The 72,089-nt window shown below is 35.6% G+C and overlaps 2 protein-coding genes and 1 non-coding gene across 3 annotated transcripts; 1 reads left to right on the top strand and 2 right to left on the bottom strand.

Annotated features, from left to right (window-relative positions):
* The first annotated feature begins 24,118 nt into the window (after nt 1–24,118).
* On the top strand, nt 24,119–64,394 carry LOC143381503 (transport and Golgi organization protein 1 homolog). The gene is made up of 28 exons (XM_077105507.1): nt 24,119–24,251; nt 27,074–27,207; nt 30,098–30,205; nt 32,076–34,887; nt 36,466–36,669; nt 39,039–39,187; nt 45,087–45,218; nt 47,428–47,449; nt 48,358–48,446; nt 48,687–48,764; nt 48,851–48,961; nt 50,189–50,260; nt 50,441–50,545; nt 51,188–51,310; nt 51,409–51,517; nt 52,571–52,626; nt 52,715–52,805; nt 52,977–53,115; nt 58,254–58,355; nt 59,214–59,274; nt 59,390–59,425; nt 59,501–59,568; nt 59,680–59,780; nt 59,964–60,105; nt 60,877–60,944; nt 61,048–61,124; nt 62,728–62,890; nt 63,900–64,394. Exons 1-28 carry the CDS (start codon nt 24,119–24,121, stop codon nt 64,211–64,213), a joined length of 5,799 nt encoding a protein of 1,932 aa, XP_076961622.1. The 3' UTR covers nt 64,214–64,394.
* LOC143381694 (U6 spliceosomal RNA) lies at nt 42,184–42,290 on the bottom strand. The gene has a single exon (XR_013088865.1). It is a non-coding gene; the product is annotated as a U6 spliceosomal RNA (small nuclear RNA).
* A 4,155-nt stretch (nt 64,395–68,549) lies between the features above and the next one.
* On the bottom strand, nt 68,550–71,634 carry LOC143381371 (axin interactor, dorsalization-associated protein-like). The gene is made up of 4 exons (XM_076834957.1): nt 71,511–71,634; nt 69,722–69,844; nt 68,791–68,908; nt 68,550–68,646 (listed from the first exon to the last, which is right to left on the bottom strand). The coding sequence occupies exons 1-4, from the start codon at nt 71,596–71,598 to the stop codon at nt 68,550–68,552; spliced, it is 426 nt and encodes a 141-aa protein (XP_076691072.1). The 5' UTR covers nt 71,599–71,634.
* Between the last annotated feature and the right edge of the window lie 455 nt (nt 71,635–72,089).

Raw genomic sequence — 72,089 nt, 5'->3', positions numbered from 1 at the left:
ATTCTGATTTTTATTCATTTTTTAAATCCTCAGAATTATATTTGACAGATAACTAGCTTTCTACAGATTTTATTATGAAATATTACTTGTAAAAATTTTTCGGCTTTCTTATAATTGGTGCTGAGGCATATATCTAAAAGTCACATTCCAGAGATGCTTAAAAATTAAAACATTAGTCATGCTTTATGCTTTCCATCCTTAGCTCATAATTATATAAAACTAAAATTATATTGCCAACCTAAATAAAGTTATTACAAACAGATATCACTTGTTTTAAAATGAGTAATCACGAACAGTTTATAATTATACTGATCATTTTGCTGAATGTCATCATTGAATTTCTGTAACCTCAATATCATGCCAAATTTTGTAAAATAAAAACTTAATTTGTTAGAGGGACTCATTACCTTAAGGCATTCTTTTGGCAAATTGTTTTACATCCTGATCAACCTTCTAGAAAAAGAATATTCACTGTTGTTTTTTTAAATCAAAGACCCCTGAAAACAAAAAGCTCCCCATCCTTGCAAATTAAGAACACACGTTTCACCTAGTGAAAAATGAATGCTTTTTCTCAATGATATCAAAATACAAAAAGGAAGGGGACCCTAAATGTTTTCTGAAAAATTATCTATGTATGTATGTATGTATCTATCTATCTATGTATGTATCTATCTACCTACGTATCTATCTATCTATCTGTCTATAATTTAAGGTATATAGAACACTCTGAAATACAGAGTACCATACAAATGCACTTTTGTCAATTTTTTTTTCTTTTGAGTATTGATGAATAGAACTCTTGGGATGCCAAAAAAATTGTCACTTTAAAATGAGGATTAAAAGATTCTCGACAAAAGTCTGAAGATTTTAAAAATTTAAATCTGTGTATCCTTCAATATTGTCCATAAGATTGCTTAAAGTACTATATGTAAAGTTATTCAATACAATACAAAAATTATTTAATATAGAATTAGTACATAGTGGAGAATAACATACCCCAACATGTGTTGTTTTAAGATATAACAATTTTTTAAGAACTACTGAAGTTAGTGCTCTAAATCTCAGATACTGATAAAATAACTTCCCAATTACCTCAATCTGAGTAGGTCTCATCTTGAAATATATGATATTCTAAAAAATTCCAGTAATTATTGTGACTGTTGATGACCACAGTTAACCAGATTATTGAAAATCTACACATGTATTTTTTTTTACTTTTCACTAAATCAATCTGCATAGTTGAAAAAAATAGGACTTTATGATGATGTATGAAAACATCTTTCACATGCTAAATACTGTTTTATCCTGGTAAGCCTGTGTTTTACAGTAACAGTCCTGTGAAATGTTCCTCACTACAGAGTTTTCACTTATGTTTCTGAATCCTAACTTCAGCTGTTTTGGGTGCCATCTCTGCCTGCACAAATTCCAAGTGAGTGCAGGTTGAAGTGTGGCCTTTGAGGAGCTGAACATGGCCCTGTGTTTGCCTTGCTATAATCCAATGATGACATTTGAGAAAATCCATTCAAACACATTCATTCGGCAAGTATAATGCACCTGGACTGAATCTTCTAAATCTATGAGGCAAAATACATTCTTTTTTTTCCTTTAAAAATTAATTACCAGGGCTGGGGTTGTGGCTCAGAGGTAGAGCATTTGCCTAGCATGCGTGAGGCACTAGGTTTGATCCTCAGCTCCACACAAATATAAAATGTGTCCACCTATAACTAAAAAATAAATATTAAAAAATTAATTCTCAGGTATCCCATTATAATGACAGGAAACTAATACATATCCTGCATCTCCAAGAGTCTCTTCTGCAAAACACACATGATTGTTATCCATCCTCTGGTCACTGACTTCAACTCTGAACTCAACTGCTTACTATATGATATTGACCAAGTTAATTACATATATTTGCCTTGGGTTTCCCATCTATAAAATACAAATAATAATATCTATTGCATGGTGTTGCTCTTAGGAATAAATAAGTTCATTAGGATTCAAACTTAAATAACTGCCTGTCACCTAGCACAATACTCTATTATCATTTATAATTATAACCACTTGAGGTCACAATTTTCTATTCACAAGAAAAAAATCCTTGTTTCTAAGTTGGCAAAGTTCTATACAAGCCAGTCTCTCTACTTCTCATTAAAAGAAAACATATTTGACCTTGAACCATCAAGAACTGAAAAGCAGAAACCAATCCAAGTTAAAGCAAAATGCAGGAATGAACCAGATCCATGAATCATTCATTTATTGAAAATTTAAGATGGCAGCATTTAAAAAGATTTTATGTGACTCCTAAAAGTTCAAAATTCTCTGTAATTTTTTTCCGCCTCTGGTCCAGGACTGGTCAAGCATGAAGTTTCCTGGAAGCTTCTTAGTTTTCTTTTGCCCACACCATTCCACCTCAGTGCCTGGGAATAAGTTAGCATCCAGCCACCATGGTGAGATCCATGTAATACAATAATGCAGCCAGTGGAAAAGTTAAGAACCCATCAAGTCCTGAAGATATTTTCTTGTGTTTCAGCATCTATTCGGTAACATTTTGTTATCGAGTGTTATGGGAACCCAAACAATGTTCTAAGCCATGTGCCAAATGCAGTTCAAGTTCCTAAGATGTTATAAGTAATAGTAAATGCATTTACTAAGTTTTTGAAAGTTTTTTATTCTATATAATGTGAAAAAATATTTTTACATTCATTAGATTAGTCAGAGTTTATTTAAGTGCATATTTGTGCACAATGTACTGTTTAAGCTAGAAGAATTACTGTAGACTCAGAACATAAATCTCTGAAACTAAACATAGAAGATAATATGGATTTTCCTTTTTAGACTGTCAAAAGGCCTGCACATTTTCTGGTTTTATTTTTCTTCTTCTTCTCCTCCTTCCTTCTTAAAGAAAACCTTCCTTGGTTTTGCTTCAAACTATTATACTTGGTTGTTGACATAGTGTCAACTTGAGTTCGAACTTCATTATTTAGATGGGAATATCCAGAAATCATTTGCAGAGAATTATAATACATGAAAATTAAAACATTCCAGTGATCCTTTGCAAATCTCCTCCAAAGGAACTTTTAGTTATATTTTTAGTAGACATATTGAAGGGGAGTGTCTCTAACATGCTTTTGGTCATCTCTTCATTTGCATTAATATAAGCAAAAATTTCCTATTTTCTAGAATAATAAACAACAACAAAAAAAACCTTCAGGGGTCCAGAGATCTAACAGTCAGATGTATCACTGCCATGCTGGGTACTTTGTGTTGGGGGGCATATATGATACTATTTTTTGACCAAAAATAGTATAATATATGTTATTCTATGTTGCAGATGTTGGGGAACAATCCTGAAGCTATAATACACACCATGAAGGAGTTGGAACATCCTTTGCGGTATTTATAGTCAAGTAAGAAATACAGTATGCAGTGTGTGTGTGTGTGTGTGTGTGTGTGTAGACACATATATACAAATATAATAGAAAGTAACCAATGTGATTTTGCAATCTGTACACATGGTAAAAATGGGAGTTCATAACCCACTTTAATCAAATGTATGAAATATGATGTGTCAACAGCATTGTAATGTTTTGAACAACCAATAAAAAAACAAATATACTAGGAAGTTTTACAGATTAAAACTTGAGCTTGTGAATTAGATTAATGGAGACAGGTAGTTAATGTCTGTGCAAGAAGGAAAGAATCAGAGAAAAGGAAAACAAAGTAACATTTACAAGGCAGTGCAGTAACTATGATTTCACATGACTCATCTCATTTATTTTGCATATCGACTCTGCATAGTCAGTATTATTTTTGATATGAGCAGAAAGAGATTTGAACCAAGGTCAGTATATTCCAAAACACCAGATTTTGTGCACTATGATACATTAACTCACCATGCCTCACATTATTAATTTGCTTCCATTTAAATATTTTCCTCTGTATTTTGGAGATTTTCCAGTATGCATGTGCATGCACACATGACGTGTATTGTATACTATATTTCCTACTATACTGTGAAGCATGCCAAAGGCAAGGGTAATCTCACTCATCATAGTATCTATTATAGCTTCAAAAGAGGCAATCTCTTGATGACACAAAATAAAATTGTAATCAGAAAGTTGTAATTGATTTACATTCACAATAAAGTGATTGCAAGTGACTACTACATTTCACTAAATAATTAACAAAAACTATGGAAACCCTCTATCCAACAAAGTCTTATGCATAACTCCATACATGAAATTAATAAAGATGGCATTTCTCTGGGGGAAGCAAAACTGCCTCCACCTTGGCCTTGCCTGACTACTCAACAATCTATGATCCACTGCCTGCAGACCCTCTCAACTTCACAACACAGTTTAAGAAACAAATAGATAAAAATACTTGAGCTTAAAACTTCAATTTCCCAGAGCAATCAACACCCCATTTTTGGCCTCAAATGGAGAGTTTGTAAGGATGATGATGATGATGATGATGATGATGATGATGATGATAACAACAACAAAATATGACTGGGTTTCTTCTTCAATTGCCTAATAAATACAAGGCACAGTCAGGATTCTATGCCCCAGAGTTGTTCCCAAGGCAATTCCCTAAGCATTTTGATAATGGGGGAAATTTAGTATCTGTATGAATATAAAAATGGGTCAGATGTTTTCCTCATTGAAATATTAGTCTAGAACATGCCATTTCAAGTATAATGAAGCACAGTTGAAATCAGGAAATTAGTTTAATTATAACCCACATTATTATTCTAGTTTGGAGTTTTTCCTGTTCAGAAATCAGAACAGAAAAAAAAATAGGGAAACAGGTTGCTATAGTTTGGATTTAAAATGTCCCTCAAGGGCCCATGTGGTAAATACTGGTCACCAGGGTGGTGGTATTGGGATCCTTTAAGAGGGGGACTCGTGGGAGGTCTTCTGATCACTGGGTGTGTACCCTTAAAGGGCAAAGGTGCTTACCAGTCCCTTTCTCTTTCTCCCTTTCATTTTCTGGCCCTAAGATGATCTGCTTTACTCTGCCATGTGCTTACTGCCATAATGTCCTGCCTCACCACAGCCCCAAAGCAAAAGGGCCAACTGACCATGGACTGAAACCTTCAAAAATGTGAGCCAAAGTATTAACTTTTCTCTTTACAAATTGATTTGTCTCCAGTATTTTTCACAGTGATAGAAAGCTGGCTAACATACAGGAGGAATCAAGGAGAGTTAGTGTACCACCACCAGGCAGTTTAAAAGTAGAGCAGATTGCTCCCATTCTAAGAAATGTTCAAAGAACTGAGTTTCAGAGAAATAAATGATAAATTGGGGCCTCCTTTGGTCCATGTCTCTTTCTGTTTTGGGTAATCTGCAACAGTTTACCCACTGAAGATTTACTCTAAGTAAAGACAATTAGTAGATTTCTGGCCCCAAAATAATTAGCATGTATTTTCACATAGTAGATTTCACAACTCTATCCTTTTGATTCAAATAATTCATCCTGAGCTCAAACACTGAGGTTTCTACATAAAAGAGAATGTTAATGAATCAAAAGAGTAAAAATCCAATTTCAAAAAAAAATAATCTAAAGATGATTATGAACACACAGATGAGTCAACCAAAAAATGCTAACAAATGATCTCAAAATCATTAATAATCAGAAAAATAAAATTAAAACAAAATTATATCACTTTCAGTCAAATACAATGCAATAATTTTCAAAATTTAGGCAGGTTTCATAGTAGGACATCAGAAAGAATTAAATTATCTTCACTTGAGATGAGGAAGGATAGAGCAGATTTTTGAGAAAAATCTAGATTTCTGGTGTTGGCACATTGACTTTGAGGTTCTATTAGATATAGGTGGAAAGGTCAAGAAGGTATAACCTTAGTTATACAAGACTGGAGCTTGAGTGACGATTTAGGCAGGGGACATAATTTAACTATTGTCATTGCATAGATGGCATCTAAATCTACGAACCTTGCTTAGATTATCAATGGAATAAGTATGGATAGAAAAGAAAAGAAGATCAAGATTGATCCATGGAGTTCTCCAACAATAATATTAGGAATAAAAAGAGAGCCCAAGCAAAAGAGAAGGAAGATTCAGGGAGTAAAGGATAGATCAGAAAAATGGGGTCTCTGGAAATAAGAAGGGGTGACTGACCATGTCAAATACCACAGATGTCCATGGAATAGAAAGATAAGACTTGGTCCTTGAAAACAGGTTGATGTAAAACAAAATTTTTAAAGTGCAAAGGAAAGGTACTAGAGAATGAGAGTGATCAAATTATGTGTATGAACAAAGATGGCATAATGAATCCATTATGTATAATTATAATGTACCAATAAAAAGGTTTTTAAACACTCAGTGGAAGAGAATTAGGAGGCTAAAGCATAGGGGCATTATTATCTTTTGCATTTTATTTCTATTATATGTTCACAGACAAGTAGAATTTTTATGAATCAAAAATTAAACAACAGATTATTAAGTATGTCTGAGGAAGAGTTAGTAAGCCATTGGATACATTTAAAAATCATTACATTGCAACATAGAAATACCGGAAATTAAGAAGAGGGATAAGAATAAACCTAACCAAGTAGGTAAAAGACCTCTTCAATAAAAATCATAAAACACTGAAGGAAGAAGGAAGAAATTAAAGAAGACACTACAAGATGAAAAGACCTCCCATGTTCAGGACTGGGAGAATTAATATTGTTACAATAGCCATATTACTGAAAGTGATCCACAGATTCAAATTGCAATTATCATCAAAATACCAATATCATTCTTTACAGAACTAGAAAAAACAATCATAAAATTTCATAGAACCACAAAATACTCCAAATAACCAAAACAATTCTGAGAAAAAAAAAAAGCAATGCTAGAACTATCACAGTACCTGATTGGAAATATATCACAGAGCCATAGCAACAAAAACAACACAGAATTGGCATATCAGGAACATAATCAACAGAATAAAATAGAGGACCCAAAATAAACTGAAGCAGCAACAGCCATCTGATTCTAGACAAACATGCTCAAAACATATACTGGAGAAAAAACATTCTTTTCAAAAAATGATACTAGAAAAATTGGGTATTTACATATAGCAGATTGACATGAGGTCTCTCTCTCTCCCATCCTGTACAAAAAATCAGTTCAAAGTGGATCAAATACCTGAAATTCTGAAACTGTTAGAGGAAAATACTTCAAGATATTGGCACAGGCAACAATTTCCTGAATAGGACACCTCAGAAAATAAAAGCTAAAATTGACAAATGCTATTACACCAAATTAAAAAGTCTCTGCACAGCCAAGGAAACTATCAACAGACACAACCTACTGAATGGGAAAAAATCTTTTCCAGCTATTCAACTGACATAGGATTAATATCGCTCGAGTAGTGAAGGTCTGGGAATCGTTTCCCTAATGACCCATGCGCGCCTCCATCCCAGCATGAATCAATTTTGGTTTCAAATGTAGGTATACCATTTTCCCTTTACTGTTTTGTGTGTGGTTCTTTTTGCTAAGGCTTATTTCTGAACTCTTAATTAATTACCTGATATATTAGTGAAGCTGCTGCAACCTGACTCTGCTGGAAACCTAATTTCTTCCAACATTGCCATTTAGCATCATCTTCAGTCTTTATAGCAGTCAAACTCTGCTAAGCCTCAAAGAGTCTCATCTGGTACATTCATATCAAAAATGAATTTCCTCCAGGCTTTTAGTATTCTCTCTCTAACACACACACATAATCACATTGCACCCACCATACATAACTCAGACATTCTTGTCCACAAAATTCCAACCACTATGATAATCTTGCACTTTGATAATTTTCTCCTTAACTCAGTATGACCACCATCTTACGTGAGCTTCATCTCCCTGTATAAGTGTGTTTTGTGCACCAGGCCTACAGTCATGTCTGAAATTAATACCTGAAAATGTTTAGTTTTTCTAGTTTTATACTCTTTTGTGTCAGGAAAACAAATCCAGTACAGTAGATCCATAACAGTTTCAAGCAAAAGTACTAAATTACTTATATCCTTGCCCATCAATAGCTGTAGAGGCACTTAGGTGAACTTACATAGAAACTGCAACATCTTACATACTCAACAACAATTTCATTGCCCATGGAACCCAAAATTAATTGAAAGACTAAACCCCAAAATGGATATCTGAAAAATAAACTGGTCAAAATTAGTAAGGCAGTCAGACTTAAGTAATCATATATTTTACCAATAGCACTAGCTTAAAAGTATGGGTCTACATTAACTAGAAAAATACAAGTTAATGTCTAGAGTCACAAAAGTTTCTATTACAATCCAATAGGCAGTCTCCTATGATGCTTTAATATTATATGATAGTTGTGAAATGATTACAAACTAATAATGAACATAATCTATTTGCAGATTAAAATGTTCTTCCCTGTATTATCTACAAAGTTTAGATACACTTCAAAATGTCCTGGAAAAGAAATTTCTTAACTCTCATCAAAATGAACTGCCAGGTTTTTTCCTACATTTCACATGACACAGTGTCAAGATTTCTAGTCCTGAATACACACTTTCTATAGGGAAGAGACATTTATCTTGGCAATTAACAGATCATTCATCTCATTTCATACAGCCAATTTTTTTTCGTAAGAAAAGAAATGTTTATGTATTTATTCTGCTGACTTTAATCTATAGTCTAATCAGGGATCAACAAACTTTTCCTGAAAAGCGACTGATAATAAATATATTAGACTTTGTAGGCAAGTCTTCATTGCTACTCAAGTGCCAGTGTAGCACAAAAACAGCCTAGACTGTGGGTAAATAATATAAGCTTCTGTGTTCTAATAAAACTTTGTTTACAAAAGCAAGTGTTATTGTTGGACACCGTGGTGTGCTCCAACAGTCGCAACTACTCAGAAAGCTGAGGCAGGAAGATTACTTGAGCCTAGGAGTTCAGGCCAGCCTGGGAAATATGAGAGAGAGAGAGAGAGAGAGAGAGAGAGAGAGAGAGAGAGAGAGAGAGAGAGAAGAATGAAAAAAAAAAGAAAGAGAAAAAAGGAAAAAAGAGAACAATTAAAAAAAACAGTGTCAGGCTGACAGCTATGATTTGCTCATCACTGTTCCAGAGTATTAATTAATGTTTATGCTCACAACAAATGTTTGGCTAAGCTGTGTATATACATACATACATACATGAAAGCAATTTTGTTCTTTTTGTTTGCTTTCTTTCATTTTTTCTATTTTTTTGGTGATACATTATAGTCGTAAATCATGGCAGTATTTGTCATTACATATTTCCACATGCACAATATAACACTACAGTTTGGCCAATATCATTCCCCAGTATTTTTCCTTCACTCCTCCCTCTCCTGGTCCCTTTCCTACACTCTACTGATCTCCTTTTGATTTTCACTTTTCTTTTCCTTTTTCCTCTCTTGCTTTCACATACGAGAGAAAACATATGCTCCCTTGACCTTATGAGTTTAGCTTATTTTGTGTAACAGAATGTTCTCAAGTTTCATCCGTTTTCCAGCAAATGACATAATTCACCTTTATGGCTGAATAAAGCTCCATTGTGTGTATATGCCACATTTTCTTTATTTATTCATCCTTGATAAGCACCTAGTTTGGTTTCATAGTTTGGCAACTGTGAACTGTGCTGCTATAAACATGGGTATGCATGTACTACTCTAGTATTATGACTTTAATACTTTAGGATAAACATTGAGTAGTTGTATAGCTGGGTTATATGGTGGTTTCCTGCCTAGTCTTTTGAGGAACCTCCATACTGATTTCAATAGTGGTTATATTCATTTACAATCCTATCAACAGAGAAAAAAGTGTCCCTTCTTCTCCACATTCTCTCTAGCATTTATTATTGTTCATATTCTTTTTTTAAAGTAGTTGGACACAATACCTTTATTTTTATTTATTTATTTTTAATGTGGTGTTGAGGATCGAACCCAGGGCCTCGCACGTGCTAGACAAGTGATCTGCTGCTCAGCCACAACCCCAGCCCCATATCGTTCGCATTCTTGATGGCTGCTATTCTGATTAGAGTGAGATGAAAGCTCACTGTAGTTTTGATTTGCATTTCCCTAATTGCTAATGATGTTGAACATTTTCATAGATTTGTTGCCCATTTTTTATTTCTTCTTTTGAGAAGTAACTGTTTAATTCATTTGCCCAATTAAGCTAGGTTATGTGACGTTTTGATGTTAAGTTTTTTAAAGTTTCTTATATAGTCTGGATATTAATCCTGTGTCAAAAGAGTAGTTAGCAGGGCTGGGGATGTGGCTCAAGTGGTAGCGCGCTTGCCTGGCATGCATGCAATCCAGGTTCGATCCTCAGCACCACATACGAACAAAGATGTTGTGTCTGCCAAAAACTAAAAAATAAATATTAAAAAATTCTCTCTCTCATTAAAAAAAAAAAAATAGTTAGCAAATATTTTCTCCCATTCCGTAGGTTCTTCCTTCATGTTACTAATTGTTTCCTTTGCTGTGCAGAAGCTTTTTAATTTGATGCCATTCTGTTTATTAACTTTTGTTATTATTTTCTGAGCTTTAGGAGTTCTAATAAGAAAGTCATTGCCTGTACCTATATGCTGGAGTCTCAAACCTATATTCTCTTCCAAGGATTTGCATAGTTTCTGGTCTAATTCCTGGGCTTTTGATCTCTTTCAAGTTTGTACAGGGTCTAGTCTTATTTGTCTACATATGGATAACCAATTTTCCTGGCACCATTTGTTTAAAAGCCTGTCTTTTCTCCCAATATGTTTTGGCACCTTTGTCAAGTATCAGATGACTATGAACTGTGTTGGATCTCTTTCTGTGTCTTCTCTCCTCTCCCATTGGTCTATGTATCTGGTTTTATGTTGGAGCCATGCAATGGTTATTTCAACAGCTTTGTAGTATAATTTGAAGTCAGGTATTGTGATGATGCCTCCAGCTTGCTTTATTGACTTAGAATCGTTTTGGCTATTCTGAATATTTTATTCTTCCAAATAGATTTCAGGACTGTTTTTTCTAGTTCTGTAAAAATGACATTTATTATTATTATTATTATTATTATTATTATTATTATTATTATTATTTTAAATATATGTATGACAACAGAATGCATTACAATTCATATTACATATATAGAGCACAGTTTTTCATATCTCTGGTTGTATACAAAGTATGTTTACACCAATTCGTGGGTATTTTGATGGGAATTGCATCAAATCTGTATGTTGCTCATAAAACCAATTTCAAACATATACAATCATATTAGTAGTGATTTTAGTGTCCAAAAAGAGATCTACTAAACAATAATTACTGGGCTGGTTTGGTGACTTGTAGTCCTAACTACTCAGGAGGATTGCTTGAGTCCAGGAGTTGGAGATCAGGTTAGGCAACATAGCAAAACCCCCATCTTAAAAATAATAATAATTACTGATGTCAAAACACATCTCAATCATTATGATAGTCACTAACTCTTCAGTGTTTTCCTTGAAATTCTAATATACAATTAGTGAATGTCAATTTAGGACTAATTGTGCTGTTTTATAGAGGAGAAAGTTGATTATAATGGTAAATGAAATCACCTATCATGAACTGATTTGTGTTTATTTAATTACAATTATCATGCTGATGACTCTACATATTAAGTCTCCTCCTATAGTCCCCTAGGTGCTAATTTTAAAAACATGAGTTTTCATTAAAATTAAGAAAATAAACCCCTCCATATGCATTTCAATAATTTAAATTATATCACAGTGCAAAAGAGGGAATAGTCTTGGAAAGGGAAGTAGAAAAATGTAAGATCCCTCTTAGATGTCAGAAAAAATAAATTCAAAAATGTGATTTTTTTTAAAGGTAGTGTTATCTTGAAGTGGAAAACAAAAAGCAAAAAGCCTTTGAAGCAAAGTCAGTTGTGTTTACAAGGGCCTTTATGTTTCTTTGATGTTTTAGTGCTTCTGGTTTTTAAAATGTTGATTTGTGGAGGATGGGCACAGGGGAATTGAATCTAGGTGCTTAACCACTGGTCCACATCACCAGCCCTTTTTTACATTTTTTTTTATTTTGAGATAGGGAATCCATAATTAATAAAGGCCTTGCTAAATTGCTGAGGGTGACTTTGAACTTAAGATCCTCCTGCCTCAGCCTCCAGAGCCACTGGGATTACAGTGTGCATCATGAAGCCCGGCCTTAAATGTTGATTTTATAATCCTTTCTTTTTAGCTGATAAGAGAAATTACAAAATACAGAATACTTGCAAACTACAAAATATAGGATACTTACAACTAAAGGTGCTTTGTTAAATGATCAGAGTTTAACTTAAGTTTCAAGCAGTGACTCTCAAACTGGGAGAGTGATACTATTTTATCAAGAGAAGTTTAGAAATGCCTGGGGGCATTTTGTTGTTGTTTCTCCATGACTGAGGAAACTACTAACATCTTTTGGCCAGGCCCATAGATACTATATAACCTTCAGCTAGAAGGAAGTGTCCAAACCAAAGTACCAATAGAGTTCTATCAAGAAACCCTGGTGCAAAGAAGTAATCTACCAAGGTCTCTTCCTTAACTGCAAGGAAAACACAGTTGCAGTTAAGTAAGAGAACAGAGCAGGTGCCGGGTGCAGTGCTGCATGTCTGTAATCCCAGTGGTTCTGGAGGCTGAGGCAGGAGGATCCTGAGTTCAAAGCCAGCCTCAGCAAAAGTAAAGCCTTAAACAATTCAGTGAGACCCTATCTCTAAATAAAATACAAAGTAGGGCTGGAGATGTGGCTCAGTGGTCTAGAGCCCTTGAGTTCAATCCCTGTTACCAAAGAAAAATGGGCCACCCAGGTGACTTGTTTGTACCAGTAAGTCTACCTAAAACGAAAAGGGATTTTATGCAGACAAATTGTTTTATTATCCATTTAAATATAATTCTTTATTTCTTTATGTTTGTCAAGAAGTAAATATATTTAAGATAAAAATGAAAAATAATAAAAGAATGACAAGTGTAGGAACCTAATGATGACTCACACTTTTTGATTACAGACTTGAGATTCATCTGAAATGACAATGCAATCCCTAGCTATTACAACAGAAATCTTAACCTCTGAGTGAAAAAAAAAAAGAGGGATGTTGAGATACCTTTAATCATCGTTTTTCACTTCTGTATAAGTACCAAGAAAGGTTGGCCAAAAATATTTTAAAACCTAAAACATACTTTTAAACTTGGCTTTTCTTTAAAATAAGTGCAAATATATGATATGGCCTATTGTTAATTTACAATCCCTACTTTCTTATGCTGCGACTGTCTTTAAATGTGCCCAGTTTGAACTGAGATGTGCCATAAGTCAGATATCAAAGACTTATTATAAAGAGTGTAAAATAATGGTTATATTTTTATTTTGATTACAAGTTAAAAGGATGATATTATGAATCTATTGAATTATGTAAAATGTATTATTAAATGAAGCTCATCTGTCTTACTTTTTAAAATATGACTTCTAGAAAATTTAATTTACATGTAGAGTTAATATTATATTTCTATTGGTGGTTCTAAGGGATCAGTGAGAAATAAGAGAAAGATCATGTTCAGATTCTCTATTTCATCATTTGGGTTTGATGTCATTCACTGATCCTCTTATGTATTCCAAACCATTTCAAATTTCATGTGGATTTGGGTAAGACTGAGCTTTCATACTAATCGCAGAGAACTTACTTTCCCATATATGTTTGATCAGTGCCCCCCACTGAGTATAGTCTTCATAATAGTGTTTATGATCCTGTTTCTAATTTTATACTGCATGCATCAGTTAAAATGCTGAAGATTCAGGAGGGCTTGCTTTGCTTCAATGTATGCTCTGGTAGACTATATGTTATCCCAAAGAACATATTTTCTCCTCTACTCTCCCTGTCTCCTCCAAGAGGTGCTTGTGATCTTCCAAGCACACTTTGGGAGGATGTTATCAGCCTTACTTTGTTTCAGTGAGAAGAGAACAGTTTCCAGAGTAGGCACTATCTAAAAATGGCTCCTTAGCAATGAAAGCATTTATTGCCAAGACTTTTGTTGCTTCGTCAATTGTCTATATTGGCTATAACAGCCAGGATTTTGCTGTTTAATTATTTAAACCACAAAAATGGGCAATCTTTCATATATTATCCATTTTCTTCTTAAAAAATGAACTATACAATTTTAACTTTGACCCATATTTGTATAGATGAAATATCTGAGACTCAGAAAAGTTAATGATTTGCCTATAGTCACACAATTAGACTTCTGACTCTTACTACAATCCTATTGGCTATATTCCTTACTTCTGCTGTTGTTCTGGTAAGGAAGTAATTTATATTTCTGAAAACTAAATGGATCAAGCCAAACAGTGCAGGGCTGGGGATGTGGCTCAAGTGGTAGCGTGCTCGCCTGGCATGCGTGCGGCCCGGGTTCGATCCTCGGCACCACATACAAACAAAGATGTTGTGTCTGCTGAAAACTAAAAAATAAATATTAAAAAATAGCCAAACAGTGCACTGTGGAAATTGAGATGTATAGGCCACATGTCCCCAATATCTGTTCTGCATTTATTTCAACACACCAAATATTTGACCTCCATGAAAAGAATGCCAAGGTAAATTAGGCAGAACCAGAAACAGGAACTCATATACATGCCATATATTAGTGGCAATTTCAGATGTTTGAGTTTCTTTCTTTGTACAGTTGAAAGTGGAATAATATTTGTCAGGGCTAGACAAACAGTAGATGCTGGCAGAAGACCTTGCCTTGTATATGACTCACTCCCATTAGTACAGTACACTTCGACATGACTTTTTAATTGTGGGGAATGCCTCAGCCCTACTGGTCATGCCCAGCCTAAAACTCCATCTTCCCTGGATTTAAGGACAAGATACTTGTTTAAATTCCACTTAAGTTATATGATCCCTTTACTTAAAGTCTAATATTTTCTGCATTTTTATTCTATTAAGTCTAAATCCTTATGCTTGATTTTCAAGGAATTTCATAATCTGACCTAAGCACACAAATATGTCATCCTTTATAGAATCCTTTCCTCTTAGCAAAATGAGGTGTCTTTACTGTCCTTTAAACATATTTCTTTCTGTTGAGTCTTTCTTATGCTGTTTAATTCACTTGCCTTTTATTCTCTTTTTTGAATCTGAATCCTATGTACTTATCCAGGTCTAACTCAAATCCCAAGACTCATCTCTTACTTTTAACTCTTTAGTGTTTACAATTTGTACCAAAATACATTTTAGAATTTATTTTGTTGCAGGATAGAGCCCTTGCCACCCTCCCACTACACTAACTCTTACCAAAGAGGAAACTGGTGTTACCAAGAAAGACCTGTTTATTTTTTAGGAGTTCCCACTCTTGAGATTATAATGAGGATCTAGAGTCACCTCCACCCTTGGAGATAGATCCAAGATTGGGGTCCTTAGGCACAGGTGTAAAGGTTGATCCATTGCCTAAACCTCTTACACTGGCACAGTAGATGATGTACACACACACACACACACACACACACACACACACACACACATGCCAAAACTCAGAAAGGAAGGAAGGGAGGGAGGGAGAGAGGGAGGGAGGGCAAGGAAAGAAGGAAGGAGACCCTTTGAAATCCATTGAGAAATGATATTGTTCTGGTCAACATGAAAGAAAATGGATATTTGTTGTCATTTTCTGACTTACCATATTGTGACCAAGCATAGTGCTCTTATTTTTATTAATTTTTTACTAAGACCTTTATTAGGATTCACCTGGTTTATAACTTTCTACCTTTAAATATAACTGAATCTGCTGGGAGGTGGTGGCAGAGTCTGTAATCCCAGATATTTAGGAGGCTGAGGCTGGAGGATCGCAAGTTTGAGGTAAACTTGGGGAACTGAGCCAGACTCTGTTTCAAAATAAAAACTAAACTGAGCATGGTGGCACACACCTGTAATCCCAGTGGCTCAGAATGGTGAAACAGGAGAATTGGGAGTTCAAAACCAACCTTAGCAACTTAATGAGGCCCTGAGTAACTCAGTGGGACCTATCTCTAAATAAAATACAAAAGAGGGCTTGGGATGTGGCTCAGTGGTTGAGTTCCCGAGTTCCATCTCTGATAGCAAAAAATAATAATAATAATAGTAATAATAATAATAATAATAATAATAATAATAATAATAATAATAAATGAATAAATAAAATAAAAAGGGCTGGGGATGTAGCTCAGCAGTAGAGCACCCTTGGATATTTGTACTAGGAAGTACAAAAAAATTTTTTTTCAATGCATATTACTTTTTGTCTAGTTTATTTCATTCAGAATCTCCCTGTTTTTGCTTTTATCAATAGTTCTTTATTCTTGCTAAGTATGTTTCCAAAATTTATTATCTATTTTCCTATTGATATACATTGGGGATTTTTTTTTTTTAAGGAAACCAAGTTATATTTATACAGTTGAAAATTATTAAGCAATGAAAATAAGAAGTACATTCACTTTCAACAACTTGGATAAATCTTATAAAAATACATATGGAGCTAAAAAAGCCACACACCAAAGAACACATGTGTATGATTACACTGAATAAAGTAACAAAACAGGCAAAACTAATCCTTGTTATTAGAAGTTAAAATAGTGCCTAACTCTGGGGGATTGGAGGGAATAATTAGGGGAGCAATGAGAGAGGGCTCATGAAGGTGCATTTGATGTCCAATTTCTTGACCTGGGTTAGGGTTTAGTGGATATGTTTACTTTGTGATAATTCATTGTGCTATACGTGATTTTCTTTTGGCTGTTATATTTAATAAAAGAGAAGTTCTATTAACAGTAAAAAAATCAATCTCTACATTCATGGAATAGTTAGTAATCAAATGCCTACTATATGGTTAATATGAGTATAAGGGTTCTGAGGCATGACATGTTCCCACAGTCCAACATTGGGGATTTTTTGACTATTACAAATAAAACCACCATGAATAGTTGTGCACAAGTCTCAGTGTGGATGTATGCTTTTATTTCTCTGGAGTAAATATCTCGACAGATGTGATTTAATTTTTAAAGCAACTGCCAAACAGTTTTCTAACAGTTTGTGCCATTGTTTGTACTACATGTTATTGTCTGCAATTCTAAGAGAGATACCATAGTCTTCATCTTTGTCAACATTTGTTATGATCAGTCTTAAATTTTGTCCATCCTATTGTATGTGTAATAACACTGCAGTTTTGATTTACATTTCAAATTATGTTGGATATCCTTTCATGTACACATTCACCATATTTGTATCTACTTTGGTGAAGAAAAAATCTTCTGCCCATCCTTTCAAATTGGGTCATTTTTCTTATTAATAAGTTGCAAGAATCATTTGTATATCCTAGATATCATTCTCTTGAGAGATATATGTTTTGCCAATACTTTGTCCTAGTCTGTCAGCTTACCTTTCCATTTCCATAACAATGAATATAGAATAGACAAAGTTTGTTGTTGTTGTTGTTTTTAGTACTGGAGATTGAACTCAGGGGCATACCACCACTGAGCCACATCCCCAGTCCTATTTTGTATTTTATTTAGAGACAGGGTCTCACTGAGTTGCTTAGTGCCTCACTTTTGCTGAGGCTGGCTTTGAATTTGCAATCCCCCTGCCTCAGTCTCTTGAGCCACTGGTATTACAGGTATGTACCACCACACACAGCATGAGACAAAGTTTTTAAGTCTGATCTATTTCTGAGAGGACAGAGAAAAAAAAGAGAGCATGAGGCAGAGAGAGTCTCTGCCAAGCAGCTTTTTATATTTTCTTCCAGAAGTTGTAGAGGTTTAGCTGCTACATTTAGGTCTGTAGTCTATCCCTACCAGTAGTGTGTGAGGGCTCCCATTGATCCACATCCTTGCCAACTTATTATTACCTTTTTGATTATAACCATCTTAATAGATGTGAAGTAGTATCTCACTGAGGTTGTACATTTCCCTAATGGTGCTGGGTATCCTTTCATTTGCTTATTGGCTTTTGCTTATTTTCTTTGGAGAAATGTCTATTCTAATTTCTTGCCATTTGTCTTTTCATATTGAACAATAAGAATTGCTTATATATTCTAGGTAGTTATATTCTAACTACATGAATTGTAAATATTTTCTTCTATGATTGTATTTTCACTTTCTTCGATGGTAGCCTTTAAAAGTTTTAAATTTGATGAAGTTTATTACTTTATTATTTTTTCTTTTGGTGCTTGGGCCTTTGGTGTCTTAACTACGAAGTCATTGTCTACTCCAAGATTTACTTATGCTTTCTTACATTTGGTTTTGGTTCTTACATATATATGTGTTGTCCATTTTGAGTTCTTACATTTATGTCTGTGGTCCATTTTGAGGTAATTTTTATGTGGGGTAGGGTTTAACTTAATTCTTTTGCATTAAAGACTACATCATTTTGAAATATATTTTCATTTGGAATGCAATTCTAGGATGTCAGTGTTTTTTTCTTTCAGAACTTGAAAATATTGATGTAGTGTTTTCTGGTTTGCATGGTTCTTGAATGAATTTTGAGATTTTACTCTCACTCCTTTGTACATAATGGTATCTGTTTTCTGTAGATGCTTTTCAATTTTTTTCTTAGCACTGGTTTTAAGCATTTAGTGTATATTTGTGTCATCTTTATCATTTTTATTGTTCATTGAGCTTTGTGAATCTGAGTGTTCATCAGATATGGAACATTTTTATTTATTATTTCTTCAAATGTGTTTTTCTCACCTCTTTTAGGAACTACCATAACACATATATTGGACTGGTTGAAGCTGTGCATACTGATGCTCTGTTCAGTTCAGTCTCTTTCTCCGTGTTTCATTTTGGAGAGTCTTTATCACTGCATATTCAGTTTGCTGATATTGACTTCTTCAATGTAGAATTTGCTGTTAATCTCATTCAGTGTAATTTTCACCTTAGCCATTGTTTTATCTGAGTTTGAATTAGATCACTTTTAGATCTTCTTTTTTCTCCTTTACATGCTTATGCTTTTCCATAGCATCTTGAACATATGGTATATAACTGTATTAATGTCCTTGTATAATAACTCTATCACAGTGTAATTAATGATCATTTCTATTAATTTTCTTTTCAACATGGGTTATATTTTCCTACCTCTTTGCATGCCTCATACATTTTTATTGGATTCCAAACATTGTGAATTTACCTTGTTGAGTATTGGATATTTTGTATTCTTTTAAATATTCTTGAGCTGTGTACAGCTTTTTGCTGAACTATCTTGGAAACATATTTTGTATTCTTTTAAATATTCTTGAGCTGTGTACAGCTTTTTTCTGAACTATCTTGGAAACATTTTTATCTTTTTAAGATTCTGCTAGACAGGAGTTACCTTCAATTTTGGGCTAATTTTTGCCTTTTACTGACTATGTTACTTGATGCCCTTTTATTATAGATTTTGCATTCCAGCTGGTGATTACAAAATTTGATCTCCATGCCAACAATCACCACCACCTTCCATCCTGTTCCTTTCTGAAGATTCTTTCTCTGGCCTTACGTGTGTGCCCATTGTTACTTAACCACAGACTTCAGGGGAACCCTCCATAGATGTCTACAGAGCTAGTACATGTACACACTCTCTCTCCCTCTGCAGTTCTCTACTCTCTCCTTTACTCTGATCTGTGACTTCTAGCTGCATCGGTCTCTTCAGACTTTAAAATCCATCTCTTCAACTCAGGAGATTTTCTATTTGAGTTTCCCGTCTCTGAATGTGGCCTGAAAAATTCTTTCCAGGGAGTAAATTGGGATAATCCTAGCACTCATCTCTCATGCTTAACTTTATCTTAGAGGTCACTCTTATGCTGCTTACTATCTAATATCTGAGAACTGTTGTTGTTTGTATTTTGTCCACTTTTTTCCAATGTTTCATATGTGAGGGTAAATCTGTTGCCCCTCTTGGAGAGATTTAGTCCCCCATAATGTTTAACACTATTCTCTGGCACATAATTTACAATAGATGAGGTTCTTCCTGGTAACGGCAGCATTAGGCCTTCTGAATGCTCCTAGGCAAGTGCCTTCACAAGTTTCCAATGGTATATGTTATTATGCTGCCAATTATTTGTTTCAGATATGTTTTTCTTGTCTCATTTAGATTGTACTCTGACATTAGGAACCCTTCATACTTACAATTTTATGTCCCCTCCACCCAAACTGGATACACTTACCTTTAACAATTACTCAACCCTTACCCCGTAAGAATTCCCTTTGAGGTATTAAAGAATAATGCACTTGAGATTATTTATCTCCATGCCAACAATCACCACCACATTCTATCCTGTTACTTTTCTGAAGGTTTTTAACATAACCTTATATTAAACATCAATGCCACATATTTAAATGCTATGAGTAAAAGTGAATGCTGATTCATCCACTAATTGCATGTATCCTGGTAGAAAGAACTACCACTACCTTATTGTGGCCAGTTGAGAAATTTTCTTCTCATTATCCACCAGACTAGTTAATATGTCTTTAAGGCAATAAGTTTAAAAAATGATACTGATAAATCAAAATATTGAAAACTCTACAAACTAAGCAGCTAGTTCTTCAGTAACTGGAAGCACTAACTATGCATATAAAATTATATCTGATTATGAGTCAAAGTAAATATCAAGAAGATAATATGCAATTAGATCATTTTGCTATTCTGATTTTTCCACCAATGTATTATCATTAATCTCTATTTTATAATAAGAAAAATTCTACAACATACCATATTCTATAATAAGAAAAATAAGAAAAAATTAAAACTAGTTTTTAAAGATCTGCTTAAATATTCCAGTATCATGTAACCAAACAACTACTCTCCACAACAACTATGTTTTTATTCAACACAAACATTCAGGGGTACATTCCTGGAGTTGAGGATGCATGTTGCTGAGAGGTGGACCTTAAATGCCTTGTTCCCATAGCTTATTTCCTCTCAGTATTATTTATATATGGGGGCTTAATAGTTAATATATGTGTTTAGGTTAATAGTGTAGTATATTTATAATATCATTGGAACCATGAGTTTATCCAACAAATCATTTGTTAACTCTCTTATACATTCTAGGCATTTCCCTAGTCACTGATGTAACAGTAGCGAACAAAACAACTAATTTCCTGCTCATGTTGGAAATTGTGTTTGAGGTTGGGTTGGAGCAGTCAAGTAGATAAACAAATGTAAGGCAAGTAGTAAGAGAAGTCTATAAAGTGGTAAGGCAAGTCTGAAGAGAAAGAAAGGCAGGGTGATGGGCTTGATAGTCATGGCAAGAGGCTCTATTTTGTGTAGGGTGGCCAGGGAAGGCCTTTATCACATGAAATGCCACTGTTACAAAGACATGATAAAGTGAGGGGGTAGTTAGCTAGTCAGATGATTTGGGGAGTTAAGGTTGAGGCAAAGTTGCGAGTGTAAATGCTCCGAAGCAGGGGTGGGCTTGGTGTATTTAAATGGAACTAACAGAGCAAGAGAAGAATGTTAGGAAATGGGGAGAAAAGGATGAGGGGAGTCATATTGATTAAGAGCAGTCCATAATAAGGCAGGGCAGTCCATAATAAAGTCATGGCTTTTTTTCCTTTTTTTATTCCTGATACCAGAGATTGAACCCCCAGAGGCACTTAAACACTGAGCAACACCCACAGTCCTTTTTAAAATATTTTATTTAGATATAGGGTTTCACTGAGTTGCTTAGGGACTCACTACATTTCTGAGGCTGGCTTTGAACTCAGGATCCTCCTGACAGCCTCCTGAGCTTCTGGGATTACAGATGAGTATGACCAGGCCTGGCTAAAGTCATTGCCTTTTATTTGGAAATGGGAAGCTATAGGAAGATTTTGAACAGAGAGACACAATCAAATTTATATTTAAAAATATCAGTCTAGTTGCCATCAGGACAATAGATATTGGGGAAAATGAGGGCAGAAGCAAGGACAGAAGAAGGCTATGGAAATCATTCAGGTGACTTATGATGTGGGTTTGGCCTGTATATTGGCTTAGCAGATGCAGAGGAGTGGTCAGATTCTGGGCATGTTTCAAATGCTTACTTGGAAAGAAGGAAGTCAGAAAATAAATAAATAAAATGCTGTATAATTTATATCAAATTCTAGAAAATGCAAAGAGATGTTTGGAGACAGCTAGAAAAGGTGAGGGGAGGGATTACAAAGAAGGATGAAAGACTCTTTTGATTTTGGTGATAGTCTCATGGGTATATTCATGTCAAAACTTATCAAATTGTACACCTTAAACATTTGCAATTTATTGTAGGTCAACTATATCTCAATAAAATTATAAAAATAAAGACATAATATTGTCTAATGGACTGGAGTTGGAATGTGAGAGAAAAGAGATCAAAGATGGTTTGTAAGTTTTGGGCTTTGAGCACCTGGATAATGGGAATTAAATTGTCATTCTTATTTCTGAGATAGGGAAGACTGAAAGGAGCAGATTTTGAGAGAAAAATGAGTTCAGTTTTCAACATGTTGTTAGAGATGCCTACTAGATACATTTTATAACATAATAAATACATGGTAGAAAAGAAATGAAGAATGACTCAGTTTCTCTCTATGATCCACTGGTTCTCCAGAAAGCACAGAAGTACACTGGACCAACGGGGACCTCTCATGGCCCCTGTAGACAAATGTTTGTGCACACATTTTTTCCATTGTTTTCTTTATTTAACATTATGAACATGGTGGACTACATTCTTTTCTCTAAGCTTTAAAGATTCAGTTAATTTGGGGAAACAAATGATGGGTTCATTGTTGGAGGTTGATGAATAACTTTAGCAGAGACTATAGTAACAAGCCCTTGGTCACAGACAAATGAGAATGGCTCCACCAAGGATGGGAGCATTGCAGACACTCTTCCTTGGACTGGCTAGCTTGTGCCTTTCCCCCCCTTAACTGTACATATCAGTAATTCAGCTATATTATGATTTAAATCAGATTTTGCTCCTCTTGTCAGAAAGTACAATATTTGCTTGTTAGTTGATGGGTTGTGATGAAAAGGAGTCTACTCCTTGGGTTTGAAACTTAGCTCCATTACTCACTGGATGTGTGATGCCTCAATTTACTCTAAAATAAGGATTGGAATAGGACCTACTACTACTGTAAGGTACTATTGTTATGAAGATTAAATGAATTGATATGTATAAAACCTTCAGAATAACAACTGGACATAAAGAAAGTGTTCAAGAAATGTTAGCTAATAGCTTTCTTCTCTGACAATCGGTTTTGACAGTTGGTTCCCACTAAGTTGTGGACTTTTTTGGACCAGGACCAGATATCTTATCTTTTGATTTTCATCCACTCCCACACCATGCTAGGGCTTTGTCCAGCGTCTGGCATGAATGGTAGAACAAAATGAAAGTTAAAAATATGCTGTTGAATTAAATGATTTCTTCCGTTATGGATAAAGATAAGAATCTCAAGATCTTAGCCAGAAGACTACTGTCCATCTCTCTGTCCTCACTTGTCCCCGCCTTAAAAAAAGCAGGCCATAGTCTCCAGTTTATACCCTCACTCACAGTTCCATTCACTTTCCCACTTTCCCCTTTCCTAATCAGAGGGATCTTGGGGTAGGGCTTCAAGGAACCTCTAGGAGTTTGAAGGGGAGGGAGCTTGAAACCATAGACTAGCTGTCACAAGTCATGGGTGGGATTTGGTAGTTCAGAAAAGGAGGTACCAGACCAGGAATGGGGGATGGGAGTGATGGTGAAGTGGAGTAGGCTAGTTCAGGATGGACCAGAAATGAGACGTTGAGGAAAGCCAGAAAGGACCAGTTGGTGGAGTGGAGGGGGATCGGTGGGTGACGAATGGAATCTCGCGGAGGGTGGCTTTTGAGGGTACAGAAGCAAAGGCAGGTGATTGGACGAGAAAGAGAGTCCTAGTTGCCACGGCAGCAACTAGAGGAGAAGGTCTTCAGTTGAGGAGAAGGTCTCCACTAGAGAAGGACTGGGAGCTCTGGCTCCCTGCGTTCCCCAGTAGAGCCAGTGCATCGACCCCCATATATCCCTGCTGACGTGTCAACCGGGAAAGGCTGAAGCCTTCCCGGGCGCCGCCCCTCCGCGCCTTGCTACCCACCGCCCCCTGAGCCCCGACGCCCGCTGCAGCCTACTCCACCGCGTCACAGGCTCCCCGAGGTGACCACAACATGGCTGCGGCGCCAGGGCTGCTCTTCTGGCTGTTCGTGCTCTGTCCCACCTGGCGAGTGCTGGGCCAACCTGACCCGAGCACCGGCCGGCGCTTCTGGAAGCACAAACTCTGTGCAGACGACGAATGCAGCAGTGAGTGCGCAGGCGGGCGGGCGGCCCCGGGTCTTTACAGTGGCTCTTCGGGGCTGCATGGGGCTCCGATCCCCCCAGTCCCCAGCCCCGCGGGCTGGGCTAGGGGGTCGCAGGACGACGGGAACGACGGGTGGGGCGCAGGAGTGACAAGAGCCTCGGGACCCTGCGTGTGTCCCCTCCGGCTCTGCCGGCGCTCTGGCCAGCCCGCTCCAGTTGCGGGGGGGGGGGGCTTCGACTCCCACTTGTTGCCAGCGTTTTATTTTTCTCTACTGACTGAGGCGGGGGTTGGGAAACAGGATTCCCCAGGGACAGCTCTCAGTTTATTCCCTTCCAGGATTCGCCTAGGATCTCAGTGGGTGATGGGGTTGTGTGCCGCGCGCGCCCAGGGCTCCACATGCTGTAGCAGAGCGCTTTTCTACCCCCGCCACAGGGACCTGGGCCTGTGCGGTATCAGGGCAGATGCTCTCCAGGGCTCGGTGGCCCTAATCCCAGCGGCAGGTTGATGGTGGGGCTACATGGGAAAGGCTCACTGGCCCCTTTGTCCTTTTGCTGCACTGGGGATTGGGCTGGTTTTGCCTTTTAACAGGGACTAGAGTTTAGGCTTGGAAAGAGCACCAAGTCCAGGCACTCAATGTGTTCCGAGGTCTCGGCCCTGACTCTGCTTCAATCCTTTCATTTCTGTGCATAGAAGCCTCTCTTCATATTTGAGGTAGGGTAGCAGGTGGGCCAGTAATCTTTTGCTTTTGAAAGAGGCCAAGGATCTGCACCAGCCACCTGGGAACTGCAGCCTCTTCTGTGCGCAGGAAGCAGACAGAATTGCTTCCCAGTCCTGGATTGAAGGTGGGGGGTGGGGAGGATGTAGCCATTCAGATTCAGATGAAGAGGTTCCTTGCAATAACAATAATAAATACTCCAAGATTTTTATAAGCCAATTCAGTTTTAGACTCAGTCGCTAGTGTTGTTCAACCTCTTTCCTCTATATATTTACTGGCCCAGAATACTTCTTATGGCCTCCCGCTTGGTTTCTAGTAACCTTGTAACTTGATGACCATGTTGTCCATAAATTGTAAGCAGTACATATTTTAAAATATTCATGCTAAAAAGGCCAAGAAGTTTACCATTGAGCTCTTTATGCCTAAATTGGTGTTACCAAAAACAAATTTTATAATTTGAATTGTTTGTTCCACTCCAATAAAGAAAAAAGATGTCTCCAATATATGTTAAGCAGTTCCTAGAGGTAACCCTAAGGCTGGAGTAAATAAACACTCAGAAAAGCAAAGCAGCTGCCATGATATTTCCTTTCAGTTTTGGGTGAACAAAATCAGGCTTCCAGCATGGTAGAATGTTTGCTATTCTTTGCTATCAAGCGCTATCCTACGAGGGCTACCTGGACTATCTCATCACTGATGCTTCCTCAGTACTAAGACATGGTGTTGGTAAGGTTCAGTGGGGTAACATAACTTGAGAAATGGCCTGTGTCCAAACAGATGTGACCAAACACAACAGGTGGGTCTGTGTTGTGTTGTAGGAAGTAGTGAGGTGTGTATGTCAGGTGTCCTTGTGTGCCTTCCAAATAAGTGCTCCAAAAAAAAAAAAAAAAAAAAAAGAACTAAATAGGTGCTCCATAATATGCATTGTGTTGTCACCTAATATATTACTGATTTGTAAATCCTCTATGACCTAAGGGGGAACAAGAGAAACACTGCCATTTCCACTTGTGATGAGAATTCCCCACCTTAAAGTTGGCCTCTTAATTATATATGAATTAGGATGCTGACAGTTTTGAAAATAGTCCTATTTTAGCTTCAAAGAAACAAGTTACCCTCTCCAAATCTGTGTTTGTTCCTCAGACATATATTTTTATAAAACACACATTCTTGTGTATTTTACTGCTAATTGGCTTTTAGAAAAAGTGTTATTTCCATTTCTTCTTTGTGCTTTTTACATACATCTATTGTCCATTTCATCTTAAATCAGAAACTGTGTATTTGGTCAACCAAAAGAAAAATGTTGCTTCTACCAGTTTCTAGATCAATTGTGATTCTAGTCCTGCATTTTAAGCATGAAGGTATTACCTGACCTTTTCTCATGGTTAAACTTGTTCCTTGTCAGATAGGATACCCACTTTTGATTTTGTTTATTGAAAAAAATACGAATGAGGATGTTTTGAAACAATCTTAATGTTGGATATAGTCAACAATATTTGCTCAGAGAAAATACATTTCCTGGTAATTTACCCAGATCCTGAACACAGAGACAGCAACTCTGCTGCAAATGAAATTGACAGTGTTTACAGCTGCATGGTAGCACTTGCAGCCACTTAAAGGTAATGTCTTTTAGCGGTTAGTTCAAGTTAATTAACCCCTTGGGGGTTCCTGGATATTCTTCCCTCTTCCCTCCCTATTACCTCTGCATGAAGCCATACTTAAGCCTGTCCGTGTCTACACTTGGATTTACATATTTGCAAAATGAAGCTTTTTGTGATTATGAAACAGAAAAAATTGAGGCCTGAAAGAACCAAGAGTTTCACTGAAACCAGCCATGGTTGGTGGTAGCCACATGGCTTTTTATTTCTCAGCACAGAGAAAAATAGAGAAGCTTCCTTTTCCCCTGTCTAATTGCAGGGAATATTGTATTTTATAGCAATAAAATCTCTAAGAATTTTAGATACTTTGAGCAGGTGAATTAAAAGTGATTCCAGAGAGTACTGGAAAAACTTGATTTTTGTTCATAGTGGGATTCATATTTCCTGATGGGTCAATGTGGATTGTGAATAATCAAGTTCTAATGTTTGTTTTTCTTTTTTCAATGTTCATATACAGTGTTAATGTACCGAGGTGAAGTTCTTGAAGATTTCAGAGGCCCAGATTGTCGTTTTGTGAATTTAAAAAAAGGTGACCCTGTATATGTCTACTATATACTGGCAGAGGTATCACCAGAACTTTGGGCTGGAAGTGTAACTAAAAGTTTGACAGGTTTTATATTCTTACTTTTGATAGGTTTTTTCAGCAGTGTAGATTTAAATGACTGATTTCTTGGGGTCTTTGTAGAGTTAACCTGACCTCTCTGCCAGGCCCTGTGCTCCTAACATGCCTTAGGCCTGGCACAGCATAGAAAGTCAGTAGACGTTCTGAAACAGAACTGAACTGGTTGTGGTTGCTACCCCTCACATCAAGTTCCAGAAGGCTCTACACAGCATAAAGGTTGTCATGGTGAAAACCTGACAATTCTTAGCTTTGCTGCTTCAAAAGGGAAGGATTCATGGACATTAGAGTTAATCCTGTAAATTAAGTCTGAGACAGTAACTCAGGCATGCATATTTAAAGTTGATTTTTTGTGTATTTTACCTAATCATTTGTGCTGTTTTTACTCTTAAAAAAGCAGAATATTATGTTCATTATGTGCTTTTTTTTTCTTTTTTCCGAATTCTGGGTCATCCATTTCCTGCTTTTCCTATAATCTATGCCTGAAGGTTCCCCCAGGGGTTCTACTTCTAGCCAGTTGTATGGATCTTCTGATGAAAGACATGACATTGCTTATATCAAGCTTTGATATTTTAAATGGGGAGATTCACTAGGAGTGACCTCATTGAGAGACTTATGAGTATTGTCCCTTTCATTTAAAAAAATGTGATATGTGGATTGTTTACTTAAAATAGTAGCAAGGGTCTTTGATGACTGTAGGAATGTTCCAGTTTAGAGATATTCTGGGTTGCATCCCTGAAAGTCCTCACCCTAAATAAAATACCACACAGCAGAAAATAAGACAGAAAATAAGAGAAATCCCTATGGGAAAACTAGTTTCATTTTGTTGCCATTTCTGATTCTTAGGGAATGATCTTGAAACTTGGTGCCTTTAGGTACAAACTTTATATTTAGACAGAGTCCCAGTTGCAGTACTCCATATAAAGAACCATCTATTGTTTCTTTCATACCAAATAGGATTCATAATCTTTAAACTTGGAACTGTTTTTCCATGTACCTAAGTGGCATTTTTCATACAGTAGTTGTCTTTCTCCCCTTCTTTGAGCTTTTGGATAAATGGGCTTGATTTACATTTTCTCCTGTCACATTGTAGCCTGTTAACTATGTTCATCCCTAGGACTCTTGCCATTCTGGGTGGCAGCACTCATCTTGTCTTCCTGAGGAGCCCTGCTTTCAGCACCTGACCAGAAAGGATCTTTGCCGACTGATGAGTGTTTGGGTGGCACTTTGTTTGCATTGCTCCTGTGGCATTCATTTGTCTTCTTTGCCTTCAGTCAGGTTGTGTTTTATCTTAGCTCCCTGTAAAGTGCAAAACTCAGTTAGGAAAGGACCCCTGTCTAATTCATCTTCCTTTTGAATATTTCCTTTCAGGGCAGTGGCACTTAAGTACATTTGTTCTGATAGTAGCTTATGCACATTTGTTCTCTTGTGGCAGTTCTTTGCTCCCCACCCACAAATCAAATCAGCAGCACCTTGGCAGGGATGATGTATGGAAGCAAAATTAGGTATAAAAATTATTTCCAGTCATGAGCCTCTGTGATTCTGCATCATTTTTTTTTTCATATCACAAGAAATGGGATACCACCCAGTGTGTAATTATGGAGCTTTATATAATCTATGGTCTCAATTGACACAGATTAAGAAGAGATAAATGTGTTTCCTTTCTCCATACATCTCTGTTTTTTTTTTTCCTTTTCCAAATTTAATCTTAATAGAATTTTCATCAGAAGGGAAAAGTGTATTTCCCCTCAGACTCGCCTCTCATGTCATGAATGTTATACTTAGGAAATTAAAAACTCTTTAGTTTTCAAAATGATTCTCCTTTTGAGTTTTTAGTTTTCATTCTGCAATGTTGTTGGTTTTCTAGAGTCTCAGACTTTATCTGCCAGTGATGAAGCTTTTAATTGCTCCGTCTTATCTAATCTTCATGGCAGTATTCTACCACTAATACTGGCTCTCAGATGGTTTCTAGATATAACAAGAACATTCATGAATGGAGATATTTTAGAGTTAGTGATAAGATGCCTTTTTTAAATTTTCTTTTTTGGGCGTTAGATTTGCCTATCAGTTTCCTTTAATTATTGGCAAGAATCTTCTGTTCCTTTTAGTCAGTAGTTAGTAATAAGAGTGTCTTTCTCAAGGGGAACTTTATATACCTTTTGTACACTTTATGTAACTTCATATAATTTAGCTGTTGGTGCTGAAAATAAATGGGGTTCTTTTCTGCAGAGGATTTATTTTGGGTGAAACTGAAGCTTGATATGTGGTTTAGTATGCATTATATTGTAATTTTATTTTCTCCCCAAGTACTTGTAAAAGTAGATTTGGAAAAAGCTAGGAAAGCATATACTATCAATACATTTGCTATAGTGGTAATACATTTTAGAGATTTTGTATTGTTTTTACTTATTAATTTTTATGACTGTTGTGTATTGGTTAAGAAAGACATAAATATTGGTTTATGAGCAATGCTACAAAATGTACAGGTAAATTCTTGCTAGAGGTTATTTGGAATTGCATTTATAACCAGCTTTGATTTATATAGTTTTAACCATATAATATACAATAATCTCCTATGCAGATCTTTTATTTACTTCAGAAGTCTTTACTTTATATGCTCTGTGTTGAGAATTAAGCTAAATGTAAAAAAGAAAACTTCAGTGGTTGGAAATGTTGTTTTAACAGTTCTGTACTTAATTTTTATTTGGAATAATAATCTCAGTGTAATTGTTATAGCAACTTTCTTTCTTGGTTATACCATATACCTATCTATTATGTGTATATTTCCTGCCACTTCTGAGAATCTCTTATTTATATTCCTTGTACAGAATTTATTTTATATTTATCTCTTTTGCACTATAGGTTGGCCATATTTTGGCCATATTTGGCCATATTTTTGGACATTTTCCAAAAGATTTCATCAAGGTAGTTCGTGAATATACTAAAAAAGAGCTACAAATTCTAACAAATGTAAGTTATGGATTTCTTTTTTGTTCTCAATTGTAAACTGGCTTATAAATCCATCCATTATATTCAGTTAACTGCTTCTGAAAGTTTTATAATGTGTTTATAACATTTGTGTATCAGATTTTCATTTGAAATCAGACTACCTATAAAATAAAGTTTGAAAGGCATTCAAGGGTGATTATATTATAATCTGAGAGTTTTCTAATATATTGAAACAGATATTCTTATAGAAGGCTGTTTACTCAACTATAGGGCTTTTCTCTTCTGTTTTATATGTGAAAAATAAATAATTTAATATATTTGTACTTGGCAATTAAATTTAAGAGGTAAATAATTTCATTTTACAGGCAAAAGGAGGTATTCCAACTTGAAAACTACTCATTGGATAGTTATTAAACATTTTAAGTATATTTAGGTTAAATTAATAAACTCTAACTTTTATACTAGGCTAGAAATACGTACTTACAAAGGTTTTCTTATTCTTAGTCATATATGGGATCATAGTCATGTTATAGATTTGGAAAAGGGGACCTGAGCATTTCAGATGATGTTCAGTCTCAGATCTTTTAAGGCCCCAACTGCTTCCTTTATACAGCATTCCTGTATTGTGCTCTGACTTAAATTGATTTTGTGACTGAAAGGATTTCGTGTTCTAGAATTCTCACTTCAGCTGATCATTTTCTAGAGTTTTAAATTGTGTAGTAATTATGCCCACCAACATTGAAACATCTTTGGGCAGCTCTTTGTAGTGGCTGTAGAATATGCAAGCTGCTAGGCTAGGATAGTTCTTAGATTAGATGGGGTGAATGGATAAAGTTATCCTGTTTGTTGTTGCTGTTCCTAAAATTTCTTCATAATCTCAGGGGCCATAAAATCACTTCTGTTGCTTGTTGGACTTCATTGTTGGTAAAGAGAGTTAGTTCTTGGGATTTAAGCTGTGACAGCAGTTCACTGATTACAGAGAACTCATTTGTTTTGAACTCTGCCTTCTCATTATGTTTCCCATTACATGCATCCCTCATGGCTTAGAAATGCATGTGATGGGGAGAGGAAATCACTCATCCCTACTACATTGAACTGCCTCCCCCACCCCCAGAACCCCCACAGAATATTATGAAGATTTAATTATGAGATGGAAATTTTTAAAAAAATTTTCATTCATACTATGGCTCCTTTTATATGTCAATTTGCTTACTAGTGGCAAGAAGGAAGACTAGATAAATATATAGATAGTCCTGAGAGAGGTCTTAGTGACTGTAAAATCCTGATGAAGAGGAAGGTGTATAACTTGTTGAATCTTGTTTTCAGTTTGTTCTTGTGGTAATAATAATGTGAGGATCCTCCTTAATATCATTCTTTATTCCATCAAATGTACTTGTATCTCAGTAAGATACTTTAAAACTGATTCATCTTTCTCAGTGCTGCAGGATCTTCCAGCTTCTCCTGAGCAAATGATTAAGAATTAAATTCCTGAAACATAGGTGTAGATATTAAGAGCTGGAGGATCCTACAAGTGATACCTTGCCTTTCCCTACTTATGCTCAGAGCAAATTGAGAGAGACCCAAGAGTCAGGGTGTTGGAGACCAAATTGTCACCATTTTAACTCATTATGCTTTTTAAAGAATATGACCCATGTTAAAAAAAGAAAGAAAGAAAGAAAGAAAGAAAGAAAGAATACACTTTCTAACACTGTAGTCTAGAAAAAGACAGATTTACTCAGCCATAGAAGGAGTTAGCCAATGGGGGTTGGAGGAGGGTAATCTGGTTGACCCCAAAGATTGTTTAGAACCAATCCTGAATTTGGGAGCGTGGATGAGTTTGCTTTTGTGACACTTTGTTATTGACATACTAATGTTTTTCTTTTCCTTACAGGAGACAGATTTTGTCTGTTTTGATGGTGGAAGAGATGATTTTGATAATTATAATGTAGAAGAACTTCCAGGATTTTTGGAATTGTATGATTCTGCAAATGAAGATTCTGAGAAAGCTATAGAAAAAGTGGAACAATTTCCTGAAGTCTCCCAGGACATTGAACCTGAACCTAAACCAGTAGTAGCAAACTCAGAGCAAATTGAAAGTGCATTCTCAGAAAATACTATGGATCTTGAGGAACAATTTTTGGCTCAGAAGAACCATCCTCATGCAGATAGTCAAACAGATAATGCTCAGGGTGAACAAACTTCATTTGAACCCTTTGAAGAAATACTACAAGATGAATTGATAGTGCCAGAAAGTGAAAACAACAAAACCAGCAACAGTTCTCAGGTCTCAAATGAACAGAAGACTGATGCTTATACACTTTTGAAAAAAGAAATGACATTAGACTTGAAAACCAAATTTGGCTCTACTGCTGATGCACTTGTGTCTGATGATGAGACGACCAGACTGGTGACTTCATTAGAAGATGATTTTGATGATGAGGAATTGGATGCTGATTATTATGCATTTTATAAGGAAGAAGAGGAGAATGAGGAAAGGTTTGGGGAGCTCCCGTTACTAACCTTTATAAGTGAAGAAGGCATGAAATTCCCAGTGGAGTTTGGAGTGGAGAAATATTCAATAGGTGAAGAGCAGAATTCAAATGAAGAAGATAAGGTTGAGGTAACTCTGCCCCCAGGCATCAAGGATGATGATAAAAATATACTGACAACCTTGGAGGATACTTTATTTATTGGCACAGGTGGTGACGAGAAAACAGATATGATGGATTTGGGGAATTCTTATTCAGAAGAAGAAAAAGAAGATGAGGAAGCTTTAGTTCCAGATAGAAAACAGAAGAAACCAAAAGCAGCAACAGATTATATTTATCCTGAAAGTGCAAAATATGGTCTTTTTGTGGAAACCTCTAAGACAGATAATGATGAAGAGATAAAAGTGGACATCAAACTTCATATTAAAGGAAAAGAGACAGATGTTCAGGAGCCTAAGAAGCACCTGATGCAAGATGTTTCAGAATTAGAGGATGAGAAGATAGAAGGGATGATTGCATATACTTCTCCCCAAAGCAATAAGCTCAGCTCATTGCTAGCTGTTGAAAAGGGCAAGGACACATTAAAATCAGCCTTTGAAAACAAAGAGAATGACCTAAAAGAAGCAGTTATCCATAGCTCAAAAGACTCAAAAGAAGTGAATGAAGAACTCTCTTCACCTGGAGAGAAGATTTTGGAAGATAGCTTAGAGAATAAATCTCTACATAAAGCTGTAGGGAGTCTGATGACCCAAGAACAGAGTAAACCACCAGAATCCTTGGGTATTGCAACATTCCTGGGAGATAATCAAAATGATGCATCCAAAGATGGAATGGAGGAGCCAGGTTCAGTAAATACACCAACCCTGCACATAGACTCAGTGGAGCATCAACCTCAGGAAATTAAAGAGGGACTAGTTCTGAAAACTGAAAATCAATCTGGATTCTCCTCTCCAGATGGAATTGGTTTGTTAAGAGAACCGGAAGAAGAGGTCCCCAGTCCTGGAAAAAATCTTTCTTGGCAACAAGAAAGAGATGTGATTGTTACAGTTAGTCATGTAAATGAGAAGATAGGGCTTTCCAAGGATGAGGGTAAAGAGCAGTCCTCGGCTGAAGAATTGATTCAGCATAAGGCAACACAGGGGACACAGGAAATTAAAAAAACAGAGCAAACTGACGAGGTAGAAGTACCGGGTCTCCATACCAAAAGGCCAGCAGCAGTAGAGGAGGATTATTATCCCCCTGAAGAGCTACTGAAAGATGAAAATGCTGTAAGTGCAAAACAGTCAAAAGAAAGACATTCTGGGATTCAGAATGTTAACCAGCACATTCTTGAGAAAGCAATTTTAGAGACTATCAATCCTGATCCAGAAACCAAAGAAAACAAACAAGAAATGAGTATAATTTGGGAGATTTTTAAGAAAAGTGAAACCACAGCCAAAAGGGTAGACATGATGGACAAGGAACGAGGTGATATGGAAATGGGAAAGGAGGAAAGTCCTCTGGCAGATGAGGAAGCCCAGGGACTCTTTGATGGAAGTGATGAGGAAAACACTCAGACTTCAGGGATAAGTGAAGTATTTCAGGATAAAGATTCTGACGATCTTGAAAAAGACAACCCTAAGGAACATCTGAACACTTCAGGGTCTACAGAAAAGGCTACTGGAAAAGAAATCTCAAAAGAGGACCTTGAGGACATAGGGCATATCACGGATGCAGAAAGCCAGGGTCCTGCTTCTGCAGACCTTGAAGATGATATACTCCCACAGAGTCCACATATAGCCCTAAAGCCAGAGCTTAGCGATCAGGAGGAAGACTTGCCCATAATCCGCAGCTTCTTTACAGAACAAAAGTCCTTGCAACGCTTCCTGAAGTACTTTGATGTCCAAGAACTGGAAGCCATGTTGCAGGAAATGTCATTAAAGCTGAAGTTGGCACAGCAGGAGAGCCTGCCCTATAACGTGGAAAAAGTTCTAGATAAGGTCTTCCATGCCTCTGAGTCACACATTTTGAGCGTAGCAGAGCAAATGCTTGATAATCGTGTGAATGATATTAGAGACATAGGAATAAAGGAAAGTAACATATTTGAAGAGGCTGCCGTACTTGATGATATCCAATACTTGATCTATTTTGTGAGGTACAAGCACTCCACAGTGGAGGAGACTGCTCCATTGATAACAGCGCCTCCTCTAGAGGAAATCTGGGCTAAAGCTGAAGGTAAATTCCTGCCTGCGGCTTGAGCTGGAGAAAAGGAGTTGTTCCATCCAGGTGTTTTTGTGTATTATTGTAAAGTTCTATTCAGTTTCCATGTGCCTAAAGGAGAAAGAAGGCTGACTCAGGAGCCCCATATGTTCCTTTATTCATTCTTTTGGGCTAGAGCATGAAAGTACATTTCTTATTCTTTTTGTCCTTTAGGACAGTTGGGATTGGTTAGCATGTTCAAAGAGAAATTTTATAAAAAGCTAAAGAGAAAGATATAAATGAGAAACTAATGCACAAAAGTAGACCTGTTAACAGTACAGATTTTATGTTAAAATTATAAAAGGGCTTTATTAAACATAATTTCTTAATCATAAAATATCTGTACTAGATCATGTGGGTGTGGAGTGACTAGCATAACTTTTTTTGTTTTTTTAGAATTTAATCTCTTTTTATGTGGTGCTGAGGATCGAACCCAGTGCCTCACCTGCACTAGGCAAGTGCTCTGTCACTCAATCCTAGCCCTAGAATAACTTTTAATGGATAGCTTGCCTGAATTCCCCTCCCCAGCATTTATCTTTTGTGGATACCATGCTATTTCCAGTCTCTTGGGGGAGAGGTCACTTATTCTGGTTTTACTCCACTGGGTTCTAAGGTCCTTGCATTTATATTAATCAAGGATGGAACCAGAATGACAAGCCTTATAATGTAGTGCTTGACACATAGAAGCCTTTCAATTAAATATTCATCAAACTGACAATGAGCCAATATCCTGATAAAAGCTTTCTGTTTCCTGGTTTCATATTTGATCATCTCTATCCATTGCTTTTCAAAATGAAATATTTCAACTGAGAGTATATGATAAGAATTCCAGAAGGACATAAAGCCATTGGAAAATTTACATCCCAAGAATGCTAATTTTACCTGATAATTTGGGGAAGAAAACAGTTGTACATTTAATCAAAGCAGATATATTTTGGATAAGAATGCAAAGTACAAGTGAATGTTCAGGGTAGAATATGTAAAGAGATAATCTTTGCTCTGGATCTTATTGGTCTATGTCCTGAGCTCAGGAAGGAGATAGGTTCACCATTTGGCTCCTAGGTTACTTTGAACATATTTGAAAGGCACATTAGCAAGCTAGACTTATGGAATTCCCTTCTCTATACTGGCTCGGTGAGACCAGCACACTTGTAGATGAAAGAGTTCCTGTTATTTCTGAGCAGAATAGACATTTCACATTTTTGTTCTGGACCAGAATTCTCTTCTGCACATTTATTCATGTGGGTGTATGTTGGCTTGCCAAGGGAAGGTAAGTTATTGAAGCCTCTATCATAAATGTATTTGTTTATGAAATACTTTGAATTAAAGGCTTCTTTATAAATTTGACTGTATAGTTCAGTCATCCTTTAAATGGGATGAAAACAATTAACCCTCCCGTATCCTTGCCCAGTGTTCTCATGGGCGCATGCCAGGACATGAAGGGCAGTGTTGAGGTATCTGGAGCTGTGTGCTGAGGGGGAGTGCTGATCATTGGGCTTAAGTGGGGGTAGATAGTGTCATCCAGCTGGCTCAATGCATTCTTCTCCCCTGTAGAGATGCAGCCACCCCACGAAGATGATTTTCCTAAAGAGAACACAAATCATCTTAATAGAAATCTTCATGAAGAGCCTCGCCTCCTGAGTCATCATTTAAATATGAACCATCCTGAAGAGCCCAGCCTCTTGAGTCAACCTGTGACTGAGGACATGGGTGTCTTAGAAGTGTCTCAGATCCCAAATACTGAGAAAGCAGACCCAGGTAAAGCTTGCCAATTTTTCTCTACAAAGTAGAGGCATTATCATAATGAAGGCTTTCAAGGATATTTGTTGCCAAAGGTACAAAATAGAGCAGAGAGTGATATAGGTACATGTGAGTTCAAAAAAAAAAATCTCTTAAGTGAGAGAAAATCAAGAATAAAGATGACTAGAAATCAAAAATAGGCCAGAGACTGTAACTCACCTAAAAGCAAATGTTTAGCTATGACTAGCTTGTGTAAACCATTTACAACTAAAATATTATTCTTCAAAGGCCTTATGCTCTAAAACTGTAATTTTCAACCAGACCAACAGCACCAGAAACTCTGGGGGTGGGACCCAAAATCTGTCTTTACCAGGCCTTCCAGGAAAGTCTGGCCTGGTACAAGTTAGCTTGAGAATCACTGTTCAAAGTCTCATAAATGCTGTGTTTTTTCCCTTTTCTTCTAAATGGAATGTAATATAGCTCAAGTCCTGTTTTGACTTGCTTCCTGTACATGGTAATTAAACTTTTTCAAATGCAGTCAATCATCCAGATCTTTATACTATATACTTACAGGAAACAGTACAGAACTGCAATCCATTTTAGTCTGATACTTATGAATACTTCATCATAGTACACAGTATCCAGTGGGAGATGAGAAACAATTTTTCAAAAAAATCCCCAATAATGGCATCAACAGCATTCTACTTTTGTGTTGTTCACTCTCATTTTATCAGTAAATTAGATGATGACTAATTGTTTTATTTTATCCATCCAGTATGGTGCTATGAAGCCATAATTACTGTATTTTGTGTTTTTAAAGGTTCTGGTCTGTAAGCATAGCTATAGCATTATCCTGCACCAGTGCAGGGCTTAGCAGCACTTATCCTGACCTCACCGCCATCTGCACACACAGAGTGTAGGAGAACTCATAGCAGGGGGGGATTCAGTTAATTTGAGAAGGAATAACATATCAGTTCTCCCATTTTCCAGAAGACATTGCATCCATATATGAACACTACTGACTTATGAACTGTGTTTAACTCCATAAGGTTCTGAAAATGAATCACACACCATTAAGATTTGTTATTTTCATGCTCCAAAACTTTCAAGATTAGGGAAAACTTGTATTACAAAATTAAGCATTAATTATTTCCCTGGCCTTTTAGGTTCCACCACAAAATGATGTCAATCACCTTTATAGGTAAAATCTTCCCAAATGTCATTTAATGTGTCTCAGATGCTGAGATGCTGAGCCAATGGGCAGACTTCACCAGCAGTCAAATTCATAGACCAATAGTGAATGGAGGGCCTGGGGTTGTAGCTCAGTGGTATAGAGTGTTTGTCTAACATGTGAGGCACTGGGATTGATTCTCAGCACTGCATACAAATAAATAAAATAAAGGTCCATCAAAAACTAAAAAAAAATTTTTTAAAAATTAGGCAAAAGCTTAAAAAAATAGTAGTGAATGGAATCTCAGGGTTGAGAAAGACCTTAGAGGCAACTGGTCCAACTTCCTTTTTTTTTTTTAGAGAGAGAGAGAGAGAGAGAGAGAGAGAGAGTTTTAATATTTATTTTTTAGTTATCGGCGGACACAACATCTTTTTTTTTTTTTTTTTTTTTTTTTTTTAATGTGGTGCTGAAGATCGAACCCTGGCCACACGGCCAGACGAGCACTTGAGCCACATCCCCAGCCCAACTGGTCCAACTTATTAATAACTGCATGTTGGACTCCTAGCTGTTTAATCAAACGTACCCCAGGCTCATGTAACTCATACTGAAATTCCACCCCTACAAGCTCTCAGGTCTAACTGGAATTCTACCTCATTCACAGAGCCTCAATGCAGGTCTGTACCCAATTCCCTTTAGTCTCTCTTGGTATTACTGTGTTCTTTTTAAATAGCTGTCATCTGTCCACTCAATAAATAGTTGTTGAGTATCTCTGCCAGGTGCCAGATGCTGTGTTAAGCCTTGGCTCATTCCACCTGTAAATCTGCAAACCAAGACTCCCTCTCTTTCAGCTTTCCTAAAATTTTTAACACAAAGTTTCACCAGCACTAAATCCATGTTTGTTGAATGTGACCCTGTCTATATATCTCTGGTTTTAAAAATTTTTCTTTAGTAAATATTGTTCTGATAGCAGTTGTATGGCCATGGAAGTAGTGGAAAGTAGACTGGAGATTGTTCATTTTATAATTGAAGGGTCTTACAGCTCTAATTAGGATTTTGAAGTTTTCTTCTCTGTGTTAATTGTCTTTAGGAGAACCACATATTCCAGGCACTGTGACTCATATATTTAGTGAAACACTCGATGAATATTGAAACTGAAGAGAGACAATTCTTATTCTATAACATAAAATAAAATAGCCATTTCCCCTTTCAATTTTAGAGCTACTTATAACAGAAGGTACTCCTGTTGATGATGCTGATACAGAAAACCAACTAAAGGAGATAAAGGTGGAAGAGCCAGCAGATGCCACCCTTTTGGACAACGTGCTTTCCTTGTTATATTCATTCTTGCTTTATTTCACTAAGATGGTAAGTTTGACATAGTTTCTTCAATTAGAATGTTGATTATTTATTAGTTTTTAAGTGGCTTCTGGTCATGAAGTGAAGAACTTAAAATGTCTTTATGAAAATGACTCCTGACCCTTTGAGTAGATAGCTCCTAAAACAAAAGCCATAGGGGTGTGGCTTAATGGTACTTAGTTTAGCATATGAGGAAGATTTGCTGTCTACCAAGGCTGGACATTTGTACGCCTATAAAAACTTGGTTCTTCCCCTCAGAACCTTTCATTCTGGCAGGGAGATAATAGCATTCACTTGAAACACAGTAAGATTATGGCAGAAAGAGAGGTGTTTATTTGATGGTAGAACATTATTGTCCATAAATGCATTTATTATGGTTGGAAGGGTGATCAATAAGGTCAGAAAGTAAGTTGAGATGTGTTTGAAGCACAGGCAAAGGGCAAACAGGAGTGTGACATGTGGTTTGTTGTTGATTAGACAGGCTGGGGTGGAGGATGGTGAGGGAAGCTGGCAGTCAGAAGAAATGTGTTCAGAGAAATGGAAACATGAAGAAAAGGATATTTGGGGAGGCCAGGAGAATGTGAATAGTTGGTGTTGTATAATGTGTGAAGTTGGAGGGAGATGGTCTGTTGGAGAGGCCAGCAAATCTTAAAGGAAGTCATGAGCCAAAGTAGCATTAGACCATTAATAGTGGGGATCCTTAGAAAGTTTTAAGAATGAAAGGAATTAGGTTAGATCTGTTTCTTAGAAAGAGTCACTTAAGGCTGACCTTTCTAAAGAAAATCATGATCCAAACAAGACATTTAATCTGTCTAGAAGCTTATCTAAGCATTTTAGGACTTACCTCCCCCTCATGGTATTTGTTGATGTTGGACTTTTAGAGTTTAATTATAGGAATGAGAAAGCTTTTAGAGCTTGGAGGATAAGATGGTCCTAGGGCTATTGTGACAGTAATCCTTCTCAACTGAAGTTGTTTCCTGTAGGTTGTGTTATTTCAAGACTTGTGTAAGAAAAGTGATGTTGTTGTTTTCCTTGTAAAATGTATAGATTTTGAAGCCAGGTAGATCTGGTTTCAAATCCCAAGGTTATCATTTAGAAGTTTGGGCAAATAACTAAACTTTTCAATATCAGATTTCCCATCTGAAAAATGTAGATAATGCTTACTCCAATCATAAGAATTAAATGATTTGACAAGGTAAAGTGTCTGGTGAGGTGTCTGGCATTTTGTAGGGTTTTACCCCCACGCACCCCCTAATTCTCATGTAGGCAGTCAGAGGTGGTATAAAGACAATGAATACCTGGGGAGGAAAGACCACCAGGGTGGAAAAGATGTGATGGGGAGAAATGAATCATTTTTCAGTTGGCTCCATGTTTGTTCATGGTGGTGGCAGCCACCTGGGTAAGGAGTATGTACAAGCCAGGCAGTTAGAATAATGATATTTCCAGTGATTAAAGCCCAGTCTTCCACAGTCAAAATTTGATTATCAGAATGAATCAACATCACTTGGAAAGTTTACAGCCTCATGATATGGGAAGGATTTCTTTATTCATATTTTTAGGTATGCACAGAGCCCTCCTCTAGGTCTAGGTCGGGGTACACGAATGTGGTGCAGGTATGGTCAGTGATTTTGTGGTGATAGGTAAGACATTGACGTGGGTGGCAAAGAAGAGGCACAATGTTACGAGACTGATTTGAAAGGAGCCTTCAAAAAGGCATTTTGATGGCCCAGTATGTACAGGACATTGTGCGAGGACTGAAAGAGTCTAACAGGTGTAAGGCATGATTGTGATTTTTGACAGCCTTAAGAAAAGGACTTTACAAATATATGCAAAAATTATGAACAAGTCAATGTAAAATCTTAAACAAGTAGTATGATATCTGATAGGACTGGAGAGTAATAGGCTCTGATGTGTTTGGGAGATGTGTACCAATCAGATTCATTGATCAATGGAATCTTAGTAGAATCTTAGTGTTAGAAGAAATCATGGAAGGCTGTTAGTCTAGTTTCTCACTCATTTCTGTAATTTTCTTTACTGTGGCCCTGACGAGTAGTTATGAGGCCTTACACCAGTATTTCCTAGCATGAGTCACTCTCTTACAAGGCTATATGTTCTTCTGTTGTCTAGTTCATCCTTCTATTGACTCCAAATTTTCCTCCACATGATTTCCTCTATAAAATTGAATTCTTTTCTACATAGAAATCCTTTAAATATTTGAAGTTATATCTTAATTTAAAAGTTATTTTTAGTATTTTTATCATGGAAGCTTTCAAATAAGAGCAGAGAGAATAGTAGGGGACTATAGGTAACCATAACATACTGTACATTTCAGAATACTAGAAGAAAAGATTGTGAAAGTTTTACCATAAATGATGTTTGAGGAGGTAGATATATTTAACCTGATTTAAACGTTACGTAGTGTATACAGGCATCAAAATGTCATGTTACCTACTTCAATAATTATAATGTTTATTTCTATGTACTAATTAAAAAATAAATTTAATTAGAAAAACTTTAAAGAAAAGCATAGAGAATAGTATAATGAACCCACGGGCCATCACCCAACTTAACAGTAATTCCTTGATAGCCAATATCAGTGAGTTTTTTTTTTTTTTAATTTGTTCTAATTGGTTATACATGATAGCAGAATGCATTTTGATTCATTGTACATAAATGGAACAAAACTTTTCCTAGTTGTACTCAACACATGTAGTAGTCCTACATGTACCTCGGGTAATGAGGTTCATCTCATTCCACCATCTTTCCTATCGTTATGCCCTCTCGCCTGTCCTACCTCCCCTTTGCCCAATCAAAGTTCCTCTATTCTTTCCATGCCCCTTGCCACCCACCTCACCCCCATTATGGGTCAGCACCACTTTCAGAGAGAACATACAGCTTTTGGTTTTGCCATAATTTTTTTCTCTTTTAATGCTATAAGTAACATTTCATTTTGTATATGTACCACAGTTTCTTTATCCATTCATCTGTTGAAGGGTTGTTTCCACAAAACTATGGAATGCTTCACAAATGTGGGTGTCATCCTTGCTCAGGGACCATGCTAATTTTTTCTGTATTGTCCTAATTTTAGTATATGTGCTGCCAAAGCAATCACACTCTGAGTTTTAACAAATGTAAATACCCATGTAAAAACTACCATAATCAAGATATAGAACAGTTTTTTCACTAGAAAAGGGGTTTCCTTGGGATCCTTCCCAGTGAGTTCCTTCACCACCTGTTCCAGGCAACCACTGATAACTTTTTTTTTTAAACTATAGATTCCTTTTTCCTATAGTACTATTTCATATATATGCCCCTATAAGTGGACTCATATCTAGGAGTGCAATTGCCTCCTACGTTTAATGTATGTTTTTATCTTATGTGATACTGTCAAGCCATGCTAAAAAATGACCACAATCATTTTATACTTCCACCAGCAATTTAGGAGACTTCCACTTGACTTCATCTTCACTAGCATTTGGGCCATTCTAGTGGGTATGTCTTTGTGAGTTTATTTCCTGACAATTAATGATATTGAGTGAACTTTTTTTTTTTTTTGAGATAGGGTCTCACTAACTTGCTTAGGCTCTTGATAAGTTGCCAGCCTCAAACTTGGGATCCTCCTACCTCAACCTTCTGAGTTGCTGGGATTACAGACATGTGCCATCATGCCTGGATCAAATACTACTTCATGAGCTTGTTGACCATACTGTTTTTGTATGTCAACTCTCTCTGGCTAGCTGGAATCCAGACTTCTCCAAGCTCAGTGCCAACTGTGGGATTGGTTAGCTTATAGTTGTTCTTGGCCCTCGCAGGTACTGCTTAGAATGTAGCCCCAAACTGAAGACCACCTCCATGCAGATTTCTGGAACTCTTTTTCTTTGTGGCTCCCATCTTTCTGGTAGTTTTCTCTACATGTTTTTGACTGCTTAATCTCCTGGAACTCTGGTCTCTTTCTCCTCAGTGAGACTGTTAGGCCCCATTTGGGTTCCCCTTCCCAAACTGAGGTCTAGAGGGTGCCTCAAGGTAGAATGCTCACCTATTTGTTCTCCTGCTCTTAGGGGTGACAGTTGCATGTCCCTTGTGGCTTTCTATATGAAAAATAGCTCTTTAAAAATATATTTTGACTGGGCATGGTGGCACATGCCTTAATATTCTAGTGGCTCGGGAGGCTGAGAGAGGATCATGAGTTCAAAGCCAGCCTTAGCAAAAGTGAGGTTCTAAGTAACTCAGTGAGACCCTGTCTCTAAATAAAATACAAAATGGGGCTGAGACTGGGGATGTGGCTCAGTGATCAAGTGCTCTTGAGTTCAATCCCTGGTACCAATATATATATATATATATATATATATATATATATATATATATATATATATATATATATATATATATATTCCAACTTTCTGGTTGCTTTCAGTGGGAGAACAAGTCTCATATAAGTTACTATCTATTGATTTCTCCTTTTGTTGTAACTTTTTGCAATAATTGAAAAAAATATGTTTGTGGGACTTCTAGGGTATATTGTAGTTTTGGTGAATAAATGACAATCCCCCTGGTACAACATTTTAATCTGTTTTCTCTATTGCCTTTTTTTTTTTTTGGTGGTGCTGGGGATTGAACCTCGGGCTTTATGCATTCTAGGCAAGTGCTGAGCTAACAACCTCAGCCTCTCTCTGTTGCTTTATATTTCTTGGAAATTGGTAGTCAGGTTTAGGTTCAATTCTGTTTCTTATGAAAACTTAATAGGAAATATTGCATTGACATATGCATGTCCTCTCCTTTGATGTTGACTACTAGTCAACAGTGACGTTGGTGAGATTTGCTAATATATTATAGGTTGCAAAATAGCAATGGTCTGAGTTGCTGGGATTTTTCTTTCTTCATTTAAAGGCTGGGATGCCTACACAAATAAAAATTTGATTATTCTTTTTTTTGGGGGGGGTACTGGTGATTAAACTCAGGGGCACTTGGCTAGTGAGCCATATCCCCAGCCCTATTTTGTATTTTATTTATATACAGTGTTTCACTGAGTTGCTTAGCAATTCCCTTTTGCTGAGGCTGACCTTGGACTTGCTATCCTCCCTCCTCAGCCTCCCTAGCTACTGGGATTACAAGTGTGTGCCACGGCGCCTGGCTATGATTGATTATTCTTTACACAGATATTTGGTTTGTATAGTTAAGGCAGGAGATAAATATTTGTTTCCTTTTCTTCATTTAAACACTTTTCAGAATAGTAAGGTATTCTTCTAGCTTATCAAATGATACCCAAAGGGTCTTGAAATCTTTTTATTGTTTCATTGTTTTTATTTGTTGACATAAAATTAATTAGTTCTTTCATATATTTAAGTTTTTGTCTTAAATGAATTTTTTAAATTATAAAAACCAGGTTATCTAAGAGAAAAGAATGATCCAGAGGGATTCTAGCCAGGTGTTAGACAATGTGATGATATAGGGCCTGTTACAAACTGGAAATGTATGCTCAATTTAAAGTATTTAGATTCAGGCTGGGGTTGTGGTTCAGTGGTAGAGTGCTTGCCTAGCATGCATGAGGCACAGGGTTAGGGTTAGGGTTAGGGTTAGGGTTAGATTTAGGGTTATGGTCAGGGTTAGGGTTAAGGTTAGGGGTTCGATCCTTAGCACCATATAAAAACAAAATAATGTGTCCACCTGAAACTAAAGATACATAAATACATTTTTTTAAAAAGTATTTAGATTCATTATACTTGAAAACACTGCAAGTGAACAAAAAATATGAGACTGCCAGTATCCTTTCTCTTGAAGAAACTATTGGAAAATATTGAGGAGGAGGTGGATTTCTGACGAGGAGGTTGGTTTAGAATTGCCATGATTCTTTGTGACTGTTTTGTTATAAATTTAAGGTTTCCCATTTCTTCTAATTTGTCTGTTTCAGCTGTTTACTACATTGTCTGATGAGTATCAACCTGGGCCTGATTTTTATGGACTACCATGGGAGCCTGTAGTTTTCACTGTTTTCTTTGGATTGGTATCCTTTGTCATTTTCTTTTGGAGAACTGTTCTTGTTGTGAGTAAATTAACTTACTTATACCTTAGCACATAAGCACAAAGATTATTTTATATAGTCACTGCCCCCCCCACTTTTTTCCTTTTCAGTTGCTAAAACACAAATTAGTGGTTTAAGTCAAACTAACCTTATAAAATAATTTAGTGTGGGTGCAGTTGGTAGAACTGGTAATTCTTACAGCCATCCTGACCAGTAGTTTCATACATATCAGAAGTCTTAAAAGTCGGATAAAATATGGGATAGGTTAGATAAATATCCTTTTATGTAGCATATATGTCTAGTAATCTATATTAAAGAAATAACTATGCTTTGAAGATTTTGGTAATGTTTTTCAGTGGAACAGTGTATTAGATTGAAGACTTAGCACAACATAAATCATTTAGGGGTTATTGTATGTTTGCTTAATGGAATAGTAGGCAGATTTATCTATTTCAAAGCTTTGAGGTACAGAAAATGCTCACAATTAAATGTGAAGTGGAAAAAAAAAAGCAGAAACTAAGATTTAAATGTTGATGAACTGTATGTTAATATAAACACATATAAACAGGGGGAAATGCTAAAAGAAATACAGTAAAATGAGAAAAAGGAGATGAGATAATTTTTCCAGTCTTTTATATATATTTTTCCCAGATTTTATGATTTGATCATATGTTCAGAAAATACCTTTTTATTTGGAAGTATAGATTATGTGTTGTCCAAAAATCCATTAAATGTTTTGTTCATTAAGTCTTTTTTTTCTGAGCAGAATTAGTCTATCTCTGTGTATGTGTGTACACATATGTATAAGAGTGTATATATACCCTTATACATACTTATGTTTGTACTGTAGGTCATTCTGTTTCATAGTTATTTAACATAATTGGAAGAAAATTATTTTAGGTAAATGGACTTTGCATATGAAAAGCCTAACAGTTAAAGAGGCCAAAAGCATTGAATACAAATCTTTTCAAATCTGAGTATTCTTTTTCTGATTTCCTAATTATATCAGACATATCATTGTTAAGATAAGTTTCCTCTCCTTGTACAATTGAGTGTAAAATCTCTTAAAAAGTATTCCCTTCTTAAATAGAAGAATCATTTGCCTGGATTCCTGTGAGGAACAGTTCAATCTCATTGAACTTTTTCTCAGCTAAATGGAAAAAGGAAATAGAAGGATAAAGAGAAGGAAAAAACATGAAAACACTTTATATTTCTCTCTTGTTTCTTATTTCAAGAACCCCGGGACCTGTTTCTCTTTTCACTAGGTTATGTGGGATCTGGTTCCTAGTTGTTGCTCCTCAGTTTCAGCATTTGACTTTAGAGCTTTAGTCTCTTCCTTAGATGACTGCTTTTATGACACTTCCCATTTTCCTCTGTTGTCATTTTGAGTAAAAGGTTAGCAAGGCTATGACATTAAAGAAATGCCATTTCTTTCTATGTTGGAGTTTTCTGAATGCAATTTCCTATTACGAAGATCCCATGGATGATCAATGGACACATCTGAGTATCCCATCACCATTGATAACATTTGAAAGGACAAGTATATGCTAAGTTACAAAGAAATTTAGTGATGTTTTTTAAAAATTTCTGCTTAGGTTTTATTATCAGGCAGTTTATTGCTGTCTTTAGGAAATGATTGTTTTTGTCCTTTCCAGAATATGTTAATTGTCATTTCTCTTGTTGCTTGTGCATTTTCTTCTAGCACTCTTCCCTTTCAGATTTCTTGCTATATATTTAGTGGTTTGTAGAAATAAGATGATGTAGCCTCTTAGTTTCTAAATTCAGCCAATAGCCAAATTTAAATTGGAGTTCTAAGATGTTTTCTGGTGAGTGAAAGTGGCATATCTTAGTACAAATATTATGCCTTTAATATTGTTTCCTCAGATTCCTTTTGAATAGTCATTGTTTCTGGACTTTATCCTGGTTATTTAGAATTCTCAAGTAAATGATTTTGAGTACACACACACACACACATTCACACACATCTTTACTGTGAAATAAGGTACATATCTTAGTGTTTTTATGTCAGAGCCTATTTATGAAATATCACTACCAATTAAATTTAAAATGCTTGTTAACCTTTACTTATTTTTAATCCTATAAATTTATTATCCTGAACCAGAATGTTATTAAATTCTCACTTGGTTATGATTCTGACTGTTGTTTTAGGAATGCTGTTTCTATTGAGCAGATGTTTGACATCAAATTTAATCTTTTTTCTCTCTTCTAGGTAAAAGATAGAGTATATCAAGGTAAATTTTTAGGTTTCTTAAACTTGTATTGTATTGGTGTTTGATGTGTGTTTTATGTATGTTAGAAGTAGATACAGTGACTTTTAATGTCTATTACTTTTTTACCTCCTGAAAATTTTACTATTCCTAGGTTGCTAGCATGGATAATAGAGTAGATGATGATGGTTCCAACTCTGAGATAGGAGACAAAGAGGAGGAACAAATTGTGGATAGGGAGATGATGTTTTAATTTGGGGCAGATTAACTTTGAATATTGATGTAATGCAGATGTATTACATTTGAAGAGTATTTCTATGCTAATGATTTAATCATGCATTAAGTAATTGAGTAGATAATTTAAAGAATGGTAATGTGAATCAGTATGCTTTCATTTCTGTTTTTCTTTGCAAAGAATTAAATTATTCCATTTTCTGAAAAGAAAGTGTTTTGAGAAGGGAGGAATATCAAGCTACAACACTTTAATGTATTTCCCATTTGTGAAATAAGCTTAAATTGAAATATCATTTTGGATGGGAGGGGTACCTGGGATTGAACTCTGGGGCACTCTACTTAGCCACATCCCCAACCCCCTATATTTAGAGACCAAGTCTCACTTGGTAGCTTAGTGTCTCGCTATTGCTGAGGCTGGCTTTGAACTTGGGATCCTTCTAGCTCAGCCTCCTGAGCCACTGGGATTACAGGTGTGCACCACCGCCCCCAGCAAAATATCATTGTTCTTATATTTTTCTTAAATTTTAATAATTTTATACTCTTATTGCTAATAAGCATAGATTGCTTTTTAAAAGCATAATACTTATGCTAAGAAGTATTTCCTCATAGTACCATATAACATGTCTTTGCTTTTAGTAGATTGAGTAATTGAATTTCATTTAGTGATTGTAATAATCTTGTGTATTTCCCCCTTTTAGTCACTGAACAGCAAATTTCCCAAAAGATAATCAATTTCATGAAAGAAAATGAAGAACTGATACACAAATTTTCAAAGTATGAAGAGAAGGTATAATTATTTTTTTGTTTCTTTCTCTCTTGGTTCTAGCTTGAATCATTTCTACCTGTTTTAATTTAAAAATTGTATTTTAAAATTTTTGTTTCATTATTTCCTACAAATCATCCAAATTCTAAGCAGTCATATGTATTAAGTACTGCTTTCTTCTGGAAAGGGTCACTTGTCTGGAAGTAACTTGTATAATAGCACTATAATTTGTGTATCTTAATTCTGAATGCTTTATTTACATAGATGAAGGAATCAAAGAAACAGGTCCAAGAAACCATGAAACAAAATATGATTCTTTCTGATGAAGCAACTAAATATAAGGTAAAAATCCCTTCTTTGGGGGGAATTACATTCTAAACTCAAAAGTAAATGTAATGAGTGAGTAATCTTGACACCTTTTTCCCCAGGATAAAATAAAGCTTCTTGAAAAAGCTAAAGAATTTCTGGATGAGAGAACTAAAACTCTTCATGTTATGTTAGAATCTGAAAGAGAACAGAAAGCTAAGAATCACAACTGGGTAAGAGTTTTGCTGCTAAGTGTTCCTGTAATTTGGCTTTTGAAATATTTTGTAAAATTGGTTAAGTTGAACTTAGTCTAGCTGTTAACTAAAGTAAGATTAGGAGTCAAGGAAGTTGAACCCACTTCTGTGCCCATTTTGTGGAACTTTTAAGTACTGATACAACAAATTATTTTTATGGGCCTAGGAAATATTTTTATTCTCAACCTTGGATAATTTTGATATTGCTTTGCTCTGCCCTTGGAAACATGCATATCAACTAAAAAACTATTGTCCAATTGAACAGTATTTGTTTACTTTTTACTTGAAAGAGTAATGAATTAATCAATTTTCTGTACTGAAAAAAAATTTACTTACATATTTCATTTTCAATTTCTATAAGTTTCTGTAATTACATAAAAGTTGCAAAAGATAGTAGAGACTGTGTTCTGAAATATCCTACCCTCAAGTAAGCTTGATCACCTAGCTGAGGTAGTATTTATCAGATTTCTCCACTGTAAAAATTCTTTCCAATCCTTTTCATATTATATTCTTTGGAAGTTACCATGCACAGCCCACAGTAAAAGTATGAAGTGTTACGAGCTCAGGATGCAGCTCATGGTAGAGCACTTGCCTAGCATGCATGAGGCCCAGGATTCAATCCCAGGCATTGCAAACAAAGATTGCAGAGTTATGTCCACTTCCTTAAGGAGCGAATATCTTTATAAATTTTTGGGTATTCTTCTGTATGTGAGATTAGTCTATTCTCCCTTAAATTTTAACATTTTTTACTTCAAATAAGAAAATTTTAAAAATGATCTTAGGAAATTTTTTTCTCTATCACTAGAAAAAAAATTACTAATTTGAACTGGTTTATTTGAAACAGAAATTAATTAATTTTCTATGCTTTAAAACATTTTGTTATTGCATTATGATTTTCTATACTTTGACCTTTTTTTCTGGTTATCTCATAAACAGTAAGGTTGTGGATGCCATGAAATATTTATGACTTCATTTTCCCTCATCTCTTTCAGTTCTTGATTTTTTGCTTAGTCCAAAGCTGGATCCCCTGCATTTACCTGAAATATAATGGGATGGCTTGACAAATATTTTATTGTGTTTATCTTTTTAGTATATATATGTGTGTACACACACACACACACACACACACACACACACACACACACACATATCAGTATTTCTACTGAAATCCTAATGCATATTTTGTGTTCTGTTTTCACCTGGCAGATAATGGAAAATAAGAAATCTATAGAGAAGCTTGAAGATGTCATTTCAGTGAATACTTCTGAACTTTCAGAGGTAAAGCTGCCAACTCTTGCTAACGGGATATTAATACTACATCTTAGTTTTGTTGTGGACCAAAAATTTGAAGTGTGCTAAAATGTGCAAAAAATGAGAACTATATGATGTCTGGTTTGGGAAAGTATAACTCTGTTTTTTCTTTGGAATTAATTCACTAACTGTAGTGTTTTGCATTAGCTTCAAATTGTCCTCAGTGAAGCTAAGCTTCTTGAAGAGAAGGTGAAGTTGGAATGCTGTCAGCTTCAGAAAGAAAATACCATGCTTACGAAGACGAAAGAGCAGGTAAAGAAAATTTGATGTCATACATAATGTAAACTAGAGAAGTGAATATCATTATCTTGTATCTTTCTTGGATCTGTTTCTGAGGTAAGAAATATTCATTTAGGACCTTTTCTAGATATGCAAAGTTTAAACATGCTCCCTAAATTGAGTGCATATATATGTTCTCCATTTGTTTTGGATTTTTGGATTATTGCTTTTCTTATCAAATGTCAATCAGTTATTAACTTGCATAGCCTCAAAGAAACTTTTTAAACCAGAAAATTAAGTATTTTATGATCCTCTTTTGAGTAGTTACTGATTCACCGGCCAAGGGAAGATTACATGATAAGGAGTCTAAATTTAGGAGACAGTCATATGTGTCCAGCCATTCCTGCTGGAGGTAAATTATTTGAATTGGCAGCAATTTTCTGGGGAATGCAATAAACAGGGTCAACTTCCTGAGAGCTCTGATGTTCTTACTGCAGCTGTGAGAGTTGGGGCCACTCGGCCCTCTTCCTTAACCAAGGTCTCAACCCCCTCGATTGAGGCAGGCCACCGAGGAGTATGGTTCTCTATTTCTTTGTCTAAGTCTTGTAGTCCTGATGTATCCAGTGCAGAGACCCCTCCCTAACCCACAGGAATTCATGTGTTTTGACTTTTCAGTTGCAGCAGGAAGTCAAAGACTGGTGTACATCACACATTGAACTCAGTGAACACATCAAATCATTTGAGAAGACCCAGAAAGATTTACTTGTAGATCTTAATCACAAAGATGATACTATTAATGTAAGTTTATACTCCAAATACATGTTTCATCTCATGAATTCTCCTGAAATCTTCTGAATTAAAATCGAGAGTCTTCCAAACTTTTGCTTCTTTTCTAGGCTTTGACTAATTATATCACACAGTTGAATCCGTTACAATGTGAATCTGAATCTGAGGATCAAAATAGAGAAGATGAGTCAGATGAATTAACCAACGGAGAGGTAGCAGGTAAGATCAGTCTCAGGGAGGTTGAATCCTTTTTTTGCTTTCCTGTCTTTAATTAAGTATTTATACAGATGCCACTTTTTAGCTGGCTGATTTTCTTCTTAAGCTTCAGGGTTGTAGACACATATCACTGGATCTATAGATATGTCTGTTGCATTGGCAGAGGTGGGTTGCTGGGGTATAATGTAGCAATAGGCATGTGAAGAACACTGACTTTTTCTATCCCATTGAAAACTAGTAAGTACACTGCAGCTACAATAGTCACATCCTATACAATACTTAGAGTATTGAACATTGTACAGTAAGAGATATTTATTTCTTAACTTATGCAGATGATAGTTGATTTTGATAACTCATCTTTTCTATGGCTCTGTGGTTTTAAGGTCCACATTCAGTCTTAAGAGTTCGGAGGTAGTTGGAACCATAAACTAAGGCTGTGAGAACAGAAGCTAGAGACTATCATAAAGCTAGAGAGAGGGAGTTTAACAGTGTTTACTGATGAGGAAAATATTTCCAGATGTTTTCTCCCAAGTTGGATATTGCTTACATAGCAAGTATTTCAAACCACACCTGGTAGTAGATTCAGGGAGAAAATAGAGGATTGAATCTTTCTAAATAAGACACTTACTTGCCCAGGTGAAGATAGATCTGAGAGAGAAGAAAAGCTTTTATCTTACAAGAATAGCATAGATAGAATTTTAGTTGTGCAAACTAGAAATTCACCTTTTTTTTTTGTTTTGTTTTTAAGACAGACACAGTACTTTTATTTATTTTTATGCTGAGGATCAAACTCAGTGCCTCACACATGCTAGGTGAGCACTCTACCACTGAGCCACAACCCCAGCCTGAAATTCACCTCTCTCTCTCTCTCTTTTTTTTTTTTTTTTAAATCTAAGCTTGCAATTCTCTTAAAAGTCATTAGTCTAGTCAGTTTAGTTATTTAATTGATTTTTTTTCTTCTGGTGTTTGAACACAATCATTATTTAGTTTGGGGAAGTTAGGAGAATATAGAGTTAAAAGTAAGGAAAGAAAAAGCTAACGTCTTTTGTTTTTTAGGTGATCGGAATGAGAAGATCAAAGATCAAATTAAGCAGATGATGGATGTCTCTCGGGTATAGTTCTTTGTAAGAGTCTCATAGTGCCTGTGAATTCTTCCTGTGCCTCACTTTTAAGAATACCTCTCTTTTCTGCAATTTTTAGACACAAACTACATTATCAGTAGTTGAAGAGGATCTAAAACTTTTACAACTTAAGCTAAGAGCCTCGATGTCCACAAAATATAATCTAGAAGGTGGGTTCTTCTTGAGAAGAAATTGCCATGTTGGAAAGACTTAAAATTTTATTGGAAAGATAAAGAATGGCTTCTTGCTTTCATGCTTCTTACTTTTCTTGGCACTACTCCCTCAAACAAGTTCTTAAGTCCTTGTACACATATAGAGATAAGCTGTTTTATCCTTTACAGACCAAATAAAGAAATTAGAAGGTGACTGCAATTCACTACAGTCTTCTAAAGTTGGACTGGAAGAGGAATGCAAAACTCTAAGGCAGAAAGTGGAGATTTTAAATGAACTCTACCAGAAAAATGAGATGGCACTACAAAAGTAAGATTTTCATTGTTTGTTATTGTTATCACTGTGTGAACTAATAGATAATTTTATCTTTTCTTAAGATTATTTACAATTTCTTCTAGTTGTAATAAGTAGAGATTTGTCTTTTTTCCTTTGTGTTTTGTTTCCTATAAGTTGCATTTTTCTTTCCATTGTCAGTCTTAAGGGTCCTGAGGTAGTTGGAACCGTAAACTAAGGCTGTGAGGACATCATAATCAATTGTCAAATTCATATGAAGGCAGGAAGTGGTAAAATGGTATTAACAGTCACTGATGTGGAAATACCTCTCAAAGTTCTAGACCCTTTCTATGATCCCCCTATTTATTTTAATTACCTTTCATTGTGATCAGTTATGTAATTCTAATGTTTGAACTTGTATCTCTAACTCTGGACTTTTAAAAATACTGAGTGATTTGGAATGACATGTTTTAGTAGAATAAAAACTTCAAAAAGGAATAATATTTACTTATTGATGGTACAAGTTTTGGACTTGAATATCTCAGATGTTCACACAAAATGGAACTGTGGCAAGGACCTCAGGAGTTATGATTACAGAAGTACTTGTTTGTAGTATATATTTATATATTAATCTTATTAGTGTGGAGCTAGTTATTTTTTGAAAGTTCATTTGAAGTTTTTAATCCACAAAAATACTTGAATTCTCTAAAAATAGGTTGTGTCAGATTTTATTCGTTGCACCTGATTTTACTCTTCGACATATATATATCTTGTAAAGCAAAGACAGACCTTCTTACAGACCTAACTATTTTTAGGTATTTTTACTTCTGTTGCCTAACTAATGCATTAAATATTGAAACCTTTCCATTAACTTTTCTAAAATTCTGTGATCTCCAAGTGACCTTTTTAGAATCTCAAATTTTTGTTCATGCCAGTTCTAAATTCCTGGCCTATTTCAAAGAAACATTTCTCATTTTATCACTTTTTTTAAAAAGAACACTTGTTTTCTCTGTCCCTACTAGTAATCTGAATGACCTAAATGGCAATTAATTTTCTTTGTAATGCAATTAAATTGTAGCACTATTTTTCTCAACTCCTCCAAAATTCATTCAGTCATCATCTGTGGTTTGTACTCTTTTTACTCATCCCCAGGTACTATGTTAGTTCATGCCTCTGTCATTTTTTCTGTTTCTAACCTAGATCATCTGTCTTCATTCTCCATTTTTTATATTTGTATATAACTTATTTCAAATTCTTAGTAGTTTTCTCTATAGCCGCTTGAGTGGACTTTCTAATATATAAGTCTGTCCATGTCAATATGTACCTGTGGTTTATGAAGAATTTGCTTTCTATTTGATGATCTGTTCTTTTTTTCTTCCTTGTATCTTTTTAATAGTTTAAATATTTTTAATTATTTTCCTCATCCCCTGTATAAGCTTGATGTAATCATAAATTATAAGGGAATTATAATTATATAATTATGCTTTTATTCATCTTCTCATAATTTAAAGGCCATGGTATATATTCTGGATTTAATAAAAACCTGACATAGATTAATAGGTTTATTATTTTTTTATGGGCTTTAAGTAGCTCCTGAATCAGATAACTGTTGTGGCATTATATGTTAGTACTTCATATACTGTGAACTCCACAAGACATTCATTCAATTTATACACATACTTAAAGTTTCTATAGTTCTGCATTCTACACTGTTGGTTTCTTATTTGAAATTATTTTCATTCTATTTGAACATTGTCCTTTAATGATAGATTTGATTAGTGTATCAAAGGTAGTACAAGGATAAACAGAGAATAGTATTTTATCCACTAAATATTGCTACCTTTATAATCTGTATTAGATTGACATGAACTTCATGATTAGAGTTAAAACCAGTATACATATTTAAAGGATCTTTCTTTTGGCTACTGAATTTTGACTGTTACTTAGTTTTAGCAATTTAAAAATATCCAATTAATTACCATCTGTTTTAAATTTTTTCTTTAAGGAGTCCATTATCATTGTTGTTTGGTCTTATCCCTCCCCTAGTTTCTGTAGTCCTGTCTCTGTTTTTTTAACAGTTGTATTGGGAAGTGCCTAGGTGTAGTTTTCCCCACCCCACCCACTTTTCCTCTTGCAGTTATGTTACTTAGGACCATTAAACACTTCTTGAATTTTCGAGTCTTTTTCTAAATGTTGATTTTACCTCATTCTCTCTTCTGATTATAATAATGCATATTAGAATTTGATTTCCCCTGCCTCCTACATTCTGAATTTACTTCTTCTGGATATTTTCTTCTGACCTGTCTTAAAAGCGCTAGGATTTATTTTACTTCCCAAATCTGCTGCTAAAATCATTCATTGAGTTTAGGATTTTAAAAAATTCAGGGTTTAAAATATTATTTTAGTTGTAGATGAACACAATATTTTATTTTCTATAGGATATTTTTAAGAGAGAGAGAAAGAGAATTTTAATATTTATTTTTTAGTTTTTGGCAGACACAACATCTTTGTTTGCATGGGGTGCTGAGGATTGAACCCAGGCTGCACGCATGCCAGGCGAGCACGCTACCACTTGAGCCACATCCCCAGCCCGACACAATATTTATTTATTTTATGTGGTGTTGAGGACTGATCCCAGTGCCCCACACATGTGGGGCCCATGCTTCACCACTGAGCCACAACCCCAGTCCTATTTCAGTACTACAGCTCAAACCCAGGACCTTGAGCCATGTGCTCTACTATTGAGCTACCTCCCCAGACTCCTTGCTCTTTCTCATAAGGGACTAGGGTCTTACTGCTTTCCAAGCTATCTTTAATCTCATAATTCTGCCTCTGCCTCCTGAGTATCTTTGACTGTAGGTAGGTCACCACACCCAACTATTTCTTGGTTTTATAGTTTCTAATCCTTTGACAAAATTTATAATCTTTTTTTTTCCTCTTTTGTGGTGCTGGGGTTTGAACCCAGAGCCTTGTGTATGCAAGGTAGCACTCTACCAACTAAACTATATTCCCAGCCCTGAAATTCATAATCTTGACTTTACTTTTTTGACTATATAAAGCACAGTGATTTTAAAACATGTGCGGATAACCCCATTAGCTGGTTTCCTTTTCTGTGGGATTTTTTCTCACAGAATTTTGTTTTATGGAGTGCCTGGTCAGTTTTGATTGGCCAACATTGTTGTGATAATTATAGATGAAATTTGAGGACTAAGACGAAGTTATCTGCTGGGAGCCATCAGCCAAGTAGGTATGACAAATTCCTTGCCAGCTTACTCCCATGCTGTCTAGTGGAAGGACTTCTGAAAGGTGACCTTGCTCAAGGACCAGGGCAGGATCCGTGTTTAGGGTGTTCCCCCTTTAGAATAGGGCAGTTTAGCATAATAGGAGATTAGGGTGTTCCCCCTTTAGAATAGGGCAGTTTAGCATAATAGGAGATTAGGGTGTTCCCCCTTTAGAGTTCCTCTTGAGTGCTTAGGGTCAGACAGTATATTTTGGGAGACAGAAGTCCATGTGGTGGATTTGGGAGAGAGTGGATTTGGGCAGAGAACGTGGATTCCCCCAGAGCGTGTTTGTAGACGGCCGGTGTGAGTTCGGGAATAAAGAATTGCTGTTTGAATCTACAAGCTGTGTGGAGACTCGTGATTTGTGCCCAGCCAGAGACTGCGGCAGTTATCTTCTTATAGAAAAGTGTTGAGGTTACTTGAGTAGGATTGTCACTTTAAACTTAGTCAGCAATTAAGATAATTCAAAAATGACTTGTCTTTTCAATGTTTCAGTATTGTTCCTTTTGGATTTTTTGCCTGTTCATCACTTAAGTGTGCAGTACTTTCTAATCTACACTCAAAGACTAGGGCTTTTATTAAGGGTTCCTTTATTGGTAGCCTCTTTTTTCCTCTAGCCCAGGAATCTAATGAAGGCTTCGTTCAGACTCATATCTTTGTGTTATCTTTAATAGGAGAAAAGTACCTTAAAGTGCCAGCCTTACTTGTAATTCTGAGATTCCTTTTTCTAATGGATCTTGGCCACATACATATATCTTCACTGACTTTTTAGCTTGGATCCCTTCAAACACAATTTTATATTCTTATAAAGATGTTTTGATTGTTCTTAGTGCTCTCAGACTAACTCTTTGATAATTGGAAACAAAATTCTCTCTGTCCTTCAAGATTCAGTTTTCTCCATATTCCTTCTTAAGCCAGTGGGTAAAATTATTATATTCATTTAGGCATCATTTATACCTGAAACAGTGAGCTCTTTTATTCTTTAGCATCTTACAAGGTAACTAGTATATTATAGCCACTCATAAAATACTTGCTGAAGAATTAAATGAGAAGCTATATAAGAATATATAATCCCCTTTTTCTATTTGGTATCAGTAATCGTTTTTTACTGTAGTTCTTCTGATTTATGGAAAATTAAGTTTCAAGTTAATTATCTTTTGAATTGGAACTATGGCTAAAGTAGTACAAGGATAGCAGAAAATAGTATTTTTTAAATCATTAAATGTGGCTACCTTTATGTCAGTAGATGAACATCTTGAGTTTCATGATCAGAGTTAAAACTTGTCAGTAGATAATACTCTGATAGTGGGTCAGTTTGGCTTCTTTTTCTGGTTGATAGACATTATCAAAACTCAGATTTGTCTTTTTGCTTAATTTACAATTCTTTTGAAATAGATATCTAAAGTGTGAAAAATGTTCTGTGGTTAATTGCATAGCTAAAAGACATATTCTAGAAGATTTTTTCTTTGACTGACTATATCCTTATTATGGTACCAGTCTTGGATTGAGAAAAGAGTTCCTCCATGACAAAGATATACTTAGTGTCCTACCTATGGCAGAAACGAGAAAAGAATTATCCCCTGCTTTATCCTAATATGTTTAATTATGTTAGGTTGATCAGTCCTGATCTTCCACATTGAAGTAAAGTGGGTTTTTATTATCTTACACACAGGAGACTTGCCCTTGGGGCACATGTTGTTTTCACATTTATTTTATTTACTGGTAAGTAGAGAATTAAGAGGAGAAGTTAGAAAATGTAAGTGATTTGCCAGAGTTTGATTTATGAAATTGCAGGTTTGAATTCCTATTTTATGTGCCTAAGCATTTTATAGAATTGTGGGAAGTGATATTCACAAAGAGAAACTTTTGATTTGATAACTGGCTTTATTTTAGGAAACTGAGTCAAGAAGAATGTGAGAGACTAGAAAAAGAGCAGCAGCTGTCAGCTGCAGATGAAAAGGTGGTTTCCGCTGTACAGGAAGTTAAAAATTACAAGTGAGTTCAGTTTCTAAAGGAGGGTGTCAATGTCTAATGAATTAGTGTTAGCTTTCTTTTTAATCTTTTTTTTTTTTACATTATGTAGATAGAAGAAAATAGCATGGAAGTATAAATAACGAGAGAATATGAACACATTCAATTCACACAGGAGAAAAAATAAATTTCAACTTAACAAATGAAAAATGTTAACAAAAATTTACTTGTACCCAATGGGCAAGACCATAGGGAACTTGGTCAATGCAAACAGTTCTGGGGGTTTTGTATGTTGTAGTAATTCTTTAAGAAATCAGTTTGCTGTGTGTTATATCAAGACCCACAAAAGTGTGGCATTTGATAGACCTTGGAAATCTTCTATGGATATAATTTGAAAAAAAAGAAAAAAAGTTTTAAGGAGGAAGATATTTCTAGCAGAATTACTTGAGAACACACTGATGAACAGTTAAGGAAATTATAATTTATCAATTCAGAATTTCTAGCAAATAAATGATAAAGAAGTTATTAGTATTAGGTTTTTATTTTATTTATTCATTTATTTATTTTTGGTGCTTTACTACTAAGCTACATCCTTAGACCTTTTTTTTTACTTTGAGACAGGGTCTCAGTTGCATAGGTTCCCACTTAATTGCTGAGACTGACCTCGAACTTGTGATCCTCCTGCCTCAGCTTCCCAATCATTGGGATTACTGGCATGTGGCATAGCACCTGGCCTGTAGTATTAGTTTTGATCACACTGGATTCATTTAACTATAGAAATGTTTTTTTATGTATGATAAAAGTCTTTAAAAGTATAGCTGATGGAATAAAGTGAAAATGGTCAGAATGTTTCAAATTTTATTCAATTGTTGTAATTCTTAGGCGGAGAATTGAAGAGATGGAAGAAGAATTACAGAAAACCGAGCGCTCATTTAAAAACCAGGTAGTAATTAATACTGTCCTGTAGTTGCAGAATTCTTTGATATCTAATACAGACAATTATAGGCTATTATAATGAGTCCCTAAAAACATTTTTTTTAATGTGTTGTCTTTTTCAGATTGCTATGCATGAGAAGAAAGCTCATGATAATTGGGTAAGATTTTTCCCCCTTTTCTTTATTTTTTGCATAGCCTACCGCAACTGAATTTGAATATTTTCTCTTTAATAGCTCAAAGCTCGTTCTGCAGAAAGAGCTATAGCTGAAGAGAAAAGGGAAGCTGCTAATTTGAGACAGAAGTATGTGATTTTTGGTATCTTACTGTGTGTTTTATAGTGTTTTAAGGTTATGCTAGATATTATCTATGATTGCTGTTTCATAATTCAGCCCATTCTTTCTCAATATTCAAGACTACTGGAAATGACCCAAAAGATGGCAATGCAGCAATATGAACCTGTGATTGTAAAACCAATGCCGGGGAGACCAAATTTACAAAATCCTCCTCAGAGAGGTAGGGGGCACTTTGTAAAAGGAGCTATTTTATTTCTTGGTGCAGAATGTATGTAAATTACTTTTTATTTCTGTGTGTAATGGTTATGAAATAATCTGAATGATTTGCTAAAGTGGGAGGTGTGGGGGTTGGTGTCAGGGAGAAGGCTGCCTTAAAGTAGTAACACGGCATTGTTGTCTTTAGGTCCACTGAGCCATAACGGCTCTTTTGGTCCATCCCCCGTGAGTGGTGGAGAATGTTCCCCTCCACTGACAGCAGAGCCAGCTGGGAGACCTCCTTCTGCTACTCTTAATCAAAGAGATATGCCTAGAAATGGATTTGGTGAGCATTCACATGTTGCTTTATAGTAAACTGCTTCAAGGTTTTGGTTTTTTTTCCCTTTTGAATATTCTAATGAAAACATAGAATTTGGGCCTGTACAATATATAGAAGATAATTTCTTACTTTATCTTAGTGAATGTTTTCTGTAAAATCTGTTCTAGAATAGAAAACATTTTTTTTTTCCTGGAGGTCCCTGTATTGTTTTTTTCTTTTAAATTGTACACTGTGAAGTGTAAACCTTTATCTTTAAATTAAATCTCTATGGTGTTCCTTTCCCAAATATTTTAAAAGTAGCCTTAAACTTTATGTAGCATACATATTTCCAATATGAAATACTGAGTCTTATTTCCAATTCTAAATAGGACTGTAGTCTTGGTAAGATTGGAAGTCAGGTTATACAGACTAAAGAAAAGCCAACCTACACATACCTCAAGTCTATAGCTTAAAGTTTAGGACCAGTACGTTTTAATTTGCTGTTCTATCAACCCAAGGCAGTTCTTTATTTTACTTAAGTCTCTTCATAAATTGTGATTTACGTTTTGGGCAACCCATTTTTTTTTTACATATTTTTAATTGTAGATGGTGTGGTGTTGAGAATCAAACCCAGTGCTTCACACATGCTAGGCAAACACTCTACAACTGAGCTACAACCCCAACCCCTGGGCAACCCATTTTTAATGTTGCTTTCTATTTATTGTTGAACCCCGACCTGTCCACCAGTGGTTTATTTCTTCTGAAAAAATCATACAAGGGCTCTGATCTTTCTTTCCCAAAGGTCAATGGATGAACCTTTACCTCGTACTCAATGGTCTTCTGTGGCATCTGGGAAATCTGTTGCCTCTGGTAAAGAGACCAAGTAATTTCAAAGAATCTGTAATTGTGGATGCAGGATTTTTTTTCTCTTCATGTTAGAATAAGTCTGAATCCATTCTTTGATCTCTAACAGACCCAGGATGTGGTCCAGCTCACATGAACAGCAGCTCCAGAAGTTCTTCTCCAGCTAAGGTGACGGATGAGGGCAAGGTAAGTTCTGTAGTTACTGTGAATCACGTGGTCGTGCAGGAACATGTTGCTTTCCTACAGTACTTGCTCTTTGCTTTATCCTTCTTTGTGTTCTAGTTGTACTATCCCATTTGTTTTTTAAAAAGCAAACTGTTCCCCAAGAACCTGAGACCCCCTCAGTTTCTACCATTACTTCTTTGACTGAGCATCCAGTTGGAGTAAGTACTTAGAGGTTGAGAACTGAATTGGGTTTTATTCTGTGCATTTCTGGGAAGGATATTCAGAGCATGACACTGATCTTGTTTGCTTTAAACTGCATGCAATATTGAGCTTACTTTTCTCCTTAACTTGGAAATGTGGCTTAAGTGTGTACAACTATAATGAACTACAGAATGTGAAAAGTTATCACTCTAACTTTATATGGTGTTTTGTGTTGAATGTTCTAAGGCAAAGTAAATTCATTAAAAATTATATAATTCATCATTTTTATTTTTGTTTGGAAGAATGCTATTTAAGAATTCCTCCATTTGTGCAAACCCTATTTTGAGTGATTTGAATTAGATTGGTATCAGATTTTCTGAAAATGAAATACTGTTTCAGTGCAAAAATGATAATCTGAAATGACCTCTTGAGCCAGTCCCAAGCAATGGTCTCATTTGTTCACATAAGTGCATTCTCTTGTAACTGTGTTGCTATTATATCTGGTAGGTCTTATGCAGCTCTATAATAAAATAAATTTTTAATTGTTTAGTTTCAAACCCACTACTCATAGGAAATGATAAATCAATATCTCAAATGGTGTACAGTAAATGAAATTAAATATTAAAGCCTTGTCTTCCTAATTTGTGTATATAACATTGTGTTGGAAAATACTTCTCAAGTTCCAGTGTATACATATTCCAGGAATATACATCTCTGGAGCAATCTAAGGGCAGCTTAGATAAGACCCCCAAACCCCTTTGTAGTAGAAGATTTAAAAGAGAGCAAAGACCCGTTGTTAGAGAGGAGTAGAGGTGGGAAAAGCATGGCTTGGAGGCAAACCTGGGATTGAGATCCTTTAATATGCAGTGTGGCCTTCAACAAATTATGATAATCCATTTGCTTTTGTTCCCTCTTATTTAAAACAAGACAGTCTACTTAAAGATCTCAGAGGTTGAATAATATATGAAAGACTTACTGAAGATACTCTGAATAGTAGCTATTATTACATCGGTAGAGAATGGATTTTTCATTTTATTCTCTTCATTCTTAATATGGAAGTAATGAGCTATTGTGATGAAAGGGAAGTGATGGGGGGGGACTCCCTTTGAAATAGGTTGTAGTGAATACAGCATGACATACTGGTCAGAAATCACCTCTGTTAATAACCTCTGCCAGTCCTTTTGCCTTTCCCTTTCCTGTGCAGATATAATCAGTAACAAACTGCTCCCTCTTGTGGAATCCTTCTAACTTCTGTAAGCTGTCAGTGGGAATACACAGGAGGGGTGGGTAGAGTTTTTGTTGCACTGATGGTGTTCTCTGGACAGGTGCCTGTTTTGGGTTTTAGCTTTTATCGGTGTTGGTACTTTGTCTTAATACATAGGAATTTTAAAACTTTTAACTGCTTTCAAATCTTAAATTGCAGGTTAATATGGTAATGAAAGGGCCCCCTCCTTTCTCAGGGGTACCCTTCATGGGCCCCCCTATGGAACCCCCAATGGGACGGCCTCCACCACCTCCCTTTTGGTATGGACCGCCATTTCAGCTCGGTGGGCCTTTTGGGCCTCGGCCAATTCCTCCACCATTTGGTATGATTATCTGAACAGTAGTGATTGACTTATAAATCACATTCACTTTCATTTCTATTGCTTGCTAAAACAGTTGGTTGCTATCTCAGGACTTAACAATGAAAGGATACAGCTGAGTACATTTTAACTTTTCCTCCAGTTTTCTGGGATATATGGGACACTACATAATCTTATACTGAGATAGGCAATAGCTATCTCATAGACAAGGATAAGGGGCTATATAGAGAAAAGCCAGAAATATTACTTCTGCAGATGTTTGTTGAAAATATGTTGATATGCACTGCAATAGATGGAAAGGTGGATGAGACACATGCCATAACTTAACATTTTGTCACAGATATGAAAATCCTATAACATAAAGTTTTTAATCACCCATAATGGAAGCATAAGCAGTAGGTTATAGAATATAGAAAAGGAAAAGTCAAACCCTCCTTACCTTGAGAAAAGTCAGAGGGAAGTGTTAAAGAGGAGGATTTAACAGTGACCTAATAAATGTTGCTGATTTAATTAGGTGGCTGTGAAAGGCCTTTTCCAGGGGGGCATGCACCTTGATTCTGATGGCATGTGTAATGTCCATGCTGAAATACTTCATGAATTTTTAATGGATACAGTAATAAATAGTGGGATTTCCTTTTATCAAAATTTCTTTGATGTAGTAAAGTTCTTATTTCATAATCTATCATCTTGTCATGGTAATATAGTACTTCCAAATATAAATGGAGTTCTTGTGAGATAGAAATAATTCTGCAATTATATAGTAGGGAAAGAAAAAAGATAAGCCTGGAGCTAGGTAGAGCCATGTTTAAATCCTTAATATGTTGCTTCATGGCTGGTTGGCCAGGCTATAACCTAAACTTGTTCCATTTCAGTTTGCCTCATCTGGCAAGTCAGGATGTTCACCAGTTGATGTTCTAGGCTTGGGAGAAATTAAAGACTATATTAACATACTTGAAATCACCCAAGTTTAGAAATTTCTGGGTATTTACATAACTTCCTTTTTATTTTCCAGGTCCTGGTATGCGCCCACCAATAGGCTTCAGAGAATACGCACCAGGTGTTCCACCTGGACAATGGGATTTGCCTTTTGACCCTCGTGATTTTTTTCCAGGACCTGCACCATTTAGACCTTTAGGCTCATTTGGCCCAAGAGAGTACTTCATTCCTGGTGCCCCATTACCACCTCCAACTCATGGTCCCCAAGACTATGGGCCACCACCTGCTGCAAAAGACTTAATGTCTTCAGGCTTTAAAGATGAACCTCCACCTACACCCAATTCTCAGAGTAGTGAGGGCTGTTCACAGGCCTTAAAACAGGGCCCATAAAATTAACCTCTGACCCTTAGTCAGAAAGTGGACTATGAACTATTCATTGTGTTGAAGGATTATTGGCTTCAAAATATAAAAGTTTATTTTAAATGGTTTATGTTTTTAGAATGAAGCTGCCTTGGCGCAGTATACATTTGGAGCCAAAATATTTTCCCCCTAAATATCCCCCACTTAAACTAGAGTATCCTTTCAACTTTAAAATGTGCAATAAGGAATACCTTTGTTTTAGTTAATGTAGCATATACAATTGCTAAATGATTTAGAATGTCATAATTATGGACATTTCCTGTGGAAATGCTTTAAGAACATGTATTTCCATTATCCTATTTTTAGTGTATTCCAGTTGATAACAGAGAAATGGTGTTTTATAAGCTTGATTTTTCTCTTTAAATATCTGGTCGCAGAGACTGTTATGCTAAAAATGTTTACTCAAAGATCATAAACTTCATTTTCCTTCTTGCTGAAGTTCTTTGTTGTAATAGTTCATAAAAAATTGTTTATTAATATTTCCCAAGTGTCTGTTGATTCATTGGATCTTCATGTGACTTTGTGCCATTGGGGAAGCATGTAAACTCACTCTCAGAACTGAAGATGGTGACTTGGCAGCATATTTCCTGTTGCTCACTGTTAAGGAGGCTGGACCTTGGTCAACTGTGGACTTATACAGAGGAATTTCTTTTACTTGTGAGAAGTCTTGTGGCTCTATTTTTGTAGCACATTCATGTACTTTTTTCTAACCACTGTCCATGTGAGAATGGTTTTCTGAGAATGAGTTTACATTAGTAGCAAGAGTTGTTTGACCTGAAGTTCTACTGTTTTTGCCATTATTGCATTATAACAGTAAAATATAGGGTGGTATGTTGTGTCTATAAAAAATAAGGAACTTTCTTTTAAAAAAATGTACACACACACTCTTCTCTTTCCCATACCTTGCCACTGATTTTCAAGGAATATGATAAAAAAATTAGAAAAGTATAATCCTCTGAGAAAGAATGAATGAAACTCAAAGGCTTATAATGTCTTTAATCAGCAACTATGGGCTGAATTAAATTCTTTTTTTTTACAGATACTCAAATATATTTTATTTAAAAATCAATTAAAGCAAGTCCTGAATCTGTAACTACTGTCTTTAAAACAATGTTTCTAAGAACTAGCTCTCCAGAGCTGTAATTTTAATTACAGCAATTTTAACAGTACATTTTAAGAGGTTTAAGATTTAAATAAAATTATAAAAGCCTGGTACTTTTGTTTACTGCTAGACCATATTCTTCCATTCTTTAAAGTTCTAGAAAGTAATAGGATTGTTGAAACCTAGAACATATCATTGTTCTTTTTATGTCCCCTAAGTATTCTCAAAATAGGGGCAAAAGCTTCAGTGTGAAACAAAATCTCTGTGAAACAAAATCTCTAAACTACTGAAGATGACTCAGAATCAAAAAGAATTTGAGTCCATTAGGAAGAATTCAATCTACATAGCCTCCATTTAATATCAGAAGCAGCAGCTATGTGTAAGAGGAAAACCATTTAATAGCTTATGCCATTTTTAACCATGTAAAATAAAATTTAAGTCACAAACACCAATTTTGAATGTATCTTTCAACCTCTACAGTACACAAGGCAATGCTGAAGTTACTATAACTTCTAATTTTAAAATAGCATTTAAATAAAGGTGATGTCAGCTAGAAGATAGATTTTCAAGGAAAGGCAGATTTATTTTTTTATTCAAAGCAACAGTAGTTTTCCCTCTAAAGCCTTTTTTGTATTTATTCTATTAGTAAGCTATAACGCGTTCTACATAGTTTATCTGAGCAGTTGTGAACCCACCCATAGTTGCCTCTTCTTACATCCATCTGATTGTACCACTTCTGTAGCAAAGCCCAAGGTAGCTGCCCATATACCGGTTGTGAGAGAATACTGTCCCTTGATTCAATTATACTTTTGTATCTCAAAAGTTTTAGAAGTCCTCTCCAGCAAATTGTGTTTGAGTTTAGTTACTAAAATCATTTCATTTGTGAAGCAGTAGTGTTTCAACCTGAAAGTATTACTGCTATAGTTGTAATTATTGTCCAGTGACTCATCCCCTCCCACACTAGAAAGTAAATTTAAACAACTAATTTGTGAGATACAGATTGTTTTGTGTTAATTGCTTCAAGATAAAACCACCTTTTTTGGTGGGGGAGGTTTGGTCATTCAGGTCTGAATTAAAGCTAAGCTAATGACAATGTTCAATTTAAGTTTGTTTAATGCTGATGAAAGACATTCATACAAAGCAACCTCTTTTTTTCCATATAACCCCATTCTTTGGTGGCAGCTGGGGTTGTGGCTCAGTGGTAGAGTACTTGCCTAGCACAGGCAAGGCCCTGGGTTTAATCCTCAGCATCACATAAATAAATAGAGGTTAAAAAAAAGCATTCTTATGTGAAGGATGCTAAATGTTTCTTCATATAAATGATCACTTTGAGGGGCTGGGGTTGCGTCTGAGGCACTGGGTTTGATCCTCAGCACCACATATAAATATAAAGGTACTGTGTCCATCTACAACCAAAAAAAAGGTTTGTTTTTTTTTTTAATTATCACTTTGATATACATGTTTTATAGTCTATGAAAAAAACAGAAAGAACGATGTATCAGTTTTGCTACATTTTAATAGTAGATTTTAAGGGAGCAACTTCAACATCAGTAATATCAAACAAAAAGGTACTGAGTACTCCACAGAGTACAGAGTGCTGCCAAGCACCTTGGAAAGTTTACATGACATGGAGAAGATGAGGCCCTTCTCTTGAGAAGTTTACAGTCTGGAAATTTTGACTACTCAAGAGTTTCAGTTGAGTGAACATTTTATTAAGGCAAATTCTTCATTTCCTAGAACTACTGTAGACTGAACTATTTTTGCACTTGTGAAATTAACCCAATCCAGATGAAAGAAAAGACTAAATTTGGTTGAGAATTCTTTCAGGCTCATATAGTTTTATTAACATTCATCTAATAAACAATATTGACCTAACAGACAACTGAAAAATTAAAGACTAGATCTCTTGAAGTGCAAGGGCTAAAATAACTGTTATTTGTTTTAAAAAGCAAACAGATGGTATGATTAGGGTTTACACTAGTTTAAAAATAGACCAAGTATTGCATTCCCTTCATGCATTGTTCATTTAAAATAGTGAATATTAAAATACATGGGTTCTACAAGTAACCCACAAAAAGCTCCTCACAAATCTTTATGTTCTGTGTATCAAATATCCACCTTGTGTACTATGAAAGTTTTATTTATATCTCATCATTAAGTTAAAAGTAATGTAAATGGTGAAATTATAATAGGCTAATGACCTGCATATTTTCATATGAATGTCAATATATCTAAATAGGAAATAAATGGCAGTTGTATCTACCTATATTAAAAAAAATAGAATATCTTTCCAGATTTTGCATACTCATCACTTTATAAAGACAAGGTATTCAGGTTTTAAGGTTTCACAATCAGTTGTCAGAAAAACAGCAGTTGTTCCTGCAGTATCTCATTAACATCTGACTCAATTATTTTTAGATTACATGATTTAAACCCACCCAAAAATTTGTAATTATTCTGAGAGAGATGGTTTTAATGTTAACCCTAGAATCATTAATGTTAACCCTAGAAACAATAGCAATGTGATGTAGAACAACTAATCAACATGATTAAAAATATGCTTACTTTCAGAAAAACAATCTGGTCATCTGGAAAAAAATCACAGCTACAATCTGGGGGGCACTCCCATATAAGATATTGATCTGGTCAAGGCACACTATTTCTAAGTAGAACTATCAGATGAGGGTGAATTTAGGTCAGCTCAAAGGAACAGCCTATAAGACAGACCATAACTGATCCAATTTCCTTTCAAAGCAATCTGGTACTATCCTACCCAATTCAATTCAAAAGTTTGAAGTTGATTCAAATCAAAAGACCATATTGGAGCAAAAGTGAGCAAATGTGTAAACTCTAGCACATTCTTATTGCTGTATTTTAAAGTTTGAAGATGAGCATACCTACCACAGCAGTATTGTTCCAGGAAGCAGGGTAGGAACAGTGGTAAATTAGGAAAAAGACTATTAATTGCACAATTAATAGAAAAGTAAAAACATGTTTCAAAATCTACAATAAACCTTGTATCCAAAGGAGTCATAACAATGAGGTGCTGGACTTTAGTTCTGTGGTACAGCTTTGCAATGGACTCACTGGCCTATAGGTACGGCTCACTTCCTGCCTCCTGAAGGATGAATATGCTACCCAGAGCTATGATGGTTTCTACTGAGTGGTAAAATTCACAGAAATTTCACATTACTCATGTCAGAATCATTCCTTGTGCAAAGTTTGATGTAGATGAAGATAAAATGGTTTCTTGGTCAATAACTGCAATTTCTTTCTTTTAAAGTCAGTGGGTTTCTTGTATCTGTAACCACAATAGAAAGATGATTGTTTAAAATACTTTGATGATTGATTTACTCCAATGTTACATTCTAGATAAGAGGGACTAAGAAGAAACATGAACTAGTAACCATTAGAACAGTATGAATCCTATATGTATATCACTTACAGTTCTATTACAATTGGCCCAGGTTTAATCTCATCCATCTCCATGAAAGCAAAACACTTGGTGCTGGTAAACCTTTTTTTAGGCTTGTAGTGTTTGAATTCAAAGAAGATAGCTGCACCTAAGGAATTAAAACAAACCACATAAGCCAGAGACCACACATTTCTTATGTGTCACCAGAAGCCTATGATTTTACAAAGTAACATGTGTCAAACAGTCTGATGACACAACTGTTGATAACTCACTGTGGCTGTCACTCCAAGCTCTTCTACCATGTCTGAGTGACATTTCCCCATATCATTTAATTCTACAAAGTACAACAAAATTGTATAGCAAGAATGTAAGTTATGTACACAGGTAGAATCATAAACTATCAAAGAATATAAAATATTAAATACCACAAGAAAAACAGAAGTTACTTAAGTATCAGCAGTACCTATAGAAATGGTTTCAATAAGCACCTATATTAGAATAGAAATTTAAAAGAGTTCCTTTGATATTTTATTTCTCTCCCTCCTGAAACCACCATGCCCAGATTGTCCTTTCCATATTCTTACAAACTAACTGCCAGTTATAGTATCTTTTTACCCAATGCATCTTATTGAAAGAAAAAAAAATAATTCCTTAACTGTTAGAAAGTAATCATTAGGTTCCTAAAAGGACTTAAGGTAATTATTAGAGAACCTGCTTCCTTAACTCTGTATTATGAGAAATACTTCCCTGTCAAATAATATTTAACCACATTATTACACAACTAGATAATGCAACTGCTGATTCTCATATTTTTAAAAAAAATTGTTGATTTGACTTTCTTTAAGTCAATATTCATAACTATGTGACATAAGATCTTGTCTTAAGTACACTATCAAGACAAACCCAGATAAGTACTGTCCTTAAGAAGTTCTTAAGAAGTCAGTAACTGATAATTACAAACCTTTGGTTAATTTTTCAATATGCTTCTGGAGCTCAATGTCCACATTAAAATGAACATATGTATCTTCTTTTCTTGAAGCCACAGGAGTATCTTGCACAGGAGTTAAATCTATGCCATTCAGATCTGGAGAAACAAATAAGTTTCTGCTTATGAGCATTCACATATACAGACGGAAAATCTAGAAACTGCAAAGGTTACAGTTCCCAAAGAGGCATGGAAAGAGCTGAGAGGAGATTCTCAGGCTAAGAGATTCCTATTTGGTGTGAGCAAGTATGTGAGAGTTGTTGAAGTTCATTGGGTATGTGGACAGAAATGAATATAGACTGGATAGGAGACCTCATGAAGGGGACAAGGAAGCCTTTACATGGCCAAGTGGACAAAACTTGATCTTCATAGTGAAGTGGTAAAAAGAACAAACGTTTTCCTTAGGGAATAGCCCACTGTATTTTTCTATGCAAAAAAAAAAAAAAAAATCTGGAGTATATAATTTGCCACAATGAACCTCTGCCACCAATTTCTAACTTTGATCAAGTATATGATTTATTTAGAAAAGCCTTTAAACCTAACCTTATAATTTCCCTGTTAAGAACCAAAAATGGATGAGAACAGCCAACAAAAACCCTTTGTTAATGAATAATTTTTCATATATATTATCTAATTTCTGGTTATACTGTTTACAACATACCCTGAATCTACAACAACCAGATGGTACGTTATATATAGTTTTAATTTTCTGGGTTTTAAAATCTCAGTTTAATCAAATTCAACATGGACTCATTTAATAACTCCTCAGTGTTTATGTGTTATTCATTTATGTGTCTCAAAAAGCTCAAAAACAATTTAGTACATTTAATAATTAAAAATATTTACATAAAATATTTCAGTGTAACATATGCAAAGGTAACTTAACATTTACAACATCATTAAATATTTTTGTGTTTTAAGTATACTTTCTGAATGAGTTTGCAGTTTTACAAATGGTCTATCAAACAATGTAAATATTTTCCAGTATACTATATATTTGATAACTGGTAACATCGGAATTTAAAAGTGTACCAGTATTAGTGCTGTGGATTATGTTCTTTAAATTAATCTTTTTCTTTGTGGTCATATTTTTCTTTTAATTAGCACTAATGAACCCATGGATCTGACTTTATTTCTGCAATTGATAAAAGTTCCTCCATTTAATTTCAGCGCCGATCTGTTTTATTGGTGCAAAACTACAGATTAAAATAAGCCATTTGTACTAACTACAGTTATTTCTGTAAAGTGGTATAATTTATTCCTTAATCACATCATCATCCCACGGGATTGCTTTCAGGGCATGGATGTTATGAACGCACCCTACTTCCCTGTCCCCTGATTTTCATCTGCCTCTGTAGGACTCACCTATGTAGATACCTCAGTAGCACAGGAAGAAGAGGGGCTAAAGCAGGAGAGATGGGAAAACAGGACATGGGGCTTTGTGTAGAAAACTACACACCCATGGAAGGTGAGGAGTGCTATTGTTAATCTACATCCTGAAGGCTGTAGCTGCTGTTAAGGACAATGTGTATGTTTAGTCCGCACATTAGCTGGAATCTGAAGAGCAAAAATCTATACAAACTCAAAAGCAAGTAGGAAATATATTTTGTAAGTCTTTCAGAACTATGTTCTGTTATGATCTCTTCTAGGATTTTGCCTCATTATAGAATGCATTAAAGTAAGTTGTCACATATACAAGACCATCCCCTGTCAAAAACTTTGTCCCATATGAGATAAAACATAATGCAATTTGCCAGTTATTTACCCTTTACACTAACTGTAATATAGGGATCGATACACTGTCCAGCGTCTTTCAGACCAATTTTCTCAATCCTGATAGTGAGTAATGTCATTCCCGGTTCTGATGGCAACCTTGGTAATAAAGTACCTGGCAACAGAGAAACCTCAATAAAAGTTAGCTCCACCAATAATTCAGAGTAAATACTTTGACAAACAGAAGACATAGCCTACCTCTTAAGAACTAGCTAGGCATTATGTATTTTTATTTCCAAAATTCATGAACATCTGATTTATACTTTTTTAGAAAAATATTTAATTTTACACATAACATATCTGCATTTCCCAATCATACAATCACCTTTAAGCAGAAATAATAATTTCTATAATAATAGTGTATAGTATGTATAATAAAAGTTTGTTAAAAACATCACTTGAGGAAGCCCAATTATACATAATAGTATAATATGCTCACATAATATTTATATTCCATATGTACTTCTATATTATACTCAGCATCTTAATATGAAGTGGTAGAACAAAGACAAGAAAAGCTTTTAAAATACTTGTTATTCTGTTCTAAAGTCTGAGACATTTAATATCAGAG

Source organism: Callospermophilus lateralis, chromosome 15, assembly GCF_048772815.1.
Source record: "Callospermophilus lateralis isolate mCalLat2 chromosome 15, mCalLat2.hap1, whole genome shotgun sequence".
In the NCBI taxonomy this organism is placed as follows: domain Eukaryota; kingdom Metazoa; phylum Chordata; class Mammalia; order Rodentia; family Sciuridae; genus Callospermophilus; species Callospermophilus lateralis.
Note: the sequence above shows the minus strand (reverse complement) of the source record. Positions and strands in the feature narration are given on the sequence as shown.

What these genes read in the sequence shown, in the direction of transcription:
- LOC143381371 (XM_076834957.1), bottom strand. Translation starts at nt 71,598, where the DNA reads ATGACATTACTCACTATCAGGATTGAGAAAATTGGTCTGAAAGACGCT. An exon ending in TATTACAGTTAGTGTAAAGG is followed by an intron (nt 69,845 to 71,510) that starts GTAAATAACTGG and finishes TTGTTTCTCCAG; the next exon opens with ATCTGAATGGCATAGATTTA. An exon ending in TATTGAAAAATTAACCAAAG is followed by an intron (nt 68,909 to 69,721) that starts GTTTGTAATTAT and finishes TTAATTCCTTAG; the next exon opens with GTGCAGCTATCTTCTTTGAA.
- LOC143381503 (XM_077105507.1), top strand. Translation starts at nt 24,119, where the DNA reads ATGGCTGCGGCGCCAGGGCTGCTCTTCTGGCTGTTCGTGCTCTGTCCC. An exon ending in AATGAGATGGCACTACAAAA is followed by an intron (nt 53,116 to 58,253) that starts GTAAGATTTTCA and finishes GCTTTATTTTAG; the next exon opens with GAAACTGAGTCAAGAAGAAT. An exon ending in AGGTGACGGATGAGGGCAAG is followed by an intron (nt 61,125 to 62,727) that starts GTAAGTTCTGTA and finishes CTTAAATTGCAG; the next exon opens with GTTAATATGGTAATGAAAGG.